The 72,089-nt window shown below is 36.3% G+C and overlaps 2 protein-coding genes across 3 annotated transcripts; both read left to right on the forward strand.

Annotated features, from left to right (window-relative positions):
• Positions 1–31,292: 31,292 nt before the first annotated feature.
• On the forward strand, positions 31,293–38,813 carry LOC113300097 (pantothenate kinase 2-like). Of its 2 annotated transcripts, none has more exons than XM_026549276.1 (23): positions 31,293–31,421; positions 32,013–32,346; positions 33,186–33,398; positions 33,505–33,563; positions 33,694–33,810; positions 34,016–34,135; positions 34,234–34,328; positions 34,469–34,562; positions 34,677–34,808; positions 34,952–35,064; positions 35,326–35,518; positions 35,746–35,954; positions 36,142–36,186; positions 36,279–36,327; positions 36,472–36,554; positions 36,672–36,788; positions 36,871–36,934; positions 37,120–37,266; positions 37,383–37,541; positions 37,739–37,822; positions 37,938–38,132; positions 38,252–38,323; positions 38,458–38,813. In XM_026549276.1, the coding sequence occupies exons 2-23, from the start codon at positions 32,100–32,102 to the stop codon at positions 38,548–38,550; spliced, it is 2,700 nt and encodes an 899-aa protein (XP_026405061.1). In that variant the 5' UTR covers positions 31,293–31,421; positions 32,013–32,099; the 3' UTR covers positions 38,551–38,813. The 2 variants fall into 2 exon arrangements, with proteins under 2 accessions (XP_026405061.1, XP_026405060.1); XM_026549275.1 differs by lacking the exon at positions 31,293–31,421 and adding an exon at positions 31,488–31,758.
• Positions 38,814–53,804: 14,991 nt separating this feature from the next.
• LOC113300098 lies at positions 53,805–57,375 on the forward strand. Its single transcript, XM_026549277.1, has 2 exons — positions 53,805–54,050; positions 54,220–57,375. Exons 1-2 carry the CDS (start codon positions 53,924–53,926, stop codon positions 57,099–57,101), a joined length of 3,009 nt encoding a protein of 1,002 aa, XP_026405062.1. The 5' UTR covers positions 53,805–53,923; the 3' UTR covers positions 57,102–57,375.
• The last annotated feature ends 14,714 nt before the right edge of the window (positions 57,376–72,089 follow it).

A 72,089-nucleotide genomic window follows, 5' to 3' on the forward strand; every position in this document is an offset into this window, starting at 1 on the left:
GTCTAACAACCTCACCCAATATTTCGATTAGCAATCTGTATGGACTAACTCCAATATACTTTCTAGAGAATCAACTAGACAGTCAGACTCAATCTAGATAAAAGTATATCAAAGATTTAATATCTCAATCTCTCGATTTGATCTATACTCAAGCAAGTGGAAATCTGCGAGTCTTTATCAAATACTAGAGAGATACACTTGGATGGTACCAAAGACCAATATCCAAGTGTCAATCAATTTAAATCAACAACCAAAGGTTGGATATTATAATTGATTGATCTTAACGCACAACCTGTGATATTTCAATTATATAACAAAATATAATGCGGAATAGAAATAACACAGACTCCAGAAATTTTGTTAACGAGGAAACCGCAAATGCAGTAAAACCCCGGGACCTAGTCCAAATTGAACACCACACTGTATTAAGCCGCTACAGACACTAGCCTACTACAAACTAACTTCGGTCTGGACTGTAGTTGAACCCTAATCAATATCACACTGATTCAAGGTACAGTTACGCTCCTTACGTCTCTGATCCAAGTAGGATACTGCGCACTTGATTCCCTTAGATGATCTCACCCACAACCAAGAGTTGCTACGACCCAAAGTCGAAGACTTTAATAAAAAAATTGTATCACACAGAAAAGTCTACGATGATAGATAAATCTGTCTCCTACAGATAAACCTAAGATTTTTGTTCCGTCTTTTGATAAAATCAAGGTGAACAGAAACCAATTGAGAACCCGGACTTATATTCCCGAAGAACAACCTAGAATTATCAATCACCTCACAATAATCTAAATCGTATGGTAGCGAAACTAGATATTGCGGAATCACAAACGATGAGACGAAGATGTTTGTGATTTCTTTTTATCTTTCCCTATCGGAGATATAATCTCAAGTCAATTATTCAATTGAACTCGTACGATAGAAAACGGCAAGATCAGATCGCTCAACTACAAGAGAAGTAGTTTCGTCTGGCTTCACAATCCCAATGAAGTCTTTCAATCGTTAACCTACAAGGTCTCGAGAAGAAACCTAAGGTTAAAGGAGAATCGACTCTAGCAAAACCAACTAGTTTCACACATAAGGTGTGGGGATTAGTTTTTTCAGTTGGTAGATGTATCCTTTATATAGTTTTCAAATCAGGGTTTGCAATCCAAGTTACCTTGGTAACAAAGCATTCAATAATCACCGTTAGATGAAAAACCTGATTTCTCCAAGCTAATATCTTTCAACCGTTAGATCAAAACTTAGCTTATCACACACAAATGAAATGTATTCATTTAGGTTTGAGTAACCGTACCTAAACGTGTACACTTTCACAAATAGTTAACCAATGGTTAGCCATATGAGCACTTTCATATTAACTGTATTCATCTTTCTCATAACTAGTTCAAATGACTCATAAGAACTAGTTCAAGAGTTGTTCAATTGCTTAGGTCTTTATTCATAGACACAATTGAAAAAAAAATCGGTTTGATTCACTTGAATCAATTCATGAACAATATAGCCACGGTTTGCAAAGATTGCATTTCTTATAATTTATTGGTTTAAGTTCATGAACAACTGATTTAAGAAATAACCAGCCTGGGTACGCGTACGGGTATGCGTACCTTAGCTACTGGATTTGAGTTTACAAACTCAGCAAAAAATTTCGGTTCGAAAACTTCTGTGGGTACGCGTACGGGTATGCGTACCTAAGATGACTGGTTTACTAGTTTGCAAACTTACAAACTCAGCAGAAATTTTCAGTATGAAAACTTCCGCATGTATGCGTACGGGTACCCGTACTCAACCTGTCTCCTTCACCAATACCGCATACACACATATGCACACACTTGGTTTCCGGCACATGGATTTATACACTAATGTGCGAACACACTATCTATGCTTATATCCATAGTTGGTAATCTCAACTCTACATTTCAATCATTGAAACATTCTTCTATAATTTTATAACAATCGTTATTCACGACTATCGTCATCAAAGCTATTTTCAAGATTGAAAGGTCTTCATGACCTGCGTCACGGGTAAAGATAAAAATGGTTAAAGCAAAATCTCACCAACACATATTTCGAGAAAAAGATACGCGAGTAAACTCCGCTCGAAATAACAAACGTGTATGTATGAAAACCATCATACTTATACGACTTTGTCTCAAGAGTAGGAGATAGAATAGACTTTTGAGTGACAGATAAGTTCAAGTCTCACATACCTTTTTGTCGGATGAAGTTCCACTTATTCCTCAAGTAGTTCTTCGTCTTCGTAAGATGATCGCCATGGAGTCTGCAGCTCAACTGCACTTAACTATCCTAGACCGAGACTTAGTCATCATTAAACTAGAAATCAAGACATATAGTTTTGATCACTAATATTGACAAACATGCTTGATATAGCAATGCATGCGAGTTCGACCGAGCAGTGCTCTAACAATCTCCCTCTTTGTCAATTTTAGTGACAAAACTATCAATACATATGGATTACAAAATAGATAAAAACTTTGTAGCTTCACGTCCACATGCTTGATCTCCTTGGCGCTTCAACATTACTCGAAAATTTCGTCTTTTCCAAGTACTCCCATGATTCCAAAGGTTGTAAGTTCAACATCATAGTTGTTGAAGTTCCGTAGCCATAACAATGAAAAAACAAAATCTCTCGATCATTGTTATACAGTGTCATAGTATTATTACACAACATCAAAGTTGTCATATCACAACTTCGATAACAACACTATGGTGATATGTATCACTCCCCCTTAGTCAATACTTCGTCTCAATACGAAAACCACTCCCCCTTACATAATGATCCGAAAACCATATGTATCTGTAGTGTGAACTACATATTAATTCTCCCCTTTTTTGTCAATAAAATTGGCAAAGGTACGAAAACGGGATCCTAATGAAAATTTTCATGGAGACACTTCAAGACCAAAGAAAATTGCATATCAACTTTGTTTAGATGTAATCATAAAGCCGAAGCTAAATGTATCCATCACGGAGTTTATAAATATACAAGATAACTCCTCAAATATTCCACAGCCGCACTCCCCACAAAGATATGGCATTTAAGCGCAAGTTCAAAAGAACTCTCCCCCATTTGATGTCATTCCCAAAAGAACAACAATAGCAACCTTACTTTTACGAGAAAAGAAGGATTTCTTTGGACACCAAAAACCACAAAATGATTTTGTATCCAAAATTGTCAATTAAACTAACCACAAGAGAACGCATGATTAATTTAATCGGAATACACAACCAAATTTTTCACAAATGAATCTATGAATAGTCTAGTTGGAAATGCTCACATAAGAAGACTTATGGAGCCACACATTATATACATAAAATATGGATCAGGGAAGATCAATACTGCGGAATAGACAAGGATTCATCCTATTTTCCATCAGTATTTGCATAATAACATACAATAGGCTTAATCCTTGTACACAAATTTTTTATCTTTTCTTTTTATCAAAACATGACATAAAAGGCTTTAACTTTTGTAATGTGAAAATTTCGTTCTATCTTTTATCAACACATTCATATCGACATAATAGAGATAACTTTTGAACAAGTATGGGATAGTCTCAGGTTCACGGACGTAAACAACATATCCCATAACAATTTGCAATATATAAAATCATAAAGATTAAAATTGCAAAAATTATCTTCCAAAAACCTAAGAATTTAAATAAATAAATCTAAAAACATTGAAGATGAAAATGTTGGACATATCTATGTGTACTCAAAATAATGGCTATTCCAAACTCTAGTAATCCTTCTCAAAAACAAGAATAAATTCTCATAAGAAGTTTCCTAGGCATCAAAACAAACTCGTAATGCACATATAAGATGATTTGTTCTTAGATGGTAGAATCAATCTTTTTCGCCCGGATTTATACCAAGAATAGCTACCAAAGGCGTTTAAAAATATTTTCTTAACAAAGAAGAACATACAAAGTCATTAACGACCATGCACCATAGTTCACAAAAAATGATTATGAACATTCAAGAATCCCATAGTAATGCGTACTACTGCCCATTCTTGAACTTCCTTCTTTGTGATTCACCAACAACATTCTTGTAAAAGATACATATGATCTTAGAAGAGTAGTACTCCATGAATCCAAGTGCTCAAGTCCAAGAGAAGTGGAGCAAGTGTGACGAAACGGAGCAAAACACTAAAAAACAAGAGACATGACAAATACCAATCTTAACGCATCCAAATTCAAGAATTCTCATCTCCATTTCGAAGATAATTCAAAGAGGAAGAGAATTCAAAAAGAATGAGGTCATTCCGAGTTCGGACAAAGAAGATACGGCCAAAACAAGTTTACCGAATATCGACGTCTACAGGTAAGTATGCATACGGGTTGGCAAACGAATTTTCATAACCTGGGGCAGTATGCAAACGGGTATGCGTACTTAGATCCCTGGATTTTGATTTTAAATGATGGTATGAATACTTTGTATGTGTACCATGAAGTTCAAACATCCCGAACTACTATTTTCAAACCTAAACATAAAAGAACCTCAAACACAGATCAAGATAGGTAGAAATGAACGATAAGCGAGGTACATGGATCATTCTAAGTACTTTAAGCAAATAAAAACACAAATATTGCTCAAGTTTATAGACATACCTTTTTAGAAGAATCCAGTCGAATTATATATCCTTACTAAACATAATCTGTGTGCCCCAATTCTCGTGCTTCCCTCACCGTATACATAGCAGGGCATTCCTTTGTGAGGATGCACTTACAACACAATCAAGTTGTGTTGGGGTGAACAATGTCTTGCTCACCACAATTGACCTTTGGATTATCATGAAAGAGATCGCATTTAGAACCTTTCACATCCAATTCTATTTTCCCAAAAAACTTGTTAAGTTCCAACATCATGGATACTGTCTTCTCCATAGTCATGGAATTTTCTGGAAGATCATTCCTTTTTCACATTCAAAGCATCATTGGCTTTCTTTGATAACCACTTATGAGTGCGTTTAGGAACAACCTGAACCTTCTTCCCGTTACTCTCTTCAAGATTTCTCGAAAGAGAATTGGATTGAATATTCTTTTGAAAGTTAGTCTTTCTCCAATTGGGAGCATCAGATCTTGTTATAGTCTTTACGAAGTTATACTTTTGATGACCATTACGATTGTGAAAAGGATTCGTATGACGTTTATAGGCAAATCTAGATTTATCACAACACTGATTCCTTTGCCTAAAGGTTGGACATTTACAACCTGTAGCGTTAAGGGGATTAGTCTTAACATATGATCTTGGTTTCACAACTTCTTGTGATGCCCAAACAAGAACATCATGAAGTTTCTCATTCCTTATACGGAAACGACATCTCCTTTCCAGGTGACCTTTATTTCCGCAATAGTGGCAAACATAAGGAATGTTCTTACCTCGATCCGTGTGTGCTGACTTTGGAGGTTGATATAGTTTGATCTTTCGAACCTTAACCGCCGGTAAAGGTAATTCACTTTTGCCATCAGTGGAAATCTTTTGTTGAGAAGAATCACTATCCTTGACAAATTTTACCTCTTTGCTAATACTTGGAGCATCTATTCCCTTATAGCCCAATCCTCGTGTATCACGATGATTTTCACTTGCTCCTAGCATATTGGTTAATTTGCTTGAACTAGTATTGAACTTTTTCAAGTCATCTTCCAACATCTTGATTTTATCAAGAGCAGCAGCTAAATCAGCCTCAAGGCGTTTTTCTCAAGTGAGACAAGCACTTTCTCTGTCATCAAAACTAATTTGTTGAGAGTTAAACCTTGCTTCAGATTCTGCAAGTTTCTCTTCCAACAAAAAGTACTTTTGATAAAGATTATCACATTCAAGTGACTTCATACGTAGGTTTTCCTCAGAATCCTTGAGGATCGATTCGTTAGAACGATTCGAAAAATAAACACCTGCGTAACATCTTCTCAATTTCTTGTTTTCTCGACAGAGAGGAGTCAGAAGAGGCGAGACATGAGAAGTTGTAATCTTCTTCATATTCCACGAATCCAAAAACTTAACATACTATGAGACTTCCTCATCAACATCTCTATCAATATATGAATCACCTTCATCTGAAAGTTCATCCAACTGTGCTTCTAGGAGTGTTTCACAATCAACAGTTTTTACATCAAGAGAATGTTTAGATATTGACTTAGATGTGACAGTTCTCTCAGGTGAATCCAAGATTTTAGAATCATCTGGTAATTTATGAACTGGTACGTTATTAGAGATAGACTCGTCCGTAATCAGATCGCTACAAACACAGACTTATAAGGTCTTTAACGTGTTTGCCTGCTCTAATACCAATTGAAAAGGCGGGGGTCTAACAACCTCACCCAATATTTCTATTAGCAATCTGTATGGACTAACTCCAATATACTTTCTAGAGAATCAACTAGACATTCAGACTCAATCTAGATAAAAGTATATCAAAATATCTCAATCTCTCGATTTGATCTATACTCAAGGAAATGGAAGTCTGCGAGTCTTTGTCAAATACTAGAGAGAAACACTTGGATGGTACCAAAGACCAATATCCAAGTGTCAATCAATTTAAATCAACAACCAAAGGTTGGATATTATAATTGATTGATCTTAACGCACAGCATGTGATATTTCAATTATATAACAAAACATAATGCAGAAACCAATTGAAAACCCGAACTTATATTCCCGAAGAACAACCTAGAATTATCAATCGCCTCACAATAATCTAAATCGTATGGCAGCGAAAATAGATACTGTGGAATCACAAATGATGAGACGAAGATGTTTGTGATTTCTTTTTATCTTGCCCTATCGGAGATATAATCTCAAGTCAATCATTCAACTGAACTCGTACGATAGAAAATGGCAAGATCACATCGCTCAACTACAAGAGAAGTAATTTCGTCTGGCTTCACAATCCCAATGAAGTCTTTCAATCGTTAACCTACAAGGTCTCGAGAAGAAACCTAAGGTTAAAGGAGAACCGACTCTAGCAAAACCAACTTATATCACACAGAAGGTGTGGGGATTAGTTTTACAGTTGCTAGATGTCTCCTTTATATAGTTTTCAAATCAAGGTTTGCAATCCAAGTTACCTTGGTAAAAAAGCATTAATCATCGTTAGATGAAAAACCTGATTTCTCCAAGCTAATATCTTTCAACCGTTAAATCGAAACTTAGCTTGTCACACATGAATGAAATGTATTCATTTAGTTTTGAGTAACCGTACCTAAACGTGTACACTTAATTGGTTCACAAATAGTTAACCAATGGTTATCCATATGAGCACTTTCATATTAACCGTATTCATCTTTCTCATAACAGTTCAAATGACTCATAAGAACTAGTTCAAGAGTTGTGCAATTGCTCAGGTCTTTATCCATAGACACAATTGAAAAAAAAATCGGTTTGATTCACTTGAATCAATTATTGAAAAATATAGCCACGGTTTGCAAAGATTGCATTCCTTATAATTTATTGTTTTAAATTCATGAACAATCGATTTGAGAAATAACCAGCTTGGGTACGCGTACGGGTATGCGTACCTTAGCTACCGGATTTGAGTTTACAAACTCAGCAGAAATTTTCGGTTCGAAAACTTCCGTGGGTACGCGTACGGGTATGCGTACCTAAGGTGACTGGTTTACTAGTTTGCAAACTTACAAACTCAGCAGAAATTTTCGGTATGAAAACTTCCGCAGTTATGCGTACGGGTACCCGTACTCAACCTGTCTCCTTCACCAATACCGCATGCACACATATGCACACACTTGGTTTCCGGCACATGGATTTATACACAAATGTGCGAACACACTATATATGCTTATATCCATAGTTGGTAATATCAACTCTACATTTCAATCATTGAAACATTCTTCTATAATTTTATAACAATCGTTATTCACGACTATCGTCATCAAAGCTATTTTCAAGATTGAAACGTCTTCATGACTTGCGTCATGGGTAAAGATGAAAATGGTTAAAGCAAAAACTCACCAACACATATTTCGAGAAAAAGATACGCGAGTAAACTCCGCTCGAAATAGCAAATGTGTATGTATGAAAACTATCATACTTATACGACTTTGTCTCAAGAGTAGGAGATAGAATATACTTTTGAGTGACAGATAAGTTCAAGTCTCCACATACCTTTTTGTCGGATGAAGTTCAACTTATTCCTCGAGTAGTTCTTCGTCTTCGTAAGATGATCGCCATGGAGTCTGGAGCTCAACTGCACTTAACTATCCTAGACCGATACTTAGTCATTAGTAAACTAAAAATCAAGACATATTGTTTTGATCACTAATATTGACAAACATGCTTGATATAGCAACGCATGCGAGTTCGACCGAGCAGTGCTCTAACACATATAATACGACTTCAGATATATAACAGTTACCTCAGTTTGTAAGACTGATCACTATCTTGTATTCCGAATATAATAGTTCTATATTTTTCTCTAAATCAAGTGGGAAAGCAACATGGGAATAAGAAATTTACACCTAGAAGGTGACTGCCAAAATGTTATTTCTGCCGTCAATGGGAATAAAGATGATGTGAAGTGGACAACAAATAACATCATTACTGAATTCTTAGATCTCTTAAGTAGTAGTTTCACCAATTGGTTATGCATGTATGCACCCAGAGAAGCCAATGATGTGGCTCACTCATTAACTGAAAAAGCGGGGGTCTAACAACACCACCCAATATTTCGCTTAGCAATCTGTATGGACAAACTCCAATATACTTTTTATGAGAATCAACTAGACATTTAGACTCAATCAATAAAAAGATATATCAAAGAGTTTATATCTCAATCTCTCGATTTGATCTTTACTCAAGCAAATGGAAATCTGCGAGTCTTTATCAAAGAGAGATAACTTGGATGGTACCAAAGACCAATGTCCAAGGATCAATCAATATAAATCAACAACCAAAGGTCGGATTTCCAATTGATGATCTTTAACGCACAACCTGTATTATTTCAATTATATAAAAAATATAATGCGGAAAAGAAATAACACAGACACTAGAAGTTTTGTTAACGAGGAAACCGCAAATGCAGAAAAACCACGGGACCTAGTCCAGATTGAATACACACTGTATTAAGCCGCTACAGACACTAGCCTACTCCAAGCTAACTTCGGAGTGAACTATAGTTGAACCCCAATCAGTCTCCCACTAATTCAAGGTACAGTTGTACTCCCTACGCCTCTGATCCCAGCAGGACACTGCGCACTTGATTCCCTTAGCTGATCTCACCCACAACTAAGAATTGCTGCAACCCAAAATCGTAAACTTGATAATAAACAAATATGTCTCACACAGAAAAGTCTATCAAAGGATAAATCTGTCTCCCACAGAAGAACCCTAGGTTTTTGTTCCGTCTTATGATATGAAATCAAGGTGAACAGGAACCAATTGATAATCTGGTCTTATATTCCCGAAGAACAGCCTAGATTAATCAATCACCTCACAACAGTCTTACTTGTATAAAAAAGAGGACATCGAGGAATCACAAACAGTGAGACGAAGATGTTTGTGACTTCTTTATCTTGCCTATCGGAAAACTATCATGATCTCAAGCCAATCAATAAGATTGTACTCGTACGATAGAAGATGCAAGATCAGATCACACAACTACGATAAAAGTAATATCGGTCTGGCTTCACAATCCCAATGAAGTCTTTAAGTCGTTAACTTGGTTTTAGAGAATAAAACCAAAGGTTAGAGGAGAATCGACTCTAGCGAGCGCACTAGTATCACACAGACGTGTGGGGATTAGTTTTTCCCAATGCTAGATGTCTCCTTTATATAGCCTTCAAATCAGGGTTTTGCCTTAGGTACAAAGCAATTAATATTCACCGTTAGATGAAAACCTGATTTAGATTCAAGTTAATATTTCTCAACCGTTAGATCGAAAACTTAGCTTGTCACACACACTTGAGATATACGTTTACTGGGTTTGTGAAAACCATGCCCAAACGTGTATGTGTATGTTGGTTCAACATAGTAACCCAAAAGGTTAACCATATGAGCATTTCATATTAAGTAACTACATAGAGAGTTGTTCAATTGCTATGAGATCTTATGTAACTACACAAGACACAATTGAAACAAAAATGATTCGATTCGATTTGAATCGACTCATGAACTTTATAGCCACGGTTTGCATACTGCATTCCTTAGTAATTTAAGTTTCATGTTCAGAGCATATCTTTAGATCATAACCCACTCAAGTTCGCAAACAAGTTCGCGGACTTAAGGCAACCGGCAGAGTTTTCCAAACTCAGCAGAAAATCTCGGCAAAGAGACTTCCGCCAGTTCGCAGACTAGGTTCGCAGACTGAGTTCGCGGACTAAACACGCAAACGAGTTTTTTGGAAATCCCAGCAGAAATTCTCGGTAAGAGAACTTCCGTCAGTTCGTGGACTGAGTTTGCAAACTGAGTTCGCGGACTTGGCAAATCCAATTCCTCTGGTTTCTCTCAATCAACAAAGTTCGCAAACTTCGGATTAAGGAATAAGAATTATGCACATATGTGTTACCACACAATGCTTATATCCATCATTGGTTATATAGACCTAAACTCTCATTCCAACCATTGAAACATTCTTAGAGGACGTTATATAGTTGTTAAACTATTTCTCGTCAAAGCGATTTTCAAAGTGATTGAAACATTATGACTTTCGTCACTAGGTGAAGATAAACCCGATCAAAGCGATACGCTTTACCAACACATGATTTCGAGATATAGATAGGCGAGATATACTCGGCTTGAAATATCAAATGTGTATGATCCAGTCTATATAGCATACGACTTTTGTCTCATAAGAAGTAGGAGATAGAAGAGATGGACTTTTGAGTGATAGATAAGTTCAAGTCTCCACATACCTTTTTTTTGATGAAGTTCCACGGTTTCTTGAGTAGATCTTCGTCGTTGTATGATGAATCGCCATTAAGTCCTTGAGCTCAACTACACTTTTCTATCCTAGCCCGAGACTTAGCTATGTTGACTATAAATCAAGACTCATAGTTTTGATCACTAACATTGACTGTTGATATAGCAACGCATGCTAGGTCGACCGAGTTATGCTCTAACATTATTTAAATATTCAATAAACTTAAACCAATTTGTTAGATGGAGCACTCACGCTCAAGTTTCTAATTGGATCGATCTAAAGATTCAATCAGATAAAAACTCGGTTGCTTAAGCTTTATCATCAATGAATCAATTTTCGTATTAATTAAAAATAAAGGTTTTATTTCCCAAGAACACCTATAAATACACAAAATACCATAATAAGTTCAAAAATGAGCACTAACAAAATTGATAATTGAGATTAAATCAGACACAAAAAATGTGTCTATCAATGGTCTTCCAAACAGTAAAGGAACAAAGCTTCTTGGTAACTATTCCAATAATCTTTTATAAAAAGATATGTTGGGTTTGTGACAAAGGTTCTTTTGTTTAGAGATGGAAAACAAGCCAAAAACCTGCGGGTTGGCCCATCCCGGTCCGTAAAAACCCGCGCCCGGGTTGGCTGGTTGGAGAAATGTCGGCTTGTAGGAAAACTGGTAAACCCAGACCGGTCTGTAAGCCCACGGGTTCAACCCGTCTACAATACCTAATTAATAATTCATATTTAATCCTGACTGTCAGATTATCTAGGGTTAATCTTATCCATATGTTTAAGGTATAAAAGGCTAAACCTAAAACTAATGAAGAGATGTCGACCTCTTTTCTTCTTCTGCTCCTTCTCTTCTTTTGCGTTCTTCAGCTGGTTATTGAGAGACCGAGAGTTGAGGGGAAAGGTTCAGTTGGTGTTAATAATGGTATTAGTGAAGGTAATTAAGTAAAAAGAAGATGAAGAAGTCATGAATTGTAAAGGAAAGAAGTTAGGGTTTTCTCTAACTTTGATATGTGAACTAACTTTGATCTCATATTCGATTCTGATTTAGGTTTGCTTAGATTTTTACATGTACTTGATAGTTCGATTGTTTTCCGGTTATAGGTCAGTTAATATATTTATGCTTGAGGTTAATCGATATATTCAAGGTTAATTAATTACTTAATTTTCGATTTTTCTTAATTTTATTTTCTGGTTTAGGATTTAATTTGGATTTTTTGTGTGGATGGATGTTGTTGCGCTGCCTGCTTTGATGTAGTTTACACAGTCTTGGAATCATGAAGTCGGACTCATGTAATTGTCATGGAACGTTTTATAATTCAAGTATGTGTTGTTCAATCTCGTTTCCCGGTAGTGTTTTTTGTTTAAAAGGAATCAAACAATGAAGTAATTCAAGATGGGTTTTAAGATCGTGAGATGAAGAAGAAAATAGTTAAATGAGATTAAAGTTGCAGCAGAGATGGGTTTAACTTTTGAATTTTGATTGATGGGGCCACAACATGGTCTCTCAGAAGAAGAAATTAAAGCTGCAGCAAAGATGAGTTTTTGGTAGAGAAGACGGTGAAGATTGTTTAATTTGGAAATTATGTCATAAATAATCCTTGTAATAAAGTTAATTAAGTTTTAATTTTTAACATTATTTTTATGGGCTAACCCGTGAACCCACAAGCTTAACCCGTTACGGGTGCGGTTGAAGAAATGACCACCTGTGAAGAATAACAACCCACAAGATTGGGCCCGTTTTAACCCGTAACCCGCGGGTTGCGTAACAAGCTAGCCTCGTATCGCCCGTTTGCCAGCTCTACTTCCGTTTAAACAAGTAAACTCCTTTGTCGGGTAAGATCAATCCAAATATGAAATAATCAGATCCAGATTCACAACTACCATATTCAGATATTGAAGAATACTACAAAACGAAGTTGTCGATCTATACGACTATTTGATCAAATCAATCAAAGATAAATCAGATCTTAGCCAGATCCCATCCGATCAAGATGTGTGCACAAATATCACGAGATGCATAAACCAATAAAAAAACTATGCTTGTCTTCAAATCTTCAATTGCCTTCAATTGTACATGCACACCACAAACTTGATTCCACATATGATCGATCACACACAGAACGAAGTTTGTTAACAATGGATGATGACAAGTTGTATTCAGACCTAAAAACAGTTCTGAAGATCCCGTCAATACTTTGATCAAGTTTGAATGACCTTATATCAGAAGAGAAGGCTTTCAAGAATAATCAAACTAGGTGCAATCAAAGTTTCAACAACCATTAGTTAATCAAATCAATAATTGAAAACTAAAATAACAATGCAATTATCTAGTTTCCCACCAATGGTACTTGTAGAGCTTCTTGATCCCACAAAAGCCTTTAAACGAGCGGACGTAAGAGATTTCTCCTAATTAGGGTACTTTTCTCTTCGGATAGTCGGATCCACCAGGAACAACATAAATGAAGTTTGCCTGGCTCTTAGGATATTTTGCAAGAAATACAAATTTAACTATTTATAGACCAAGGTTATTTGGACAACAAGGAAATTCCAAAACCGAAATATTCTCAAGATATACAATAAAGTACCTAATTTCGGTATTCTTATTTGCAACTAATATCCAACCTATAATTCCAAAATCTCTCTTTAGAAAATATCTAATATTAGTTTAGCACTTACCTAATATAGCTTTTCAAGAGATAAGTTTTAATTGCTGGAAAATCAAAAACATATAATTCGAAAATCTTAATTAAAAGATACTCTATATTTCGGTTTGGGATCACCTTGAGTATCAAGGAATATCTTTGAACAATTAGAGATCAAAATTATGTACATGTTCAAATTATGTCGACATCTAGAACTTTCCTATTTAGCAAACCTTAATTCCAAACTCACAAAAAACCGTAAAGTAATATGTGAATATTGAAAATCGATTTTGCTCTTGGTACCGGTTCTACCATGACTCCCAACATAGGTAGGGATCAGTTCTACCAAGTCTTCCAATATAGGTAGGGATCAGTTCTACCATGACTCCCAACAATAGCTAGGACCGGTTCTACCAAGATTCCCAATATAGGTAGGGATAGGTTCTACCGAGACTCCAAACAAAAGCTAGGATCGGTTCTACCATGTATCCCAAAGTAGGTAGGGATTGGTTCTACCTTGACTTTCAACATAAGTTAAGATCGTTTTTACCTGAATTCCCACCTTAGGTTCGAATTGATCAAACAATACATCTTCATAGAAAATCGTATCAAAACACCTAGTGCTTTCTTTTCAATTACGAAATAAGTTTCATATATGTACTTCCTTTAAACATATGTAATCAAACATAGTTTCCTATGATGAAATCATACATATATCCAATACACAATCAAGTAACAAGCTTACATAGATTATGTCGATGTCGCATCTACAAAGTTCAAAAGATAAACGTTATACTTCGTAATTAAACATTCTTCCTTGACACTTTGATCATAAAAATATGACCAAGTCTAATACTAGAGTATTAAATATAACCTCGCATGTTATGTTTTCAATCTTAAACGACTTGAAAGTAACGATAGGAATGGAGACAAGTCAAGTTAGTATCACTAACCTCAAGTGGAAGGATGATGTCTTCATTGTAGTCGATACGTCTTCACGTTCTTCAAGTCTTCAAGGTAATACTTGTATGTCTCAACATTCCTAGAATTTCTAATCTAACCTAAATGAATTTAACTTTAGTACATTTAATCAAGTGACTCTAATTGAGTTTTAATACTAAAGTATGACAACCAAACTGACATACCAACGTTTGGTGGGTTCAACCGAGTAATGCTTTAACAATTTGAATGAGTGTACCAGGAGGTGATAGAGTCTTAGATAGTTAGTGTAGTACCATAAGTTCTATCCTTGAAGAATGGGTGTCTCAAGACAGGAAAATGCAGATGAATGGTAAGTGGATCAACATGGCTATGGTAGCCTATTTGAGTATATGGGATAAATGTGATTTCCTATTTCAACAGAAGAAAGCAAATCCAAGAAGAATAACAACTGAAGCTGTTAATTGTTGGTTATCTTAAGAGAGAGAATACTTTTAAGTGATGCTTCAGATGATAACTTGAATATGCATATACCTAGAGAACCAACCTAGAATCCACCATCTCATCCTTATTATTAAACATAATTGCGATGCACCATTTCGTAAGAATTTTTTTTAAGGGGGCATTGAACTTATATTGCGTGATTTTGTATGGCATTGGAGGGGTTGCGGATCCAAAATATTGGTCGATGTCTTGAGCTTTGAGTAGGCAGAATGTCCTGCATTCCTGGATACTGCCAAGTGGAGTTGTGAGCTGAAGCGGATTAATGTTATCTTTGAAAAAAATCTAAAGAACATCACAAACTACATCAACAATTTTGTCTGTACAATCGCTTGGAAAAATGAGAACATTCTGGTAGATGCTTTAGATTTATTGCACTATATTCGCAACTGGAAATGCCGTTTTAGCAAAAAGAAGTTGTAATAATACACCAAATGTGCTTGAAAAGTTGAAGGCATAACATACCTAATACTTGGTATGATGATCCACCCAGTACGCTATAGAGTCCGTTATTGTAGGACAACTACTCAAATGAATAATTTTTTATTTTATTTTCCATTAAATTAAAAGGTAGTTCATGAGCTAAAAAAATAAGAAAACCTAATTAACCTACGACTTCTAAATAAAATTCAAAGGTAGTTTATGAGTTAAAAAAATTAGAAAACCTAATTGACTACAACATTTTTGTTAATTTAGTATAATGTTTAGTTACTGGCCTTTAAATACTAATAGCAATTAGGCCTATTTTTATGCACGATGTTAAAAAAATCTATTTGCCATACCAAGTGGCATGGAAAATCTGTTGTGCCACCATGGGAAAACAGCTGCGAAAATAATCCTGGCGAAAGATATTAATAATATCGTCGGCAATAGAGTTTTTATCGTTGGTGCTTCTCTTAATATCGGTCGATGGACTGACTAGCGGCAACAACTAGTTCTTTATCGCCTATAAATAAGTAATTTTCAAACTAAATATTTACACAAACATTTTTACACAAATTTTTCCTCTATTTCTCTCTTCTCGATCTATTTTTTTTTTTCAAAATTTCTCAAATGACATAATTTCAAACCCAACTTGATTCGACAACACGACTTGATTTTTCTGGAGTAGTGCTTGAAGGTGTTGTTAAGAAGATATGTGATAATTATATATAGGGTTATTTAACGTTTGGTACCCAAAAAATGTCCAACACCTAGCTTTGGTACCCAACATTTGAAATATTAAGGGTTGGTACCTTGACTAGATGTTGACCGTCAAGCACCATGCTTTGACTTGATTCTTTATTATTTTCTTTTAATAAGTATAATTTTAATACTAAAACAATTGAACAAGTATAATTTTAATATTAAAATAATTAATTTTCTACATTTACCCTTCCTCGCGACTTCATCTTCTTTGTTAGAAGGAACCTCTGACTCGTTTTCAATTCCTTTCACTCCTTGTGGAATATAGGAGATCGGAACACATCCAAAGATATTCGTCGTTTACTCTATTCTTTGTCCTGTTACTTTCGATTTCTTCCTCTTTCTTCACCTCAAACCAATTGGATTAATTTCTTCATACTCAAATCTATCATTACCATTCTCCTTCATCTCTTTTTCTTTCTCCATCATAATCAAATCATTATAACTGTAACCCCAAGACTCCAATTATATCCCAGCATAATTAATCTCAACCCTAAATCCATCTGCCCCAAAATTCTCAAATCGTGAAATACGATTATTTCAACCTGATTAATAAGATTAATAACACAAGATTTGGTTTTGGTTTATCTTCCACAAAGAATCTGTGGAGATCAAAGCAATCTATTTATACTTGTATTTCTGTTTTACAAGGTCAGATACAGTTTCTACTTTTTAAGAAACTACTTACACAAAGACTAGGAAATATATATGGAAGATTATACTTGAACTGGTAATCAGTTGTGTTGGTGACTTGAACTGGTCAGTTCAGAAATTATTGGTGAATTGTTGCTTCTATCCTTGACACCCTCCCTCAAGTTGAGCTGGAGTTTGCGAATGTTCAACTTGTCACGAATTAACTGAAACCTTGGTGCTGCTAGACCTTTTGTGAATATTTCCGCTAGCTGATCTTTAGAAGATATGAACCTTACATGAAGTTCCTTGCTTGCAACTCTTTCACGTACGAAGTGGTAATATATTTCTATATGCTTCGTGCGTGCATGGAAGATTGGATTCACCGTCAAGTAAGTGGCTCATAGGTTGTCACACCATAACATAAGATCCGCAGGAATGATGCCTAGCTCTTTTAATAAGGACTGTATCCATACAAGTTCTGAAGTAGCAATAGCAACCCCCCTGTACTCAGCTTCCGTGCTGGACTTTGAAACTGTCTTTTGTTTGCGTGCACTCCATGAAATCAGATTGCCTCCATAATATATGCAGTAGCCACTTGTGGATCGTCTGTCGTCCAAATTTCCATCCCAGTCCGCATCTGAGTAAGCGTGTAGAGCTTTGTTGTCGGATGGTTTAATGAGTATCCCATAGTCCACCGTATTCTTTAGATATCGTAGAATTCTTTTTATGAATTCCCAGTGCTCTACATAAGGATCATCCATAAACTGACAAGCCTTGTTGACAACGACTGAAATATTTGAGCGAGTTAAATGCAAGTACTGTAATGCTCCAACGACACTCCGATATAATGTTGGGTCGTCAAACTTCACACTGCCCTGCTTCTGCAATTTTGTATGAGTTGCTAAGAGTGTGCACACAGGTTTAATACCATCCAGTTTAGTTCTCCTGAGCAAGTCAGCTATGTATTTGCGCTGAGAAAGCAATAGGTTCTTCCCTTGTTTGATAACCTCAACTCCAAGAAAATACGACAGCTGCCCCATATCTTTAACAGCAAAAGCACAGCTTAAATCTGCAATCAATTTGTTAATCTGCGAAGAACTGCTTCCGGTGATTATTATGTCATCAACATAAATTAAGACATAAGTAATGGAATATGCAGACTGTTTGACAAATAGAGAACTATCAGCAATGGATCCTTTGAAGCCTAAGGTAATTAGATGGCTGCTCAACTTCGTGAACCAAGACCGTGGAGCTTGTTTAAGTCCGTACAAAGATTTGTGCAATTTGCACACATGATTCGGAAAGTTAGGATCAACATAACCTGCTGGATGCTTCATGTAGACTTCTTCCTGCAAATCCCCATGTAAAAACGCATTCTCCACGTCCAATTATCGCAGCTCCCAGTTATGCATTACAATAATTGACAATACCAGTCTAATTGTGCATGGTTTCACCACTGGGCTAAAGGTAACACCGTAGTCAATCCCTTCTTGCTGATTGTAGCCTTTGTCAACTAAACGAGCTTTGTGACAATTAATGGTTCCATCTGAATTTCTCTTGATGCGGAAAACCCATTTTGAACCAACAATATTCACCACGTTCTCATATTTCACAAGTGAATACATACCATTTCTTAGCAAAGCATTGATTTGTACATCCATTGCATTTCTCCATTTAGGGTCTAAACGCGCCTTGGAGTAGCATGTTGGCTCCATGAACTCTGAATCTTCTAATGGATATTTTGTTGCTGTCAAACGCAGGCGCTGCACAGGTTTTGTGATTCCAGATTTGGCCCTAGTTATCATGGAATGTTGCGGAGGTTGAAGTTGAGAAGTGGCAGTATCACTAGACATAGTAATCTGGAGCTGACTATTCCCGGAGTTTGCACTGTTAACAACATCTTGTGCAGCACTGATGGTTGCTGATTGCATCAAATTTTCTAACACTGGAATCTGAACATCTGACGCTGTAACAACTGGTGAAGGCTGTTGCTGCTCTTAATTGTATGAAAATCGGGGATGAAAACAACCTTGTGCTAGGAGACGGAAATGTTAGACTGCTTAAGGGACTTTGCTGCTGCTGTGGGGCGAATGAAAATGTGTTTTCTTCGAACCTGACATGACGAGAAATGTATACGCGATTTGTTTGTCGATGAAGACACATATAACCCTTATGAAAATTACTATAACCAATGAACACACAAGCTACAAACCTTGGTTCTAATTTATTTGAATTGTAAGAACGTAGACAAGGATAAACCAAACATCCAAACACTTTCAAAAGCGAGTAATCTGGTGTTTTGTTAAATAATACCTCTAGTGGTGTTTTGGAGATATTATGTGATTTAGTTAGCCTATTGATTAAGTAACATGAGGTTTGGAAAGCTTCAGGCCAAAATGTTTTCGACATCTGAGCATGAAAGAGTAGCGCTAACCCTGACTCATTTACATGGCCTATTCTACGTTCAGCAAGACCGTTCCGTGGAGATGTGTGAGGACATGAAAAACGATGCAAAATACCAGAATCATTGAGAAAGGCAGTGAACTTTTTGTATTCACCTGCATTATCAGATTGGAAAACCTTTATTTTGTGGTTTGTGAGATTTTCCACCTTCTTTTTAAACTGTGCAAAAGTTGATAAAGCATCTGATTTTTGGACAAGAGGAAAAACCCATGTATAATGTGAAAAAGCATCCATTAAAAGCATATAGTAACGGAATCCATTCCTAGACATATGAGGAGAAACCCAAATGTCAGAGATGACCAAACTTAATGGTTTATCAAAGACAATACTACTAATTGGAAAGGGAAGTTTCTTGCTCTTACTAATGTGGCAAGAATGACAAAAATCAAAACTTTTATTTGTTAACGGAAGAGAGAAATTATTGATGACTCGATGGACAGTCCTCAGCATTGGATGTCCTAATCTTTTGTGCCAAACTGGCAGAGAATTGGTGATGAATGACTGTGGTTGTAGGTGAATCTTTCCAGTGAAAACATCATCAAGCATATATAGTCCATTTCTATTCCGCCCCCGCAGCAGCGTTGTCCCCGTGCTTTTGTCCTTTACAACAAAAAAGATTTGTGTGAAATTCAAAGAATACATCATTGTCTTTACAAAATTGATGCACTGAAAGGAGATTTCTTTGTATTGTTGGCACATGATAAATATTATTGAGCTGAAAAGTTCTTTTGTTATGAGTAATAGTTGCTTTACCGACATTTGCAATTGGGAGAGCATTACCATTTCCAACATGAACTTGCTCAGTGCCATCGTACTCATGAGGGATGCTGAGATTTTTGATGCCAGCTGTCAGGTGATGGGTTGCACCTGTGCCTGTAACCCAGCTGTTATCTCCATTTCCTTGAGGAAGTGCAATATAGGCAGCAGGTGCACGCTGTTGTGGCACAAAATCTTTGTCAAAACGATACCAGCAGCGAAATGCAACATGATTTCTTCGACCACATAGTTGACAGGGACCTTGTGCAGGTTGGTTGTTTGTCCTTGGACGTTGTTGATTGCGATTTGGACCATTTGGTAGATTGTTTCTGAATCTTCTTCGATCAGGCCTTGGCGATAAAGAGGATGCTCCAGATGTAGCTAAATTAGCCAATGGCTGCTGTAGCAAAGCTTGTTGCTGCTTCAGCCGCATGTCATAGGTAAGGAGATGCGCTTTGAATGTCTCCATATCCACATCAGTGGCAGTTCCCAATGCCGTAACGATGTGGTCATAACTTTGATTGAGTCCATTAACAAGAACAAACTTCATATCATCATAGGATACATTGTATCCACAAGCTGCAAGACCATCAGATAAATTCTTAGCTTGAGAAAAGTATTGATGCATTGTGAGATTACCTTTTTGAAGATTGTGTAGTTGTCTGCGAAGCTGCATCTGATGAGCAGATGTTTTTGGGGAAAACTCCCTTTCTAGAGTATCCTAGACTGCTTTTGATATCTCAAGACCTGTGACTTTTCCAATCACAGTTTCAGATAGTGAAGAAACAAGCCAACCCAACAGAAGTTGATCGATGTCTTCATGCTTTGTAAATTCAGGATTAATTGCTTCTGAATTTGGAAGGGTTCGTGGGGGAACTGCCTTTTTCCCATCGACGAAACCAATGAGTTTGTATCCTCTCAAAACGGGTTTGAACAAGGTTTTCCAAAGAATATAATTAGTTTCGGTGAGTTTGAGTGTGATAAGATGGTTGATGTGAACATTCTGAAGAGTTGCAATATCTGCCATTTGATGAAAGTTTTTTTTTTTTGGTTTTGTGGATTGCGTGGTTTTGGATCGTAGGATGATACCAACACAAGAGTTTGATTTTGGTTTGTCTTCCACAACGAATCTGTGGAGATCAAAGCAATCTATTTATACTTGTATTTCTGTTTTACAAGGTCAGATACAGTTTCTACTTTTTAGGAAACTACTTACACAAAGATGATAGGTGTGATAAACACCTTAATATTTATCTATTGTTTATGCTTTCTTTGTGAGTTTTCTTGTAAATTATATATCTTATGTTTACTTTTGAGTTAGTAGGTGTTTTGGAGTCATTGTAGCAAAAAGAAGTGGAACTCGCTCAAGTCTAGGATTTCTTCTCATCATCTTGAAGAGAACGAAAAGACGAAGCCAGTGGTGAAAGAATGAAGTCATTCTGACTTTGTATGTGAAAGTTATGAGCAAAATCACTGGTTAAGCTTGTCAGTTATAGGGAACTGACAGTACAGGATCATTTTGGTGGCCTATATCCATCATCCGGGGTGTCTAAATACCTGCCGTACCTGCAACCTTATCAACCAGGACGAGAAGAAGAAAGTCATTTTCTTCTGCAATTTCAGTCTGTTGCTTCCGAGAGAGAAGAGGGAAGTAGGGCTGGATTTTAACCTGAATCCCGAGAGACGAAAGCAGATTTGCGTAGATATATTGAAGCCGAAAGAACGTTGGATGGAAGAAATCTGGTGATTGAGCTGCAACAGATTAAGAAAAGATGAACAAGATTGAGCAGGATTGAGATTCGAGCTCAGATGCAGAATTAGGGCGAGTATTCAAATGGGTTTGTGTTGATTTTGAAGGAATCTGAGAATGGCATTAGATGTAGATGATATGGGGTTTGAATGGCTGTTGCTTTTGAGCAGAATTGGAGACAGAAATGGGTTTGCCTCTGAAGCTGGTGGTAGTGAATCTACTGCTGGGAAATTAGGGTTTGAGTTGATGTGGGATTTGATTGAATCGAAATGGAAGAAGCAGTTGGTGGTATTTGTTGCTCGAATTACAAAATTGAGCAAGGGAATGATTTTGTACAGTATTGGTGGTATGTCTCTTGAGCAGCTGAAGCTGAGTTGATATTGAACTCAATTGCAGGTGGTCTTTGCTTTGGTGTTGAGTGTGATTCTGGCAGCAACATGAGCTCAAAACTGAAGAACAAGATGATAGGACATAAAGCAAGGTGGTTGTGTGTTGCTGTCATGGCTCTGAATGACAAGATGCAGTTTCTGGTAAGACTGAAACTAGGGGTTGAACTGGTGGTGATTCTGAGCAACTACAAAGAAGGTGAATGGAATTGGTAGGAGGCATTTGAACTGGTGATTGAAGCTGCAATTTAAGTGTTGGTCTGTGTATGAATGGAACTGTGAGTAATTATGCATTGCAGGTGTGATGCTGTTGTAGAATGGCTTAATAGAGAAGAGAAGAAGTGATTATGGTGCTGAGATAATGGAGCTGAGGTTCTGGCCTGAGCTTGTGTAGGTTGCAGCTAGTGATGCAGTTGAAGGAAGGGATTGAGCTGAGCAGGGAAGAACATATGGAGTTGTTGTGATGGACTTGCGATGTAACATCTAGGTCATGATGTTCTCAGGCAGAGATTACAAAGAGATGGAAGCAAGCCATTGTGGTGTACAACATATGGAGTTGTTGTGATGGACTTGCGATGTAACATCTAGGTCATGATGTTCTCAGGCAGAGATTACAAAGAGATGGAAGCAAGCCATTGTGGTGTACAGTTGACGAATTTAAGAAGGAGCTGCAGTTGGAACTAATGCCATTTTGTTCACAGTTAAGCCATGGATGACTATAAAGGGATCAAATTGCAGATGTTGATACTGGCAGGGGAGAGAATGAAGCTGCAATGGCAGTGTGCAGACTGAGTTGGTGCGAATGGAAGTTATGAGCATATGGACCTGAAATTCTGTTGGTGGTAACGATTTGCTGTGCGAGATGGAGTTGTGCTGGAGATTACAAGGTTATGCTGTTGCAGGTGCAAGTACAAATGCAATTGGAGTTGCTGATTACTAAGGTTGCAAGTCTTAACGCTGCTGCGGACATGAAATGTATGGACTTGTGAACTGTGAATGAGCTGAATTGCTGGGTATGTAATATGAGGTTAAGAAGATGCAAATGGGTCAGCTGTGTGTTTGTAGTGGCAGCTGATGCACTAAGCAGGGGAGTATGGTTGCTGATGGCATTACAGGAAGGCAAGCGTTGGTGGAGTTGAGAATGGTTACATCAAGTTCCGTTGAAGAAGTGCAGGAAAGGGTTAAGAGTTAGTGGTGATAGCTGAAATGGAAGTTGCTGTGGTAGTCAGCACTTGAACTGAACTGACTTAAAGAATGCAGTGGTGGAGATGTTGCTGGCTTGAAGAAATGGTGATACTGGATTATGTGCTGTGACAGAATGGCTCGAGGTGAAGCTGGTACTGGTGCTCAGGTTATGGAATGGCTTACAGAGCTGATTACAAGAAGTGCAGTTACAAGTTCACTATTTCCGACTAATGAGTTGTCGTTGTTCTAAGCATCAGGTGGTCTTGGAAGTTAGAATGGATGTGTGCTGCTATGAATTAGTCCTAGGCAAAGATGGAGCTGAAGGCAATGAGATTGCAGCTGAAGTGGTAGTCTGCACTTGAACTGAACTGACTTAAAGAATGCAGTGGTGGAGATGTTGCTGGCTTGAAGAAATGGTGATACTGGATTATGTGTTGTGACAGAATGGCTCGAGGTGAAGCTGGTACTGGTGCTCAGGTTATGGAATGGCTTACAGAGCTGATTACAAGAAGTGCAGTTACAAGTTCACTATTTCCGACTAATGAGTTGTCGTTGTTCTAAGCATCAGGTGGTCTTGGAAGTTAGAATGGATGTGTGCTGCTATGAATTAGTCCTAAGCAAAGATGGAGCTGAAGGCAATGAGATTGCAGCTGAAGTGGTGATGTTGCAACTGCAAATAGAGATGCCATGGGGTTGCAGGGATTCAAAGGAGAGCAGGTTCACATATGCATGAATGGTCAGAATGTTGTGTATTAATCATGGCAGGGAAGAGTAGCCTGAAATGGCCGGAAATCACCTAGAAATAGACAGAACTTTGCCTGAATCGGAGTTGGTGAGTTGACTCACCGATTCATGAGCTGACTCAAGTGATTTGGACCTGTTCTGACTGGGTTTTACTCATGGGCCGTATCAATGTAGTTAATATCGGATACCGGTTTGTCTCGGCGGAGGACCGGTACACTGGTACAACATCGTATCGGGGAGATTTCGGTTTCAAATATCGGTGCAATATAGATTCTAAATTTTATGCCTAATAATATATATATATATCCCAAATATTTGCCTGATTTGCAACTTTAAAAGAAAAGTTAGGGGATAAACAATAAGTTTAGGTTAAATCCAAAGCCTTGTAACTTCCATCCACGTGTGCAATTAACAAAAGAAAAAAAACTTCATATTATTCCTTCTCATCAACAATCATCAAATCTCCTGCATCTCTCTTCCGGTTCTCCCTAGCTCTCTCTTTCGGAACAAAGTTTCAGAAAAAATTTAACAAAGATTCATATTCCATTAAACCAAATGAATAGAAACATCAAATAATCACCAACTTAATCAACCAGAAGCAACTTTTGATTATTTCAATTTTCACCGTCAACTTACCAAACACCTCTCGAACGAAATTCTGTGCTAGTTTTTAGAGAAATCATAAGATGGGTTTGTGTAGAATCACTTAATGGTGGTATTTTCATCTCATCAGAGATTACTTTGATGATATTTATTCTTCTCCAGGTTTGATTTTCTATCTCGCCAAAACGAAATTTCGGACGACTTTTGACCGAGTTATACCGTAAACGACCGATATGTTGTGGCAGAATCTTGTCTCGGCGATATTTAGATCTCTTCTCGCTCCATTAGCGATACCGGAATAATCGGCGATATCTCGGCCGAGATGGCCGAGATTGACTACACTGGGCCGTATGGAAGTAAAATTGGCAGTTGGTCGAGATTGGAGATTCAGCAGTCTCATGATATAAAAACCTATTCACATAACAACAATCTCATCTTCTCTTCTATTTTTTTGTCTAGGATTTAGAAACATGATAGGTTTTCTTTTCCTTCGTGTTATGAACTCCACTCACATGTTTAGATAATTCTCTTTTGGTTAAGGAATAAGTTGGAATTCCAACCATGATATTTATGCAATGAGTTAGTCTCCATATTTTGTTGCTTATGATTCACTTTTAATATTGTTATATGATTTGAATGCATGTTTAGTCGAGTCGCGAATCGATTGAATTAGTTTTCATCTCTATTGCTAGATTAGGGTTATTATACGCAAAAGTGATAATTCTTGATTGCAAGTAGCATAATTGTGAGTATTGCTTGTAGTGATACATCCTAGTAGTCACAAGTGGATCATAACCTTTGTTAAAACGGATTAGTCTTATTTCATAGAACTTAGTACTCTTAGGGAGTTAAACTTAATTGTGCTTTTACACTTTAGGTTGCTTTCTAGGTAGAATTCACATTCGCATCTTTTAATGACAAGAGGAAATTAGCAGGATATTCTTGCGATCAAGGTATCTTAGGACTTTTAATAAATTGAGATTAAATATCAATTCTAGTTATTGTTTCAAATACATGTTTGTGAATGAAAACCAATCCTTGACCAATATTGTAATCTTATTGATTTTGTTTTATTTATTTGTTTTGCTTTTATTTTATTTTAGTATATAAAAATCAGAAAACCCCCCATTGTTATTTATAGGAAACCGAAATAACTTGACAACCATAGTCCTCTCTGTGGGAAGGATCCTTTCTTACCCTTGCTATATTATATATTTTGAGTAGTGAGAAAGTGTAATTTATTTTTGACGCATACGACAGCGATCAAAAGACTGGAAATATATACGAAAGATTAGACTTGAACTGGTAATCAGTTGTGCTGGTGACTTTGAACTTGTCAGTTCAGAAATTATTGGTGAACTGTTGCTTCTATCCTTGACATAATAATCTCCCATAAAACCCTAAAATACAACATCAAATAAAAATCTGAAACAAACCCAGAAAAGAAAGCAATTACTGTGTTGAGTAGATTATTTCAACCATGATTAATCTGAAACAAACCTAGTAAAGAATAGAGATTGTTTACGCTGGTGGTAGTGGGCAGCAACGGTGGGGAGCGGCGGTGATGGGTGATGGTGTTTCCGGCAACCCTTACCTCAAAAATCCATACAGTAATAGTGATGCCAAGAATATATTTTTTTCGGGTTTTTTTTCTTCTTCCAGAGAGAACCGAATTTGAACCGGGGAGATTTGGAGTGGTGTTGTAGTGGTGGATGGAGATGGTCATCGGTCTACTGCTGCTCTAGAGAGAACCTGAAATATTGATCCCTTTAGGCATTTAAGTCCTTTCAATCCTGTATATATCATTCCTTGTTGCTGCTGCTGCTCTGGTCATCAAGCTATTGTGCTGTTTCGCAGATAATGTTTGGTTAAATTTTGGTCTCTATCGTGACTTCTATAGAAGTTCATGGGTAAATACGTAAAAGTCCAATTTCTGCTATTAATAAAAGAATGATAAAATAGAAAGTCAAGACTAATTAGGTCAAACCAAGAACTTATCGGTCAACGTCTATTCAAGGTACCAATCCAATATTTCAAATATTGGGTACAAAAGCTAGGTATTGGACATTTGCTGGGTAGCAAACGCTAAATAACCATTATAAATAAATAGGTAAAAGGCAAAGAAGTCTTTAAGTTGCGAAATAAAGATAAACAAGATGAAGAATGTTGTCCCAAATTTTTATTTTTAAAGTCTATAGTTATTATTGTCTACTTTTATGTCTTGTAAAATAACTATTAATGATTAACTCGAAGTTATATAAAAAAAACTCACTTGTTTCTATGAATTCGAAAATTTGACTATATTATATTGAAAATTAAGCTTATATATTATATTCTTAATTAAGTGTTACATTTTAATTAGACTTACATTTTACTTTTAACTAATAAAGTAAGAAAAATATTAAAATTTCTACTTAGACAAATTAAAAAATTAAAACATAAATATTGGATTATATCCGGGCAAGTTTCTTAAAATCTCAAAACAACTTCCATATTGGAAGTTTTTTCCGTTGTTGCAGCGCCACTGTGCCCAACATCTTTGTTCAATCTCCATCATGGGTTCACCACTCCTCATGTTTCTACCAGCTTGCATTCTTAAAGAAATATAGTACAAAATAATTATTGATTACATTGAAGGGATGACTTAACCCGTGTGCATCGTGATTGTTAAGGTTACACTGCTTTTTCTTGAAATTTCAAAAATATGTTTTCTCAAAAATGGTTGGACATGGAGTGCACCACTAATGATAGGATGATCAGCAAAATAAATAAATACACTCATCTTCCGCAGTAGTAAATTTTAGGCTCCACCTTCTTATTTGATTTTGCACATTGGCTCGGTTAATAATTGTTTGATTTACGACAACATATTGGTTTTCTATGAATCCAACTGTATCCATATTTTCAACCATGCTCTTTGAAAAATTGGAAGAGTGATGAAAAGTGTGGAAAAAATGTGAGTTTGAGAAATTTTAAAGATATTTAGAAATTCTGGTGTGAGTTGAAATGAATTTGAAGTTGAGAATTTATAGGGTGGGAAGTTCTGGCCATTGGATGAAAAACAACTGGACGACGTTCGATAAGTCATTATCAGATCCTCCATATTTCTCGAATAGCAGCGAGAGGCGAAAAGACTAGCCCTAGTTGCTTCTCTGACCGGCGAGCGCTCTTAAGACCGTCGAGCGATGGAATATATTCCTATGGCTCGCTAGAGACTCCATCACGTATGTGTAAGTGGTTTAGCCACTTATGTTTGCCACTTTACAGTATCCATAATAAGTGTAAAAATGGCAAACCAGTGCCATACCCAAAAGAACCTGGCATTTTTAGGGGAGACCCCGAAAGAATTAGGGGTGACTTTTTTATTCCCAACCCATAGACAAGGTTAAGGGATGTCCTAAAGTATAGTAGAATACGTTAATGCCCTTCTGTAATCGGAAGTTATTTTGTGTCTGATTGTTAATATTAAATCGGTAGTTAAGCAACGCAAAAATACTACCGATTGATATGAATTTGTGCTATATGCGTATTTGGGGCTACTATTAATCGGAAGTTAATGATAAATTCATTTACTACCGATTATAGGCTCAACCAAAATTCAAAAAAAAAGGTTTTTGTAAAATCTCATTTTGGGGCTACTCTGTATTCGGTAGTTATGTGAATTATTTTGACTACCGAATATGGTTGAATATTTGCAAAGAGAGCCATTGTATAATCGGAAGTCAGGATTTTACCTCATTTATTACTGATTATAGGCTCAACAAAAATTCAAAAAATAGATGATTTTGGCAAAATCTCATTTTGGGGCTACTCTATATCCGGTAGTTATATGAACTATCTTGAATACCGATTATGGTAGGATATTTGCAAAGAGAGCCACTGAATAATCGGAAGTCAGGATAACTTCATTTATTACCGATTATAAGCTCAACCAAAATTCAAAAAATTGAGAATTTTGTGCAAAATCTCATTTTGGGGCTTCTCTATATTCGAGAGTTAAATAACCTATATTCACTACCGATTATGGTAGCATTTTTGCCAAATGTCTACTTTAATCGGGAGTCAAGATAACTTTATTTACTACCGATTATAGGATAATCAAAATTCAAAAGATAGAGAATTTTCGCAAAATCTCATTTTGGGGCTACTCTATATTTGGGAGTTAAATAACCTAAATTCATTACCGATTATGGTAGCATTTTTGCCAAAAATCTATTTTAATCGGGAGTCAAGATAACTTTATTTACCACTGATTACAGGATAATCAAAATTCAAAAGATAGAGGATTTTATTTTAGGGATACTTTATATTCGAAAGTTATATAAACTAAATTGACTCCCGAAGGACATATTAATTATATGTCCTTCCTTTTCAAACCCAACAAATATATCCTTATTCAACAATAAATATGTCCCTACTTTTTTATAACCTTATCCATTTAATATTACATTACCTTAATATCCTCACCCATGTAATATTTTTCTTTATTTCAAAATGGAACAAATTTCTTCCTCTACCACTTCACCACCACCACTAGCACCACCGCCACCAACATTCAACTACCATTCCACCACCACCATTCAACAACCACCACCTACCAACCGCCACCACCACCAATATTCCACCACCACTCCTTCACCACCACCATTACACCACCAACAGTCCTCCACCACCACTAGTCCGTCGCCGCCACCGCTGGTTCAGATATTTTTGTATCAACAACAGTAGTTGATCCATTTCAGTTGGATCAACAATGGATGTTTATCCATTTCAGTTGGATCAACAGTGGATGTTTATCCATGATGATGGATCAACAGTAAGTGGCATAAAACTGAAATTGATATACCCTTGATAAAAAGTAGAAGTTTATCCATTTTACAGTAGAAGTTTATCCATTGCAGTTGGATCAACAGTAGAAGTTTATCCATTGCAGTTGGATCTACAGTAGAAGTTTATCCATTTTCGTTGGATCAACAATGGATGTTTATCCATGCTGATGGAAAAATGCTACCATTTCACCAGCTGCAGTTTCAGATCCACCAACAAAACCATCAACCACCATTAATAATCCATAGCAGCAACCAGCGCCACCGTCGCCGCCGCCACCATCGGTTCAGATAATTTTGTATCAACAACAGTAGTTTATCCATTTCAGTTGGATCAACAATGGATGTTTATCCATTTCAGTTGGATCAACAGTGGATGTTTATCCATTTCAGTTGGACAACAATGGATGTTTATCCATGATGATGGATCAACATTATGGCATAAAACTGAAATTGATACATTGCAGTTGGATCAACAGTAGAAGTTTATCCATTGCAGTTGGATCAACAGTTTAAGTTTATCCATTTTAGTTGGATCAACAATGGATGTTTATCCATGCTGATGGAAAAATGCTACCATTTCAGCAGTTGCAGTTTCAGATCTACCAACAAAACCACCAACCACCAGTTTTAGATCCACCAACAAAATCGATTATAGAAAAAGAAGAAGAAGGAGGTTTCATATGTTGATGATACATCTCGATTGTCGGCGGCGAAGGAAGGTAGGAGAATTTGCAGAGGTGGTGACGATGGAGATGCTGGTGGTGCAATGGAGGGTTCCTTGTTAGCTTGCAGTAGCTAATTTGAATCTCCGGAACAGATCGAAACAACACAAACACCTTTACCCATCAATAACACCGCCAATGGTAAACTCCAGTTGAGAGCATCCTACTCAAAAACGGACATCTCAGTTTCCTTGTTAAACTTACCCCTGCACCTTCTTCATTCACAGCCAATTACCATGTATCATGAGCTAAATCCAATTAGTAGCATACACACCTGAGGTAAACCAGTAAAAAATAGCAGGCTTTAAGCAACGATACTGAAAACATTAATGAGCGAAACACTCATTAACTACCTTTACTTGTTGGCGAGTTCTTATTTCCATCTCCGTCACCACTCTACTGTTGCTCCTATATCAATAATAAAGTAACAAGAACCCCTCTCAAACTCTACCATCACCAATTTCAATACTGCTATCACCACCATTACCCTCACCACTACAACAAAAGCCATCACCATCACCTCCATAGCAACTACATCCACCACCACCACAACAAAAGGCACCAACAACAATGACGCAACATCCACCACTAAATGCAAACACAGCAACCACCGCCACCTTTGCAACACCACCTGCCACCACATCCACTGCCAGCAAAACTCCCTAAAGTCAATTTCGGGTTTAAAAGCACCAGATAAATCTTCATGTAGCATAATATGATAAACGAAAAGCATAATGATTGCCAACTGTTTCATCTTCTTTAATTTGAGTTGAAATTAAACTTCTAAAATTTTGAAATTGTAAAATTAGAATCGATGGATTGAAACTTCGCTCGACTTAAAAGTATAATGATAAACGAAACTTATCTAATCAATCATCTCTGGAGCTGAATTCTTCACATTAATTTTGTTGATGATGAATCTCATCAATTCCCTTCTTCAATTTTCAGTAAACCTTCAAGAACGAACGTTGAGATTTATTTAGTTAGGCTAGGTTTTTCAAGGAAGAAGATTGTTTTTAATGGTGGAGATGGAGATGATGGTCACTGCAGAGGTGGTAACGGTGGTAGCGGTGGCGGCTAGAAAGAGAGAAGAGACACGGAACTTTGTTAGATCTGAAATGAAAGAAGAATAGAGATAAACGATGACTCTCGATCATGAAGGGTATTTGTGGGATTAATTTTAAAATCAGTTTCTGATTTTTTTGATAGGGATATAAATATAGCGTGCAGGAATATTTGTGAAGGCCTATCAGAAGTAACAACAATAATTCAATTTCCACACAAAATAGGCCTTGTAAGGTTCAAATCGAACCTTAACATGGTGGTTCTCAACCTGCGGCATTTAACTAAAATTCAAATCAGCATCTTCTAGGTAGGAAAAAGTAGAATTTTTTTAGGTGAGTGATAGTTCACAGTTGCAGACTTTGCAGGATTGGGATAAATGTGAAAAAACCCAAAAAGTTTTGCATTTTTCAATAGAATTTCAGTTCTATGTTCAGGTGCGTATTCATTAGTAGCGTAAACATAGTTAATGCAGAATAGAGAATTCGGTGCATGATTTTGGGTGGTTGAGAAATATTTAACTTCTCAAAAAAAAAAAAAAAAAAAAGTAGAAGTTGTTTAGATTTCCATTGCAAGTTTCGATCTTTTTCAGTGTTATGTACAATTGAGCAGAGCTACTTGGGGTTGTTACAATTACAATTAGTTTGGTCGTTGGATTAAAGTTATTGATATTGACTAGAATTTTTTCCAGGTTTTGGGTGTGAGACAAACCCCACCACCGATCAAGATTGGAAGCACAAGTAGGGTTAGGCAGATTATTGATAGAGACTTGAGATCAATGGATACTACTTTAATTCCTCCTAAATCGAAAGAAGAGATCAAAGTAGAGGATGAAAAGGGGAAGGAAAGAGAGAATGATATAGTACCACCACCGCCAACAAGTACAATGATTCATAGATCGAGTTCTCGGCCTCAATTAGATCTTAGCGGAGCTGCAATTCAAGGGAACTTTGAAGAGCGAGACCCTGCAATTCTGTTACCTAATCAATCTGATGATATTTCTCATTTGGCTTTGGATATTGGAGGTAAGATAAAAGAATATGAATATTGAGGTTTCCGTTTTGTTTGTTTTGATGATACTTGTGTTGGTTGCTTCGTGGGTTTGTAGTGAAGTATAATTGGATAGGGTCTGTCTGTTTTAAGTGATGCATCTAGTTTTCATCTCAGGTGATGGTTATGATCGCATTTCTGCATTTCATTCTAAATTGGTTTTGGATAGCCATACTCTACAATTACTTTTCACCAATAATATGGCTTTTCTTTGCCGAACATTCCAAGCCATTTCCTTGCCTTTAGTTACGTTTTGTTCAAGGGCCCCTATATTACAAATTCCTAAACTACCTTTCTCAAGAGTTGACAAACATTCCCAGCTGCCGCATTGGTGTTTTTCTTTCTTTATTCATGGCATTCCGTAGAATGTTTTGATTGTTCTTCAATTTTATTTGTAGCAGATTGAGTCAATGGGATTGTTCACTAGAACCTTTTTGATGAGTGTTAACTTGCCATCTTACGAAAGAAAGCCGTTTTTCCATGAGGCTAAATCTCAGTTACAAAATTCCTCAATTTTCTCCCATTTATCCAATTTGTGTCATATGACTCATATCTCCGAGTCTACTTTGGTCGTTCAGATGATCATATAATCTAATGTAACTTTTTGTTAGACATTGTTTTACCCGGGTGGGATGCGCCGACTTTTGTGCAATTTGTGATTGAATGGTGTGTTTGGATGATTACAGTATAGCACTCTTTGTTAACCATTTTCTACCCTTTTTAAGCGTTATTACTCATAATTTCTGAAATGCTTTTAGCATCTTATATTTGTACTTTCTGAGTCTCGAGGTAAATTTTTTGGTTTATTTGTTAGGATCTCTGATCAAGCTGATCTATTTCTCGAGGCACGAGGATCATTTGGTTGACGATAAGCGAAAGAAAACTCTGAAAGAGAGACTGGGGCTTTCTAACGATAGTAGAAGGAGTTACCCTATTCTTGGTGGAAGACTTCACTTCGTGAAGTTTGAAACTCGGAAGATTAACGAGTGTTTAGATTTTATCCATTCTAAACAGCTTCACCGTGGCGGTATAGAATTTAGCCAACCTTTCTTACTTCTGCCATAATGCACTATAATTCTTATAGTCAGTATTTTTTTTCTCTTTTCTTAGGGAAGTTACTTTTGCATGTGTAGGGATTGATCCACGGGGCTGGAGCTCTGAGGCTCCAAACAATGATAATGCGGTAATTAAGGTAAATTCTATACGTGGGACTCTTTGCTTTACATATAAGTTCCTGTTTCCTTTTTGTGCTTCAATATATTTGACTTTTAATCTACCTTTGAGCACACAGATTCACTTAACTAATCCGAGTTTGTGGTCAGGCTACAGGTGGTGGGGCATACAGATTTACGGACCTCTTCAAAGAGAGGGTTGGGGTTAGTCTTGACAAGGAAGATGAAATGGATTGTCTGGTGGCTGGAGCCAATTTTTTGCTAAAGGTAGGATGCTGACACCATAGTTTTCTCTTCAATACAAATTCCATGTACTGCACTTCGAATTCCGTGTCTGTAACTTTGTTAAACTTCTTCCCTCAGAGAACTTAGATTAACTACAATATCTTCTGGTATATAGTGGGCTGCACCGACTTTGATTTATTTCATATGACTTTACTGTTTATTAAGATTTTTCCTAATTGTTGAGTAGGCAATCCGCCACGAAGCTTTCACACACATGGAAGGCCAGAAGGAGTTTGTACAGATTGACCAAAATGATTTATTTCCCTATCTCCTGGTTAATATCGGCTCTGGTGTTAGTATGATTAAGGTACATATAATGGTATCATTCACTTAATTAATTGTTAGGGTCAGTGTACGAACCTGCTCAGTAGATCTTTTGATATTCTCAATCTTGATATGATATAGGTGGATGGCGATGGGTCGTTTCAGCGGGTTAGTGGGACAAATGTTGGTGGTGGTACTTATTGGGGCTTGGGAAAGCTTTTGACGAAATGCAAGAGGTTGTTATGATATAGCACAGTTTACTGCAGTTTTTGATTTTTTTTCTCATAGAAGAAGCGTCTTTTGTTATATCTTTTTCATGAGTGTAACCCTAGACTTATTTTATGTAATTCTCTACATGTTTGATTCTATTTTCCAGCTTTGACGAGTTGTTAGAGTTAAGTCAGCGAGGAGATAACAAAGTGATAGACATGCTTGTTGGAGATATCTATGGTGGTATGGATTATTCCAAGGTGCATACTTTAAAAAAAAATTAAAAAATCCTGCTTGATGAGAACATAACAGTTTTTTCTATTGCAACTTCCACATTGAATTGAGCAAATGCTGCACTACTTGAAATGCCACAGATTGGTCTCTCAGCATCAACTATTGCTTCCAGCTTTGGGAAAACTATCTCTGAAAATAAGGAACTTGAAGACTATAGTCCTGAAGATATATCCCTGTCTCTTTTGCGGATGATTTCATATAATATTGGGCAGGTGAGATTTATAGAGCAGGAAATATATGGAATGTTTTTTATTTAGTAATTTGCTTATAACTGAATAGATTTTTAGCTTGAAGATGCCTGTTATAACTTCAAGTCTTTATGTTTCTAATATGGTTTCTATTTTTTTGGTAATAGATTGCTTATTTAAATGCACTTCGATTTGGGTTGAAGCGTATTTTTTTTGGAGGATTTTTCATAAGAGGTCATGCTTATACGATGGACACCATATCCTTTGCAGTACATTTCTGGTAAATATCATTCCTATCATTATTTCTGCATTGAGCTTAATTAATGTGCTAAATTGTAGGTATCTTTCATTTTTCAGTTGATTTGCTTTTCACGATGTTATTCTGGTCATGCTCAATTTAAACATTTACTAGCATATCAAACTAGTTATTCAATGTTGTATTATGGTATCTATTTCTCTATCCAAATCTGACTCTTTCATGATCTCTTCGGTTTCCATTTTATGTGACCATATTGTCCAAGGCTGGTAATTTTTCGTGTAGGTCCCAGGGTGCGGCAAAAGCTATGTTTTTGCGGCACGAGGGATTTCTTGGTGCATTGGGTGCATTCATGAGTTATGAAAAGCATGGGCTTGATGACTTGATGGCGCATCAACTGGTAGAACGATTTCCAATGGGTGCACCTTATGTCGGAGGAACCATTCATGGTCCTCCACTAGCGGGTTTGAGTGAGAAGGCAAGTAAATGTTTTAATAGATAATTGTCATAAAGCCTTTATGTGTATGATATAACATTCCAAAAGCTTGTTTAGAATGTTGGTTGAATTACGAACTTTTGGTTGCTATCTTCATGTGCCCATGTTCTGCTAGCGTAACATTTAAAGTCATTAAGCATCTATTAAAAAGTAAAATAACGAGAGCCTATGTCAATGTCAATATTTAAATTGGTGGATGTTTTGGACAGATTTCATGGATGGAGAAATTCGTGCAGAAAGGAACAGAGATTCTTGCTCCTGTTCCAATGGCTGCGCCTAGGACCACAGGTCTTGGAGGCTTCGAAAGTCCTTCATCAAAAGGAAACACCTTGCGGTCTGATGATGCAGCTCTTAATGTAGGAGTACTTCATCTGGTACCTACACTGGATGTATTTCCCCTATTGGCAGATTCAAGAGCGTATGTTTACTTTCTTCAGGCTTTATCTTCAAGTAGAAAACTGCCAATTGATGATCTTCTATGCGTCCCGCTTCTGAAAGCATTTATAAGCTTGTTACTTTATATTTGACATGCACAAAGATATTTTCTGGCTGCCTTTTCATTATAAGCTTTGTTCCTTACTGTTAAATAACCTCTTATTTTACAGGTACGAGCCTAATACTATCGATCTCTCGGATCACAGTGAGCTTGAGTAGGCTACTAACCTTCTCTCTTCTGTTAAAATACCTAATGGTAGATCATAGTTGTATTTTCTTGAGCTTAAATGGGAATATATTGCTGTAGGTACTGGTTCACTGTACTGTCAGAGCATTTACCTGATCTTGTTGATAAGGTAGATATCTCTGGAGTGTTACTGATATGCGATGAATTTATTCTTCCAGATACTTCCCTCTCCTTTTCCTTGTTTTTCTTTTCCTTCCTCAGTTGTTTGTATATGTGCCACTGGATGTACAACATTTTTCCTTTTTTGTGGTAGGCGGTTGCCAGTGAAGGTGGAACTGATGATGCTAAAAGAAGGGGTGACGCATTTGCTCGTGCATTTTCTGCTCACTTGGCAAGGTGACCTGTATATAATATCCCGATCTCTTACAAACAGTTCGGTAGGCATGCTAGGATCTGCTGGTGGATGGGATGCATTTATGATCTACCTGGCCGTCATTTCTTTTTGTTATGCAGGTTGATGGAAGAACCTGCTGCCTATGGGAAACTAGGACTTGCCAATCTTTTGGAGCTACGTGAAGAATGCCTGAGGGAGTTCCAATTTGTCGATGCCTATAGGTCCATAAAACAGAGGTAATAATATACTAATAAAAATTAGAAACTAGAGTTTGATGTTTCCGTACATTCTTACTGGTACATATCATACATGTGACAGGGAAAATGAAGCGTCCCTTGCAGTTCTGTCTGACCTTCTTACGGAGCTTGATGGTATGAATGAGGTATAGAATTATATTTTTCTGTTGTCTTGAGAACTTGACTTGGTGCAACCATGCCACATTTGCTGTCTTGTTAACATGATCACAATAAACATCGTTTTGCTTTTCTATCATTTTCTGAAGTTCTCCCTTGGTGCTGTTGCTTTCTAAATGAATAGCTATATGAATTCATCTTGTTTCTTTTGTAGGAATCGAGACTACTTGCTTTAATTGAAGGTGTTCTTGCTGCAAATATTTTTGATTGGGGATCTCGTGCATGCGTTGAGCTCTATCATAAAGGAACCATCATTGAAATTTATCGTATGAGTCGAAAGAAGATGCAACGGCCATGGCAGGCAAGAACAGATGCTTTTGTTGAGTGTATTTGAAATATCATGATTTTAAGTTCTACCATTTACAATTCAGTGATAAGAAAATTGTAGTCAATAATTGCTCGGTGTTATGCTTTTAGGTGGATGACTATGATTTGTTTAAAGAGAGAATGCTGGGTTCCGGAGACAAGAAGCCTCGCCCTCATAAAAGAGCATTGCTCTTTGTAGACAACTCCGGTGCCGACATTGTTCTCGGGATGCTTCCACTAGCACGTGAACTCCTCCGACGTGGAACTGAGGTGATATTTTTTTACATTGGAACAATGTGGTGAATCACAACTTGTTGAACTCATCATCTGGAAAATACCCGTTCCACCTGGTTGAGCACCCCAACTTGATCAGGAGAAATCAGTGTTCCATCGAGTAATTTTAGAGATCACCTTTTGCAGATACAATTCTTTAACCGTACAAAACTATAACTGAGATCGTTTTGTAGGTTGTATTGGTGGCTAACTCGCTTCCTGCATTAAACGATGTAACTGCTATGGAGCTTCCGGAAATAGTAGCCGAGGCTGCCAAGGTTTGCGTCAGATAATGGGAAAAAAACTCATCAATGTCCTTATTCTTTTATCACACCGTCTTCCTTTAATATCTCTGTATCTCTGTTTTAATCAAGTATTTTTATGATATCACAGCATTGTGATATCCTCCGCAAAGCTGCTGAAGCTGGAGGTCTACTAGTGGATGCAATGACAAACATCCAAGATCTTTCAAAAGATAGCTTGTCTTCAACACCTTTAATGGTTGTTGAGAATGGATGTGGAAGTCCATGTATAGACTTCCGACAGGTCAGCTCTGAACTTGCGGCCGCTGCAAAGGATGCTGACCTTGTAAGATATGATTACCAGCAGCTACTTCGTTTCTTTCTTTCATTTTGATGATGAAAATGAACTTTCTAGTAATGTATAATATTGGTATGATCACCTTTCACCTGTTTTCTTCTTTTCAGATGATATTGGAAGGGATGGGTCGTGCCCTGCATACCAATTTCAATGAACGTTTTAAATGCGATACTCTAAAGGTAATGGATAAACAGAGCAAATATTACTGCTAAACTAGGTTCTACATATGAGCTTGTAGAACCACACACTGCAAGACCAGATCCTTCTTACACCCTCAAGTTAATTGTGCACACTTGATTATTTATCTTTTTAGCTTGCAATGGTAAAGAATCAGAGACTGGCAGAGAAACTAATCAAAGGAAAAATATACGATAGCGTGTGTCGATACGAAGCAGCAGCTGGTTGAAGCCTTAGCTCGGTGACAGCTGATTCAGTGTAGATAGATAATAAGCTTTCTAGAAATCATGGAAAGGCTTTTTGAAGCAATTAAGTCAACCGAAATATTTATGGTGAACGGAAACAAAAATACAATTTGTACAACCTGTTTAGGAATCAGAATTTGTGTTAGAACTTTGTGTATATCTCTACTCTCCGTTATTCAACTTTCTTACTAAACCGTATGACAGTAAAATAGGACAATAAAATTCTCTATGTCAAGTTTCTTTAGTCTAAATTCTCTATATGTTTCTCTCAACTTCTTAGATTCACGTGATTTTTAGTCGAAATTCTCTATGTTTCTCCCAACTTCTTAGATTCACGTGATTGAACTCGTGGCCTCTGTGGACAATGTACTTTCATAGCAGTGGCGCCGTTGTTATTGTTGTGTTAGGGTATGACTCAAACTCGTCATAAGCACATGGGTAGAACACAACTCTAAAATTGGTCCACAAGTTGAGGGATTCCATTGACTTATAAACTATCTTTTTATTTTTTAATAAGAAAAGTGGAATTCAATGAAATTATGAAGAAAGGCACAATTGGGAGATACCTCCATAAATTGGGAGATACTCAAAAAAAATAAAAAATAAAACATTATGAAGTAATTGAAGTACCCCTTATCCAAGTGTGTTTGGGGATACTCCAAGTAATATATTTTGGTTACATGAAAAAGAAGAAGGATTTTGGAAGATTTATGTGATATGAGAAGATGCTTAAATTGATTTTAATGACTCCTAATTGCAACCTTTTTTAGACAATCAAACTTGCATCTATGCAAAAACCTCAAACCAAAGTCCAACTCAAACACTAATTCAATCAAACTTTGTATTTACAGAGGCACTTTCGGTATTGTATTCATCTGAAAAACAATACCGAAAGTACTTTCGGTATTGTATTCATCCGACAAAACAATACCGAAAGTACTTTCGGTATTGTATTCATCCGACAAAACAATACCGAAAGTTAACCTGCTACTGAAATTCAAATTCCATTTTTTTTATTTAAATACAATTTAGACTTTTTTTTGATAACCTAGATGCTTTTGATTCAAATCATTTTGATTATCATAATTTGCGTCGCTCGTCGCTACTCAAAACGATTGTTGTGATAACCTAAATGAAAAATCATTCATCATGATTTGTGTGATTTTTTTGATGAAGAACAAAAGTGAAGGGGGATACTAAAAAAAGGACCCCTTAACCAAAATACAACCCCATTTAACTTTGAGTATCCCACAATTTGTGGAGGTATCCCCCAATTATGCCTTCATTATAAAGAACTGCTTTGGTCGCCATGGATTAATTTATCAATCCAGGCCGGCCAGTTTCCATACCAATCTGCTTTATCAAACAGTACTCTTGAATACTTTGCTAAAGAGTCAGCACTATTATTAGCATTACGATGGACATGTGTACATGTCCATGTTTCAAAATCTGAAAGAAAAATTAAAGAGAAATTTATTCTTATGACCCTGGAAATTATGGGTCTTACTCTTTTGGCCCCAGGGTTATTTAATAAAATTTGCAAATTATTCCAGTGGCTTTGGAATATTATAGGAAGTAGGATTAACAAAATAATCGGTGTGCATATTGCCTGCACATAAAATCAGCGTGCATATTACCTGCACACTGTAAAATATGAAGACAATTTAAAAAAATATTTACAAAAATCAGTGTGCATATTTCCTGCACACTATAAAATATGAAGAAAATTTAAAAAATTATGTACAAAAATTAGGGTGAATATTTCTTGCACATAAAAATAGTAAAATATGAAGAAAATTTTAAAAATTATTTTGAGAATAGAAAATTTCATGAAATGAAAATTTGATAGTTGTATTTACGCTCGTTGTGTGGGTCTTTCAAAAACCTTTCCAAGTATATAAAGTTGTCGAAATCTTACGTATGATTTGTGAGACATGTTATGTTTAAGTTGGCATGACGATTATACCCTTAAAGGATATAGTTTATCATTTGATAACATCATCAAACATCTTTATCCAAATGACCCTCCTTCTTTTTTAAGGGTCATTTCAATAAAATGGGTTAATTTTTTTAAAATTGAGTTTTAAGTCAAAGGCCATTTGAGTAAGAGAGAGTAAGGTAAGGGTCAAACACTTAATTCCCACAAAAATAAAATATCCCTTATTATACTACTTGTAGTCCATTTCACCGTTGTTGAGTGGCCTTGAATAACATTCACTACATTCAAGCAATCGCCTTCCAAATGAATATTCCTAAACCCCATTTCCTTAGCCCAAAGAACTGCTTCCAAAGCTCCCAACGCTTCTGCTTGCTCCGCATCTACTCCAATTTTTGGGATGCATCGCACTCCATTGCATTCACCTGCATGGTTTCTAGATATTAGTCCAATACCTATTGAAACATTCTCATCTATAAATGAAGCATCAAAATTAATCTTCTCCACATTTAAAGCTGGTGCCTGCCACACTTGATTATCTAGTAAAACATTATAAGCAATAGATTGACTGCCAGCTAAACTAGTACGACCGTTGCCACGGTGGGAGGGCCGACCGAAGAAGAATCTGAAGATGGGGTTTGTCTGCGAATACTTTCGTCCCGTTTAAGAAAAGGTGATACTTCCACCCCGTTTCGGAGAAAGTGATACTTTCTCCCCGTTTTGGAAAAAGTGATATTTTCGCCCTGTTTTAGAAAAAGTATCACTTTTCTGAAACGAAGCGAAAGTATCATCTTTTACGAGACGGGGAGAAAGTATCACTTTTCCCGAAATGGAGTGAAAGTATCACTTTTCCTGAAACGAGATGTGAAAGTATCACTTTTTCTGAAATGGAAAGTTAGTCGATCCATAAACCAAAATATGGTTGCATGATGTGTTATGCATCCTTTGTGGTGGTTTGCGTAATGGCTATGCATTCAATTTTCGAGAATTGTGCCCAAAATGAAAATATCAGTTCCCTTGAAACATAGGGAGTACATCGTTTTATTAGTTGCAACGGAAAATTAGTTGATGCATAAACCAAAATTTTGCTACATAAAGTATTATGTATCCTTTGTGGTGGTTTGCATAATGAATATACATTTAATTTTGTAAAATTATGCCTAAAATGATAAATACCTCCAAATTTTTCGTAAAAACTCTAAATTTGATATTGTTGTTTGTACTTGTTGCGTAGATTTTTTTATAACCTTTCCAACGAGATAAAATTTGTAAAATTCCAAGGCATGGATTTTTAGATATGTTATATTAAGGTTTGCTTTCTAATTATACCCGTGAAAAGATAAGATACACAAGGAGTTATAGGAATTGGACTAAAAGGGAGGGACATTTTTGGTTTTTCGGCCCTAACCATTTCCAATCTTTTTATGTCAATTGATCACTTACATTTTATAAAAAAGTGGCCATATAAAAGTCCTCCCTTGCTTCGCTCGGTCGGCCCAATAAGATCTCTGTTCCTCTAAATGTTTAATGATATTCCCTCCTATTATCCTATCATCTGTCTGAACATTATCAAACACTTTTGTGCACCTTGCTTTCCACAGTTACCAAGTTATAAAACCAACATATTCAACTGCCCTCTGATCTAACTGCACACCTGCATTGTTAATGCTAAAGATGGAACAAAGCCAGTTATGAAAATCAAGATTACTAATAGTATGATGCAGATTTTGGTTCACAGAATTCCACACTCTCACAACTACAGGGAAATCAATAAGTAAATGATGCATAGACTCAATATTACTGTTGCAGACAAGACAAGAAGTGTTTTTATGCTTAGTAAACCTAGCAATTCTATCCTTAGTAGCAAGACAGAAGTGCAAACGGAGCCAAAGAAAATGCTGGATTCTAGGGGGAAGTTTAACCCTCCAAAAAGAACTCCAGTTAATGTTTAATTGTTTCTTGTAGGTTGGTGCATTAGAGTATCATCTAAAATAACTTTGTATGCAGACTTCACAGAGAAGTAACCATTGTGGTAAGGCTTCCATCTTAATCTATCATTGCCAGTGAAAGGAATCCTGATACTAGTGATTTCCTTGACTATTGTCTGATCAAAAAGCACCTGCAAAGTATCAATTTTCCAATCATTAGTGTCCTTATTAATGAGTTGACTCACATGACTCATACTGGAAGAATAATTAGTAGATGGTGGGGATCCATATTTCCTAGGCAGCCAGTTATCCTTCCAAATGGATACAAAATTTCCATCTCTTATTTCCCAGACATAACGTTTCCTAACAATTTCCAAGTCATGGAAAATGCCTCTCCAAACCCAGGAACCCTGAGTAGACACAACATCAGTTAAGGGATTAGAAGAACCAAAATATTTACAGGCTAAAAAATTTGAACCCAAAGATCATCTTGCTGATTAACCATTCTCCATGCTAGCTTTGTAAGGAGAGCTAGATTTAGAATATATGTTCTTCTAATGTTAAGACCTCCTAAAGCTCTAGGAAGGGCCACATCCTGCGATCTCTTAGGGTAAATACCCCCACCTGACTCTTTTTTACCCTCAAAAAAGTTCATTTGGACAGAGTCCATCTTGTTAGTACATTTTTTTTAGCATTGGAATACAGCTAAGTGGTGATTAGCCATATTACATAGAACTGATTGAGTAAGAATAGTCCTACCCGGAGGAGCAAGAAAAGTATTTTTCCAAATTGGTAAATACTTTTGGTAACTATCTATCAGATGAGCAAAGGACTGAGATTTATCTCTCTGTAGCAAAAGAGGAACACCTAGATATTTTTCCTGCAAAGCCATTCCTTTGATCTACAAAATACTAGAGATAGTAATCTTGATATTACCTAGAACTTTAGGACTAAAAGCAACAACATATTTCTCAAAATTGACAGCTTGACCAGAGTACTTACTGAACTGGTCAATGATAATTGCAAAATGATTGGCTTCTCTTATCCTGGATTTAATAAAAATAAGACAGTCACCAGCAAAAAATAAATGACTAATAGCAGGGCTATTTTTGGTTACCTTAAACCCATGAATAAGATGAGAATTTTCTGCAGATTTTAGAGACCTAGAAAGGGCTTCCATACATAGGATAAAGAGGTAGGGAGATAAAGGATCTCCCTGCCTAAGACCCCTTTAGGGATAAAATATCTTACATGGAGCACCATTGAGAAGAATGGATGTAGATACAGTTGAGATGCATTGCTCAATCATTCTAGTAAACACATCAGAGAAACCAAGAGCTCTTAAGTTATCTATCAAAAAGGACCATTCTACCCTATCAAAAGCCTTGCTCATATCTAGTTTGATGGCAATGCCACCATCTCTAGCTTTTGTTTTTTTTCAAGGAATCAACCATCTCATGAGTTATTATAATATTGTCTTGTATGAACCTACCAACAATGAAGGCAGTTTGAGTAGGAGCAATAATTTTATTCAACAGTTTTTTGAGCCTCAATGCAAGTAACTTAGAAATGATTTTATAAGCTACATTACATAAACTAATAGGTCTGAAATCAACTGGACTTTTAGGGAAAGAAGTTTCAGGTATAAGAGTAATGAAATATGATTAAGTTGTTTTAAAATATGTTAAGATTCAAAAAAGGTTTTAACCATATTCACAACATCATTACCTACTGTATCCCACATAAGCTGATAGAAACCTGCAGGAAAACAATATGGATCAAGAGTGGTCCATGGTTTCATCTCAAAAACAATATTTTTCACTTCATCATGAGTGGAGAAACACTTAGCATATTATCATCATCAATAGTAATGCAAGGAGAAGCATTATACAAGTAAGCATCAGGCTTATCAGGATTGGTTGTTTTACTCATACTAGCAAAATGTTCTAAAAGTTCAGTTGCTATATCCTCTCTTCAGATAACCACACACCATTCCTATTTTGTATAAATCAATTTGGGTTTTTCTCCTTCTAAAATTTTCTTTTTGATGGAAGTAGGTTGTGTTCCTATCATCAAGTTTTAAATGAGCATCTCTATTCTTTTGTTTCCAATAATCTTCTTCAGCAGTGTACCATAACTTAAGTCTAGCATTCCTCTATTTCTAGTTAACATAACTAGTTCAGACTGAAGTTTAATAATTTGTGTGTTAATATTACCAAAATGGTTGTAATTTCAGTATCTAAGCACATGTTTAGCATCAAAAAGGTACCTAGTGAGTTTCAAAGCATTAGACTCAGAAACCTGTTTACCCCAATTAGCCTTAATAAGTTCAGAGCGATAATTGTCACTAAACCAAGCTTTATTAACTCTAAAGGGTTTTTTGGTGCTATTATCAAGTTTTGATGTTACAAGCAAGATGGGGCAATGGTCACTAGCAAAAGCAGTTAAATGATAAAGACCAGCATTTTCATTGTTGTTATGGAAGTCAAAACTTACACAAGCTCTATCTAGTCTTTCCAATATTAAAACATCATTATCTCTCCTATTGGTCCATGTAAAGGGATTACCAATATACTGCATGTTATGAAGTCCTTTATTATGTAAAAGAGCATTAGCATAATCAAGTTTAGATTGAAGAGGTGCACTGCCACCTTCCTTTTCATCAGTAGCAAAAATTAGATTTAGGTCCCCTAAAAGAATCCAAGTGTTAGGATGATTCACTCTAATATCATCTAGATAACTCCAGTGAGCATTTATATCATTATTATTTAAGGCACCATATATGAAAGAAACCAAAGAAGTAGAGTATATAAAATCAAGCTTAACAAGACCGTTAATGATATTGTAGTTAATATCCACTATCTTAAGATCAACACCATCCTTCCACATAAAGACATAGACTTCCAGACTGGCCAACTGGATTATGGAATATTATGTTTGGGAATTTAAATCTAGATGTAAGAAATTGCATTCTTTTAACTTGATTTTAGTTTCTGATAAGAAAATGATATCAGGGTCATGAGCTCTAATTAGAGATTGCAGATGATTTCTTATGTCTTTATTGCCAAAACTACAAATATTCCAGGAGAGAAATTTCATGTTTAAAAAGCAGTGGTTATAAAATTGAAGGGATAAAGTAGTTTGATAAATGAAAAAATATGAAATATCTGAGTACAAAGAATTAAGGGGTACCTGGTTTTATCCATTTGTGTTGCTAGTGTGTTCAAGATTTGCAAAAACTTGCTCATTTGCTACCGTGGACATCATCATTGTTGTGGAATCCTTGAGTTGCATGAGTACCTGGTTCATAGGAGTAGGAATACTTATTTGCCTTTTACCTAACCTAGCACTCTCAACCTCTAAGGATATCTTATCAACAAGTTCATCAACCTTGTTGTCTTCATTAAATCCCTTAATCATCCAACCATCTTTTGGGGGAACAAATGGAGTATGCTTTATGACCTTCTTGTTATATGAACAAGAAGCTGGAATTGTATTTTTGGCCTGCATATTTGACTTGTTGCTTAGTTTTTTGAGATTCCCAAACTTTAGTGGTTCTCCATGAATTTCTACCAACTTAGCTGCAATATCTCCACACTTAGCTTTGGAGTGTTTCACAACAAAATATTCCTTACAAAGTTGATGAGGTTGTCTCTCATAAAAAAACCTTATCCATCTAGTAGATCCAGCAGCTGTAACATCTAAAGCTCCTCTTCTTAATGGGGTGGACAAATTGACTTTGACACAGACTTTAAATACATCACCAGTTGGAGGCAAGCCTGATTTTGGTTCAATAGTTCTCACTTCACCCATAGTTTCTCCCATGTCATGCACTTCTTTTTGATTCATATGCTCAGGTAACAAATGCTTCAGCTGGATCCAAAAATCTTGAGTCTCCCAGTCTAGATCCTTGTAGTTCATAGTAGCATAATAGTGATGAAATACAATAAGATGTCCATCAATACTCCATGGCCTTGTTTGAAAAACAATATTCAGTTGATCCCACTTTTTGAAGGTAAATACCATAATGTTCTGTTCCAACTCAAAGACTCTAACCTCTTCCTCTTCTGGAATGAAATCCCACATAAGTTTCAGATTCTTTTCAACCTTCTTGTCAGAGATACTGCCTTCTGTGATGATTTTCCCAATGAGGGAAATCTCCATTTCATATTTTTCTTGTTCGGAAAAGAGCTCATATCATGAAGAATGAATTCAGTCGATAAACCTTTTCTTTCTAGGATGGTGTTTTTCAATTTGTCAGAAAGACTTGAAACTTATTTTGCCGCCTTATCATTTGATTGAGCCATTGAAAAGTGTGGACTAATATTGATTGATTTTCTTAAGAAGAGATTAAATATGTGACAGGAATATATATTCAATAAGGGATTAGGGTTCAAAACATGATTAAGGTTTAGGTATATGAAGATAATTTTTCTCCTAAGATATGCACCAAATCTGATTTTTCCCTATATATTTACCGATTCAGTTATGGAAAGGTATAGAATTGAGCAAGTAAATATGCCCCAAAGAAGGTAACTAAGATTTAAATTTCGAATTTTTGAATTTACAAAAAGGCGGACTTTAATGTAGCATTTGAAACGAACTGAGGTTGGCTGAGTTAGGTTGGATCTAACCGATTTCTGCATCTTGCAATCATACTGGAAGAACCAAGAAGAAGGCAAACGCCATAAGATTTTAAACCGCAACACACACAGATTCCTTTGCTACAACGAGCAGAACAACAATAACAGCAAACGCGATGACCACTTCATTTGAATCGGCAAACGCCATTAAAATTGAAACACACTGCAAAAATAGAGAAAAACACAAAAAAAAATTAGTTAGACATGGGAACAAGAGATTCTTTTAAAACTTAATTTTGAGTAAAAGTTTAATAACCAGAATGAAAGGAAAAGGTTAGAATGAAAGGAAGAATTATTAAATCCCATCTAAGAAATATGGGACTAAGTCCCAATATTCCATCACGCTTCCAGACCCAACGTCCTCGTTAGCCCACTTTATCGATACTGGCCCAACAGTAGCCCTTTCCTTATGACGGCTCCACTCGACTACCAATATTCAATGTGGTGTCAACCATGCCCAAACGTATGTGCACCACACCTTAATCCAGCCTATAGGTCACCCCTTTTGTAGAGCGGGACTACTAGTATTCAATGTGGTGGTAACCATGCCCATACGTAGGTGCACCACACCTTAATCCATCATATAGCTCACCCCTTCCATGGAGCGGCATGGATCTATAGCTCACCCCTTCTATGGAGAGGGCATGGATGGTGGTGGTTGGATATGATACCAAATGTTAGCGTACCGACCCGAACTCATCATAAGATCATGGGTATAACTCCACTCTGAATCCGGTCTACAAATTGAGGGATCACATTGACTTATAAACTACCCAATTAAGTTCCATCTAAGCATGTGGGACTAAGGTCCCAATGGCCTTCTTATCTATTTCATGTGGCATGTGGCTGAGAAACAGAGAACGAAATCACCCAAAGAAGTTTAATTTTATGGTCACACTGTTTCAAATGTAACATGTGGAGTTTTTTCTATCTCAAACAAAAAATAACTTGTTCTAGAAACGTACTCATAGATAAACTATATTTATTTAACAGCAAGAAATATTCTGACAACCATGGAAAATATGGGTATTATTCTCATGGTTATAGGGTTATTTGTTAAACGAAGAAATTTATTCTCATGACCTTAAATTGTTCTAGAAACTACCTAAATTTTAAAAAGACCATATTACCTTTGATTAAATATTTAAAACCCTTTACTTCCATCAAATTTCCTGTGGACACTGTCGTGTCCATCAAATGTACAAATTTTCTTGTGGAAAACATTGATCGAAGACCTTTCGATATTCGCCACTCAAAACCATAGCCACATCTCAATTCCAGTATCAGTCTCTGATCCAAAGACTGTTGTTCACTTTCTACTCCAATGTCATGCTGCTAGAGATTCATGGACTACATACCAATCCATATGTAATTGATGAATCTTTGGGTATAATAGCCTTTTAGTAGTTAAATAAAATTCATGCTTCAAAAAAAATTATATTTTTTTTCTCTCAAAACAACCTTTAGCCCCCTCGTTCAGTAAAGTGCCCGTTCAAAAACACCTTCTCTCATACGAACTACTACCCCCTACGACCAGAATTCATGATTAAATCTAATAAAAAACGTAATTAAAATTGGAAATAATCTATTAAAACCACGACCACAGCCAAATACAAACAAATCTCCAGGAGAAAAGTTCAATTTCAATGGATTTTTTTTTTTGGAAAAAACATCATTTACGTTTCAATTCGAACAAGTTCAAGCACATAACATAATTTGTGCATGAACTAAAAATATTAATTGTCGAAGAACAAGATTAAAAGGTAAAAAACGGAAGCTAGAAGAAAGTTTTGTTGATGAATTAGTTGCAATCAGTTGTCGAAGAACAAGTTGAAACAAATATTGAATAACACTTGAGAAATTGCAAGAAGATTCAAAAACATCTAGTATATATATTAGTTCTCTATTTTTTCATTAATAATTTGGATATAGTAGACATGACTGGTTCTTGATTTGCATGTACCTTATCCATTCACATGTTGTTGTTGTTCTAATTGTTGATGATGCCTTTTTTGGACCTTTCACAAGTTAATGATAATTACAGATTGTAACGAACACGGGAATTACATGGTTTGATGTTAAAGATCTACAACAATGGTGGTTTTGGTGTTTTTCCATGAATGGATTTTTAGGTTACAAGGAGTTTACATTATTTCTCATGAGAAAGAAATTTTAGAAGAAGAGATCCTTCACTTTTCTTTGCAAGTGGGTAACTATAAAATTTTCAAGGCGGTTACCAAATAATAATTAAACTACATCTGTGCCCTTGGCATTCTACTTCAGACCTCAACTTTCTCGTCCAGATTCCATATCTTTAACTTAAGTCTTGATTTCAGGTATTCACTTAGTGGAGCTGAACTCAGGTCTTTACTTAGTTCACCTGAACTCAGGTTTTCAGTTAGTTCATCTGAACTCGGGTTTTCACTGAAAACTTTAGGTTCTTTATAAGTTTTTCAACACATGAGCTCTTTATCTGTCAATTAGTTGGTAGATGATATATTTTGTCCTCTACAGAAAGGAAGAGGAACGATATATTCATATACACTTTATGTCACTAATTAAAGATATGAGGGGAAAGAAAAACTTCTGAAACCGTAAAAAAGCTGAAGAAAAAGTTTGAACTTTTAAACTCGGAGCTTATGGAGGAGAAGAAAGGACGGTAAATAAATTTGCAGATCCAAGATTTCTTACATATAAGGAAAGGAAAGTGAAAAGACATGACTGACTAAATGGATTCACTATCCCCATTTACGAGTCACACTTAATGACATGTATAATAATAACTGACTATTGCAAGTTATAAAGTAAACGATATATTAATATAATGTTAAGCTTTTAAGTTTCCAAAAAAGAGCGAAGAAAACCCCAAACAAAAAAACTCTTCGATTTTCGAAAATGGTGGAGAATACACCTAGTGTGAAAACTTGTGCTTATATTAGCAGCAGTAACTCTTTTATCTCTCTTAAATTAACGACTAATATTCTTTGAGAGAATAATTATTAAATACTCATACTTTAGAAGTGTCAACTAGTCAGAAAATGTGGAGTAGATATCACCTAGATCATTAGCTGAAATCCAGTATCTTTATCAAAGGATACTCCTTCTTTTAGGGGAAAGAGAGATATATCAGATCAGATCTATAAAATCTAATACCTAGGTTGTATCGCTATCTATCATTTTAACTAAAATAATATCCAAGATGAGTTGTTAAAGCATAATAAAGTTATGTTAGAGAATTGATCGGTTGAACCCGCCAAGCGTTGGCATGTCAAGTTTGGTTGTCATATTTTAGTTCCAAAACTTAAGGTCGCTTGATTATAATTACTAGAGTCAACTTCATTAGGGTAGACTAGGAAGTCTGTAAATGTTGAGTCATACAAGTATTACTCTGAAGAACCTGAAGAATCTGAAAATGTATCAACATCAATGAACACATCATTCTTATGTCGGAGGTTAGTAATACAAAATTTGACTTGTTTCTATTTCTATCTACGTTACTTTCATGTCGTTTAGATTGAAAAAATAACATGCAAAGTTATATGTATATATGAAACTCTAGTATTAGAGACTTGATCATTTCATTATGATCAAAGTATGAAGGAAGAATATGCAAGTTGCATCACTACTTATGTATATTAAATTACGAAGTATAACACTTATCTTTTGAACTTCGTAATTACGACATAAACACTATCTTTGTAACTTGTTACTAGATTGTGTAATGAACTTAGGATTGATTCCCTACCTAGAAAACTATGTTAAAATACATGAGTTTAAGGAAGTAGATTTGCGAAACTTGTTTCATAGTTGAGAGAAATAAATGGAATTGGTAGTCCAATTTATATTAGGGATCTATAGCGTGATCGACCCCTATAGGGATGTCTTTCAGGACCGGTCCCAATAGCAAAACTTATATTTCCAGTTTTACATATACTATATCGTTTTGTGAAGATAGTACTCAACACGATAAAACAAGTAAGATCAGAATACGCAACTACAGAGAAAATAGTTAGATTTGGCTTCACGAATCCCAAATGAAGTCTTCAAGTCATTAACCTATAATGGTTTTGGAAAAACCTAGGTTAAAGGAGAATCAACTCTAGTTTGCAACTAGGACACAGGAAGGTGTCGGGATTAGGTTTTCCAGTTGCTAGAGTTCTCCCTTATATAACCTTTCAAATCTGGGTTGCTTACAATCAAAGCTAAGATAGCTTAGTAACAAAGCATTCAATATTCACCGTTAGATAAAATCCTGATTTAAGGTTCAAGCTAAGTCTGCTTAGAGGTAAAGCAATTAATCTCCACCGTTAGATGGTCTTAGATTGTTATACACAAATGAAATATACCTTCATTTAGATATGGGTAACCGTACCTAAACACGTATATTGAGTTGGCTCAATAACAGTTAACCGAAGTTAACCATATGAACACTTTTCTCTTAACCATATTCATCTAACACTGCTAGATCAAATATGATGATCAATCAATCATAAAAGATAATCAAACGAATCTAATTGTGTTTCACATAGAGTTGTTCAATTGTTCACTATCTCATAGAAATATATATGAACAAATTGAAACAAAATCAAATTGATTCGTAATCGTACAAAGTACTTATACAAGAATCAATTCATGAACATTAAGCCACGGTTTGCAAAGATTGCATTCCTTAATTCAAAAATATATTAGTTCATGAGTATGAGAATCATACTTAACCGATTTGAGAACTGAACCACTGTTTTTGCAAACCAGGAACACAAACAGCAGCTCTGGACCTTGGCATGTCCAGTCATTCGCAAACCAGGTGCATGAACATCCGTCCCGGACCCAACTCAGGTAGAACCATTCGCATACTAGGTACGCAAACAAGGTTCCCGGACATGAATTATAACAATACAGTTCGCATACTAGGTATGCATACCATGTTGTATCCGGACATAGTTAATTGTTCTAAACTCTCATTTCAATCATTGAAACATCCTTAGAATACGACAATAGTTGTCTCACACAAACAATTAGCTGCAAGTAATTATCAAGTGACCGAATGATCAATACGAAACTTTCCAAGTCGACATCAAATGATTGTCTCGCACAAATCATGTAAGATGTTTCAAGTCAATTTTCACATGATCATCTTTTGACTTAATATTTAGTTTCCAACAAATAGATTGTCTCTAACTAAACTCGTCAAGAATAATGATGAACATAGTTAAACCAAAAATCTTCCAACACATATTTTGATAAATAGATACGCGAGATAAACTCAGCTCGAAATATCAAATGTGTATAATGTAAAAGTCTATATAGCTATACGACTTAGTCTCATTAGAAGATAAAATAGAATAAACTTCTGAGTGATAGATAAGTTTTAGTCTCCACATATCTTTTGTTGATGAAGTTCCTCCAAGCTCCTTAGTAGATCTTCATCTTCAATTGGTGAATGCCGTGAAGTCTAAAGCTCAACTACACATTCTATCCTAATCCGAGACATAGCTATAAGTAGACTAGAAATCAAGTATATAATTTTGATCAACTAAACTTGACAAACAAGCTTGAGATAACAACACTTGCAAGTTCGACTGAGCATTGCTCTTTTGTTTGTTTGAGAAAAAGATAAATTTAAAACACTTTTTATGTAAATCTTTTAAAATATATAGAATTGAAAAATTTAAGTCGTTCGAATAATAAATTATATTTAAATTATTTAAAACTACTGACATCATCATCTATCATTTTGAGTAAGATTATCAATATTTACGCGGACTAAATCATAGATCATGAAGGTTATTGTTGTATTTTCTAAATTTCGACTTAAATAAATGAAGAACTAGTATGTGTCTAGTTCAATAGATAAGGACCAACCGGTCCAGCCTTATTTTGGACTAAACCTATTTCCCCCTTATTAGTTTATTATGATATTGGGCTAATTCAACTTAATACCCAGACTATCCTACTAATGAGCTAATCCTTATTTTTTACTTTATTTTTCAGTGGCCAGCTTTTTAAGGGCAATTCAAAATGGTCAAAAAGCGCGTATGCGAAATTTTGCGCCTACGAATTTTAGGTTGAAAAATCCGAAAAATTGGACATGACAATAGCTTTCACTTCTTTCAAATGGCCAAAATCAGTTTTGATGGGTCTTGGGTAGCCTCCTATTCTCCTGCACCGTGCATCATTAATTGATAGTATTACCTATAAGGTTTGACATTACACGGTCACAGCACACCATGGAAAGAGAACTCATCCAACCTTTGGCTTCAACGACTGTGGCTATCTATCCACCTACTCACCAATAACAACCATATTTATTTAAGGATGTCCGCTAAAAAGACAAAGAGATGACGGATTTGACACGTGAGACATCCCTATGTGTTAGCAAACGAAAATGATTAGTATACCGCGGGAGAATCCAGCAAGAATCACCGAGTGAGACAGTGATGGGCCCACTGCAGCCTTTACTCTCCTGATGCTCGGAGCATTCCTACTCTCAGCCGTTGGATCCTCCCACGGTATTTACCCCGGTGTTTTTTTTGTGTCAACCTAGCACTACTCGTTAGCAAATCGAGTGTTGGAAACCACGTGGCCCTGCGACTCCATATAATTTAAAAACAAATACTGCCACACTTGATTCACAATAAGATTGAGGGTACGTTTGGTTTCTACTAGTACTATTTATTACCATACCCAGGTAAAACTCCATTTCCACGCAGTTTCTTTCGTTTGTTGAAAAATAAAAACTTTAACCACAAACGAATGAGAGAAAAAACCTTCCCTTGATTCACCAAAACGAAACGAAACGAAACTTAGAACTTCTATTTTTATTTTTCATTTTTTTTCTCTCTCTTCTCACATGAATTCGATTTTTAAGAGATTGTTCAAAGCGAAACCTAATTTGCTACCAACATCCTCAGGTGGGGATACTCAACAACCACAAGAAGAAGAAGACGAGGAGGAGGAGGAAGAACAAGAAACAGCTGGTAAGTCTGAAACCCTAATTTTATGATTTCCGTTTTTATCTGTGTATCTCATTATATATTTTTTCCTTTTTAAGTGATTTTTTTTTCGTGCTATATTTGTAAAGATAAAAGGAAAATAATTTTAGGATTTATAAACCCTAAGTATTTTGGTTTTTGTTTTTTCGGGTAGAGACGAAGATTTCTGTTGAAAATAATAGGATCGCCGAAGGGGTTAAATTATTTGATGTAGTAGCACCAATGGGTGGTGAAGGAAGTACAATTTCGGGTTCTGGTGGAGTTACTAGGGTTAGTGTTTCAGGGGAAGATATTTCATTAGTGGTTCAAGTTCAGGGTTCTGCTGCTGCTGCTGCTGCTTCTACGACAACTACTACTAGTACTGTAATTCAAGAATCTGTGATCCAGGAGATTCCAAATACTAGTAGTGAAGTTGGGGAAAGAAAGAATGACCGGCTTCTTGTTTCTCAACCACAGGTGTTGGAGCATCAAAAGAGTGGTTTTGTTAATGAGGAAGGTGGAGGAAAGAAAGAGGATTTGAGTGCTGGGGGTGTAGAAAAGGGGAAACAAATTGAGCTAGTGCAAGATAATGTGTTTTCAGTGGGTGATTTTGTATGGGCTAAAGTAAAGAATCAACATTGGTGGCCTGGTCAAATCTACAATCCTTTAGATGCGTCAAGTTTTGCGTTGAAGAATCAAGAAAAGGATCATCTTTTGGTTGCATACTTTGGGGATCAAAGTTACACTTGGTGTAAACCATCTGAACTGAAACCGTTTGAAGAGAATTTTGATCAGATAATAATGCAAACTAAAGCGAAGAAATTTCGTAACGCTGTCAAGGAAGTGTTGAACGAGATTGGTAGAATTGTGGAATCACAGATGACTTGTTCTTGTATTCCAATGGAAGCTCAGATTGGAATAGTTAAACCATTAGCTGTGAACCCAGGAATAAAGGGTGGAGTCGTTGTGCCGGACTGTCGAATTAATGAGTTTTCAAAAATGCATTTCGAGCCTGCCAAGTTTGTTTCAATTCTTAGGTACATTGCAGAAATAGTAGTTTCTCCAACCAGTATGCTCGAACTTATAGTGTTTCGGAGACAGCTGGCGGCATTTAATCGGTCAAGGAGTTGCGGCCAAGTACCTATGAACCAACTAATCCCAGAAGAGAATGCTAGAAGTGAGGTGACCAGCAAAAGCCGCCAGTCTAATGGGCAAACAGGAGACCCTGAAGAAGACTGGCTTGCTGCTCCAACAATCCGCGGAATTAGCCAAACCTCGAAAGAGAACTGGTCACAGATTTCAGGGAACAAGTCGCACCAGAAGAAAAAACAAAGAACAATGGTCGACATCATGGCGAATGACATGGATGTTGAACCTGAGAAAGGTGAGACTGATGCTGCTGAAGAAGTAGATACAGGAAAATCAGTTTTGACGTCCAGGAAGAGAAAGAAAGATGAGGTTGAATCTGACAGTAACATTGCTGATGGTGATTTAGGTAGTCGAAATTCGGTTTCTGAAATGGTAGAGAATAAAGACACGAATGAAGGAACTGCTGATGGTGAAGGAAGTAATGCTAAACATTTTTCAAGGGAAAGGAAGAAGAGCAAGTACTTGTCTCCTCCATACACAAATTTAGGCAAAGGAAGTAAACAATGGTCTCATTCAGAAGATTCAGTAACTGAAACCCCAAAGGGTTCCAAAGGTTCCCGTGTAGGGAGGAGAATGAAAAAGGCCATAGACCAACTTTTTGGGTCTAGTCCACTTGTTAAGTGTAGCAGTGAAACATTCCACAAGGCTCCACCCGATGTGTCTTTCGATTCCATGATATCTGAGCAGAAAAAGATTGTTTCCGAACAGAAGTCAGATGAGATGTTTTATGAGTTTGTCACTGCAGCTTTGGATCCTATGTATCTGAAGGAAAATCCTTCTTGCAGCTTAATTAAGGGCTTCTTTTCAATTTATAGAAGTTCGTTGTATCATGACGGCTCCAATTACCTAATGTTTAATGGCGGTATGGCTGAACAGTGTGATGAGAATGGAAACCAATTAGAGGCTGACCACCAAACATCCAAGGATCCAGAACTTAAAACATTGCAAACGAAGGATGAGAGGATGTCGCAGATTCCAGATAATGATTTGAAAGAAGTCAATTTGAAGGATGAGAAAACATTGCGGAGTGCTGATAATGTGGCAATGATTATCAAAAGAAAGTATGAGAAGAAGAAGCAGAATCCTAATAGTGATCCAAATATTGTCAGTACTAAGAATGAGAACTTGCAGAGTCCTAACGGCGAGCCCTTGAGAATGAAGAGGAAGTATGAAAAAAAATTGAAGAGTCCTGATAGTGAGCCTAAGAATACAGTGGATGATAAAATGTTGCAAAGTCCTAATGGTGAAGCGATGAGAGTCAAAAGAAAGTATGAGAAAAAGTTGAAGAGCCCGAACGGCGAATTTGATCATATTGCTGGAACAGCAAATCTTCAGCCGAATCCTAGTAAAGAAGCCAATGGTCAAACCTCGGGGGCAGTTCTTCTTTTGAATTTTGCTTCAGGAGTCCCTTTGCCAACCAAAGGCGATCTAGTAAAAGAGTTCGAAAAGTTTGGGGCTCTGATTGAGTCGAAAACCGAGGTGTTACAGGATTCTAGTTCGGCCCAAGTTTTTTACAGAAGCAGCACCGACGCAGAAGCCGCCTTCACCAGTTCAGGAAAGATCACTAGATTTGGACCTCCTAACATGGTTAGTTATAGGCTCCAGTATCCCTCCACAACTTCCAAAGGGCCCGGTCTTAATGAAACCAGCTCTCATCAGCATCTTCCGGGGTTTTCTGAACAGCATAGTAACTCTCATCAGGCTACTCCAGCAAATCAAACCATGCCTGTTCCTCCTGTCGAAGTCAGAGGTCCACTGGAATTTATGAAGCACACACTTCAGATGATGACCTCAACACTGGAGATGTCTGGGGATAAGCTGTCACCAGATATGAAAGCTAAGTTAGAGTGTGAAATTAGAATCTTGTTGCAGAAGGTAACCAAAGGAGATTCATCCTCTTCCCAGTAGCTTGTTTAATCTTTCATTGTCTAAAGTAAGTAACTCAAGGGCACGAGTATGCGTTGATAGTTGGTCAGTTTAAGCATGTCATGCTGTTTTGTATTTCCCCGAAAGCGATTGATGTTGCTTATTTTCTAGTAGTAGTACAAATATTTAGAGCCCCCAGTGACCTTCTTCCAAAAGGTTTATTTCCTTTCCCTCTATTTCTGGAAACATTTATGTTTGCACTGGGTTTCTACATTGATACATATTTATTTGCGTGGTGGTGGCATAAATTAGTGATCTACTTGAATCTCGGGTCGAATTGGTTTTTAGATAGTTCATTGATGACAGGTGATGCAGCCAACAAAGTGATCATCGTTTCTTTCAGTTTATGATTGTGCAAAATGAATTTTAGTGAGATAGGCAATTGATCGGAAGGGCTCAAAGGTTAGTGCCTGCTAGAAATGTGGACCTATGTATTCTGATCAGATACTGGCCCCATACTCCTGTTTGGCGAAGTGACGTTGAGATTGAAACGCAACCACACAGGCACCAATTCATCATCGCACAGGTAGTGGTTTAAGATATTCAATTTGTACCAGCCTTTTGGAATTTGGGATTGTAAGTACACTAACATAAACTTGCAAATGAATATGCCGGTAAGTTATCCAAGTTTGGTTGCCAGAGGAGGTACAACTGCTTAGCTGGCACCCTCCTAATTTTGTTTCGGGATTACTTCTGTTAGAGAACGGCCCTTCTTGTTCTTAATTAAAAAATTTCAATACAAATTCAGCTTTTCTCAAGTCTTACCAGGTGTTTGCTTGGACGACTGAGAAATACGCTACAAACCGATGTTTGCCCAACCAGTTGATGAGTTTAGTGTGCGAGGATGATCTGCCAGACTACCACAACATCAGCTTACTAGGAGAATATATCTTATCCATTTTGCATTAGCTCATCTATGAGTCTATGACTATCTTATCCCAATGCTCCAGAGCCTTGGACCAGTGAACTTGAGCATCTTTTTTGACATGAATCCTGCGAAACCCAACCCGTATCTCAAGTTAATCGATACAAATTGCTGTTTTCTTTTCGATACAAATGTTCAATTCTAGCGTGCAAATCGGGAAGTTTTTAGTAGGCATGTCAGATCACAACTCATCAGGCGATAAATAAAAAACGAAGCGAAACACAGTTCCGCAGTTCCGAAATAGCCAGTAAAACTCATCATGGAGTCCAGGGAAAACATGACTAGACATAAGCCGAACTCCCCAACCAATTTTATTCGTCTTTTTTTTTTTTTTTTTTTGATCAGCAATTTTATTTGTCACCATAATCAGGAGAAATAAAAAAACCAAAAATTCTTCTCTCCCGATACCTTCATTTCATGTTAGTGGGTGGATAGATAACTCATCCAAGTTACAGCAAAATTTGTTTGTTATGGCATTTCTTAATTTTCAATGCTTCCTGCCCATAAGATCATACATCATGCCTGGAAAACCCCGTAAGAACTTGCATATGTCACAACAGTGGATTACTTCATTCCATCACCACGACACCACCTATAGCTTTGAGTTTTTCTATAATTCCATCGGCCTCCTCCTTGGTAACTCCTTGCTTCATTATAACCGGCTTCTTCTCCACTAGTTCCTTAGCCTCCTCCAATCCTAAACTCGTCTAACCTCTTTGATAACCTTGATCTTTGAGGCCACACCAAATTTCTCAAGCTTGATATCGGATGCTGTTTTCTCTGCCTTTTAATCTTCTCTTCCACCTTTGCCGAACCAGAAGAAGTAAAACGTCACCATAAGAATACTCCAATTAAGAACAAAAATTTCTGATCCCAACATAGATCATGTGTTTTTAAGAATAAACTCCAAACGCATACAATCATGCAAGTAGAAATTACCATATGAAAATGAAACTGTGACCACCTCTCTAAAGCTAAAGAAGCAAACACATCAACCAAAAAATAAAGAAAGAAAGAAAAACCATATATACAACCATCATTACCACAAAGTTTTTTTTTTTGGTAGGGTTCCACGGAGTATCAAGAACATTAATAATTCCTTTTTATTTTATAAATAAACATACCTTAGATCTTGGAATACAACTTTTTTAACCATAACTTGTATTTTCAAAATGAAACTGTGACGGCTTCTCCAAAATTAAGAAGCAAACACATCAACCAAAAAATAAATAAAGAAAAACCACATATACAACCATCCTTACCACAAATTTTTTTTTCTTTTCTTTTGTGATAAAGTACCACAGACTATTAAGAAAATTAATAATTAATTTTTTACAAATAAACATACAATAAAAACTCCTTTAATTAATATTCGATTATTTAATAAACTCTCTTAAATAATATATTAGCCGGTCCCAAGTCGGGGACAACGTGCCAAATAAAAAATTCGCTAAAATTATAGGATAATACATTTTTGATTGCCCGGGTAGACCCCATGTAAAACATAATCACTAATGCGTTATATATTATATTCATAACATTAGTGATTTATGAAGATTTTAGTATGAAAAATGGTCTTCTATTTTTTGTTGAAATGAATTTCATCTTTAATTTTTCTTATCATCATAAGAACTTCTAGTGTTTTTTATAACTTAACAAGAAATTATTCAATGTGATTGTCGTTCTAATAATCTCGTTTCGCGAGAACTTTCATCATCTTCTTCCTCAAATTTATCGGTTTCCACAACGCTCTCAATTATTTCTCATCAATCAACAACCTGTAACTGCATTTTCTTTTGGGAGATTGAAGGGTGCTTTGAAAATTAAATATCTTATCTAGAAAATATTTACTTAATAATAATTTTTTTATAAGTTAAAGAAAAATAATTAATATTTTAAATTAATGATTATTAATTTATCAGTTAATTAATATCTCGCTTAATTAATAACTTTTGTTGGTCCTGACAACATTAATATATAGAGTTTCTACTGTACCTTAGATTCTTGGAATACAACTTTTTTAACCTTAACTTGTATCTGCTAATATTGTTTTTATTCATCAAACATCGAATTATACTCTCTCCGGTGGAGGGATATTATCAATTTTTCATTTTGACATTATTTTTTAGGTCAAAATGAAAAAGTGATATTATCTCTTTTGCAGAAACGGATGTAGTATAAAACATATCTTCTAGAAGTCACTATTGCAGTCTACAATATGGTCCCTCAGTTTAGTTCCAGGAAAGAAAAACACAAGACCCTAAACTTCAATCCTAGAGAAGCTTTCAAAGTGAAACCAAGAAACCCAAGTTTATCTAGTTTAATAACTACCGTAAAATTTGATAGTCATGCTATCTAGATACAAAGAACGAAACAAAACAATCCCAAAGCAAAGAACAACAACAAACAATTCAATAAAACCAGCTGAGAACCGTATACAATACTGAATCTTACTTAACAAAAGACATTTGGTCGAACAGGTACTGTGCAATATTCCAAGGGAACTATATGCCCAATGAAATTCCCTAGGTTCAACAAATGATCACAACGACTCAAAGGAAATAACAATTTGTAATGAATGAACAAAACAAAACATTAATCAAATAACTAAATGCTCGAAATTAAGAATAAAATCGTTAAGCAAAACTCCTGAAGGCAGAGTACATGAAAAAAGGTTTTTGTTGATGAATGATTACGTTATAGAATAAATAATCGAGATCTTTGAAGTTCAAACGGTAAGGTTTAGAGTTTAGGAGAAGGAAGGTTTTTTTTTTGAAAATGGAGAGAAAATGAGAAATATCTGATGTGATATCACATCCTAGTATTTAATAATCAGGAACCGTGTTGTGAAGCATACACGAAAATATCTTACGAGTATTACCACATGAAGATCAGCAGGACGTGACCAAAGCATCAAACTCTTAGACGATTGATAAAACATGACTCACAAATTATTACCACATGGGGACTGGGACTCATTCCTCACAACGATAGCTGGAGATGCTCGCTTATGATTCCGGATATCAATGTCTAGTATCTCCTCAAGTTTGTTACAGTCAACATCTTCACTTCGATCACAACTATATCTTGGCCCGGATATAACTATAAGAGATATGAGTACTTCTACGAATTAAAGACGTGAAGATTCAATCAGAAGGGATTTCATCAGTACAAGAGAAGGACCCACCTATCACACGCCTACACTTGGGTTTACAAATAAATTCTAGGGTTTCCTTCTAAAGACACATGTACCACGGCTCATTCCTAGCACAAGACGTGTCGTAGTATCTCTCAAGGCTAAGGTTTACAGTGGTAAAGGTTTGTGGCTTCTAAAGACATGTACAAGGGCACATACCTAAGGTTTGCTATTCAAACGTTAGGTTAAATAAGAAGTGTTTGGTACCCACGTAGAGTCATTATAATTTGGACTCACACGCGATGTGTACCCACGTAGAGTCATTATAATACGATATTGACTCTTTTTCAATTTATAGGTGTATATAAGATAATTATGACAATCACTAGGGAAATTTACAGTTATAACCACTCACACAAGATGATCACATAACCTTTTGCCCTGGACACATCTCTATGAAGTCATGGCTCAACATGAAAAAGAGATGTAAATTATTGTCTTCAGAAACAACGGGTATTCAAATTCAAGTAAGTATTTAAACAATTTATGATGATGATAAATGAATTTCCATCAAATCACTTAGAAAAACATAAGAGCTCAAGAACAAGAGTGTTTTTGGTATTAATAAATCAATGCATCAAGCACATAATAAAAAAATCATAAAGATTGCTCAAGTTTATATACATACATGTTTATAATAATTCAATCATGAATCCTACGTCTTCACCAAATATTCAATGTCTTACCCAACATAATATGTGTGTCCTAATTTTTGTGCTTCCCTCACCATGTTTCGTACTAGGGCATTTCTTGGGTGAGGGTGCGCACTTCCAACACAATCAAGTTATGATGAGGTGAACATTGATTTGTTCACTACAGGCAATTGAAACAAACTTTTTCGCTCTATGGATTTCACCATCTATAGTTTTCGGCTTAGTTTGTTTCTTCTTCCACATATACTTGCTTTTCACCTTTCGATCATCCTTAAAGGGATCAGTTTTACAACCCTTAAGATATATATCCATCTTCGCCAGGAGATTTATTATAGCATCCAAAATAATGGATTTTTCTTTTTCCATTATCATGGAATTTTTTGGGAGATCATTCCTCTTGACACTCAATGCACCATTGAAGTTCTTTGGTAGCCAATCCGAGTGCGTTTAGGAACAACCATAACCTTCTTCCCATTATTATTCTTTTCACGATTTCTAGGAGGAGAATTTGATTGACAATTCTTTTGCAAGTTAGTCTTTTTTCTAATTAGGAGCATTGGATATTGTCTCCGTGTTTACAAAGTTATCCTTTTTATAATCATGAAGATTATGGAAAGGTTTCATATGACGTTTATAGGCAAAGTTAGGTTTATCACAACAATAATTCCTTTGACTAAAAGTTGGACCTTTACAACCCATAATATCAAGGTGATTAGCCTTAATATATGATCTAGGTTTGATCACTTCTTGTTATTCCTAAACAAGAACATCGTGAAGATTCTCATTTCTTATGCGAAAACGACATCCCCTTTGCATGTAACTTTTATTTCCACAATAATAGCAAACATAAAGAATATTATTACTTGGATGCATGTGTACTGGCTTAGGAGGTTCATAGGATTTGCTCTTTCAAACATTAACTTCTAGTGAAGATGTTTGACTTTTGACTTCAGTGAAAGCCTTTGGTTGAGAAGAATCACTGGCCTTGACAAATTTTACCTCTTTGCTAGTACTTGGAGCATCTATTCCCTTACAGCCAAATTCTTGTGTATCACGATAATTTTTACTTGCTCTTAGCGTTGAGGTTAATTTGTTCGAGCTAGTATTGAAATTTCTCAAGTTCTCTTCCAACATATCGATTTTATCAAGAGCAACAACTAAATCAGCTTCAAGGTGTTTTTATCGAGAGTGATAAGCACTTTCTCTGTTTTTAAAACTCAATTGATGAGAGCTAATCCTTGCTTCAGTTTCTGCAAGTTTCTCTTCTAACTTATATAAATCTCAACGAAGATTTTCACATTCAAGTGATTTTTTACTTAGCCTATTTTTATGATCTTTGAGATCGAAGTGTTAGAGGAATTCAAAACATAAATACCTTCGTAAATTCTTCTCAATTTCTTATTTTCTCGATAGGGAGGAGTTAGAAAAGGTGTGAGACAAGAAGTCGTAAACTTTTTCTTTGCTAAAGGTTTCAAGATCTCGACATACCCTGAGATTTCCTCATCCATATCTCAATCAACATATGCGTCACTTTTATCGGAAAGTTCATCCAAATGTTTTTCTAAGCATGTTTCGCAGTTATCAACAGTTTCTACATCATTAATAAGGTGAGATTGTCTTGTATATTCACTCGAGATGATTTCATAAAGATTTTTTTCAGATCATGAGATAGAGTCTCGCCAGGTGTTGATTCCAAACTTTGAACAAAGTCATTTTCTGTGCGTTCCATATCCGATAATATTTCTATAGATCAGATCGCTACAAGCACAAACTTATTGAGTATTTATAGTGTTGCCTGCTCTGATATAATTGAAAAGAAGAGGGGACCAAGTATACCATCAACTTTTTTGTTTGGACCTATAAGACAAAACATAATACAATTTCACGTAAACCAACTTAATGATCCTCTGATAATATATATATATATATATATATACAGTTTATCTTTCTTGTACAGTCAGTAGTTTAGATCAAAGATCCGTGAACCTAACTGTGTAGTAATATCCAAGAACAACCTAGTATGTACCAAACCATTACACGAACCAAATTCCAACAAGAAAAAGTTTTATAATTTATATTTCAAGATATGAGTTCTCAGGAACAAGTCTTGTAGGTCATATACAACTTTAGTTAAAAAGCTCTCTAGGTCGATTATTGAATCACTTGCTTTTACTTTAATTATGTCAACACAAATACAATGCAGAAGTAAAAAGTAAAGCAAGACAGAAAGAAATTTTGTTAACTGAAAATTTCACCTGCAAAAAGAAACTGGGACCTCGTCCATATTTGAACACCAAATTGTATTAAGCCGCTATAGATACTATCCTACTATCAGATTTCGGATTGCAATGTAATTGAGACTGAATCCACCCTCCAAGCGATTCAGTTACAGTCGCCATATTTACATCTCTTGAACCTCGCAAGACTCAACGCAATTGATTCCCTTAGCTGACGTCCTTTACATCCTAAGAGTTTCTTCAGCCTAAGTGAAGACTTTTTGATATTTTGATTTCATAAAATACCGTTTTGATTTCCCTTTAGATGTGAATCAAGGTTTTGGAAATCTTTTGTTTGTTTTTAACAATTACCATGTAAAAGTAATATTAAAACAAAGTTGTAGAATCATGGTTTATACTCTTCAAAACTTGTAGAGATATCTAATTATTCTACAATAGAACATTTTGAGTAAATCTAGAGAAGTTTTTTTTTAATCCGTATTTCGACCAACTAGTGTCGGTATACGATCTTAGATTGAAATCTATCAAATCTAAGGTTTATGATCAACAATACTTGAATGGGCTTATATCAAATACAAGGACCTTCAAATAGACAAGGATTATTGAAACAACCTAGATTACAAGTTGCGTGACTATCAAAGAAGATTATTACCAACTCGTGCTTTGTGATCCCCGAACAAAGTCTAATTGTCTCACTCTTGTTCACGAAGAATAGAAGTTGTGGAAAACAACCATATGAAGCTCACACAAAATTTTCCAAAATTGTGTAGCTTACACGGACCCTTTATTTATAGTGAATGATTACTTGAATTCTAAAAAAAATTGTGAGCTATTTCCTTTTACAAGACTCTCCTTATTTTGAGAGCCTTTCCTAAGTTACAACTCTAGCATAAATAATAAAAATATAAGGATTCGCAAACTCGTCAATCCTATTTGACCGGTCAAGAGACAAATTAGTCACTAATGACTCGATCAATCAAAATGAATATTAATGCAACAATAATCTGGATAGGAAACTAGTACCACTAAATAAATCTCAAAAAGTTGTAAGAAATGGACTGCTAGAACGCGTCATTTGGATAACGGACGGGGAAGACATGTCGTTTACAAATTTGCATGCAAAGCTTGACTTAGGTCAACCATGTTTGACTGCGGGAATTGACCTTATCATTGATATTATAGTTTGTTATATAAATTATTAGGGTTAACGATAATTAATTATGTTAGGGTTAAGCTAAATAATTTGATTAATTAATTAAGGTGTCTCCCTGGTGTGAGTTAATTTAAATAAACCCAAAATAGATTATAGCTGGGTTCTCTACTGCAGCTGCTTATGAGATGAGGATGAAGTATAACTTGACAGGGGTGTTGGTGCGTGTATGACGAGGGAAAATGGTATTTAAACTTATGGTTTGCTGTTATGGAGAAGAAGGAAACAGATTTAGATAAAATAAGAAAGAGGTTAGACAACATCTATAGAAGGAGATTAGAGAAAAATATGATACAGGCGGGACTTGTTAAGGATGAAAACTCATATGATGATGGTGAGTGTACGGTGAACTTATGATAAGGGATTTACGTAGTGGGAGTATGGAGGGTTCATACAAAATTAGTAGAGCTTTGGTTGTGAGTAAATTATTATATGTGAAGAAGAGTTCATGTTTTTCTATGATGGATAATTAATTGATGATGATGGAAACAAGGATTTTTCCTTGTGAATCAAGGTAATCATTAGGATTGATTTTACTAGTTTATAAATGGGTTTTATATGTTATAATCAAAGCATGATGTTATTCTTATGATATTTGGTAGTTTACAATCAATCAAATTATAAGCATGGTGATCATGATTTTATGTGTGGTATTTTGTTTACTGCTCATTTTTTAGAGATTTTTATAGGCACCTTAGAGATTGAATTAAACTTATCTCTATAAACAACATTTATAGTACACCCGGTGGTGATTCTGCACATATAAAGTTTTTCCCAATTGATGGTGATTTTCACAGTGGTTGTAGAAGTGGTAAATAATAGAGTTCGTTCAAGACTTGTGAAGGTTGTGCTTTTAGATTTAAATTTTAAGAATAACAAAAATAAAGCAAGTAAAAGTCGATGTAAAAATTAAAGAAATACCGGGGCTAGGATTCCACCATTGATCGATATTAGTGATTTAATAAAACAATAATTATGCAACTCAGCATTCAAATTCATTCTAATAGTATTTCCTAGACATGTAGATTTCCAAAAGAATAGATGTTAATCCATGCATAGAATATCAAAACACTAAAGAAAAGCATATTCTATCAAGAGAAAATACACCTAACTAATAAAAATCATATAATCAATTTTGAGTTCAATGCAAAAATCATAATAGAGTTCTTATAATTAATTAAAATAAAGATATATCACTTTTACCGAAACAACAACTTCCTCCATCGCCGCAAGGATTGGGTTTAGCTCATCATCATGTTGGAAACACGCTCAAAAGTTGATTTCATTTATGCTAAAAAATGGTTTACAAATGATGAGAATGGTTAAAGTTACAGAGAAAGATAAATGCAAACTGTCGTTGTTACTGTAGTATATAAGACTGTCAACTGTCAGTCGCTGTTACTGTAGCTTCTAAGACTGCCACTGCTGTGTTGCAATTACTGTAGCATGAACGACTGTCTAGGATGGTCTTATGTTCTTCGTGTTCTTCACAGCAGCAGAAATGGTGGTTTCCTGCCACTTGATTATCTCGACTCTCTGATGCTCTGCAACTATCCCAATCTCCTTCCCCTCGACTCTAACAATCCTCCACTATTTATATAGCCTCCCAGCACCAAGAATCCTCCTCCATAACTCCAAATATCCTTCATTAATTCCGAATATTCTCTACTTCCAGCCACGGGAATAATTTCCTATTGTAGCTCCTTCACGCGTTATTTTGTCGCTGGCATACTCTAATCGTGCAGAATAATTGTTCTAGAGTATGTAATACCCGCAGAAGACACATGCCACCTTCCAAAGATAAGAAAATCCCCAAGATTATTTCCCGGAAAAGTACACGTCCCTGTTTTCTCTACTTCCAACGATTCAGCCAAAACTAGTCGACCCAAAATCCCATACCAACCCTGTTTGGGCCTAACAAGATCATCCAAGTCGAAAACAATGATTCAGTCTCACTGCAATTCCTCAAAAATCAAAACAGAGAATGTCGCATGTAAAAGATTAGTTTCCCGCAGTTTCAAATGATGAAGATGGGTGCTAAAGACAAATTTGGGCTACACATAGCCATGGGTGCTGAAAATAAATTTGGGTTATACATAACCATGGTGCCCCTTATCCAAACTTGGAGTGCGCTTAACAAATGTCCTCCGGGGGAACTCTGAGTGATTTTTTTAGCCGAATTTTCCAAAAATGATTATTTCCCAAAAATACCTACAAACACATAAAACACCATAATAAGTACGAAATCGAGTACTAACAATACGGAACATTGAGGACAAATTACACATATAAATGCGTCTATCAAATACCCCCAAACTTATTATTTTCTAGTCCTCGAGCAAAACTAATAAAAAATAAAACCGAGTTAATCTCGGGAGGGTTTACCAGAGGTGTACTCACAAAACCATTACTCCAGACCCTAGCTATCTACGCAGAACCTTGGAAGGCACTAAAGAATCTCCTTGGTTGGCATACTTATTGACTACAAAAGGAAGTACCCTGATGCGGAATTCCAATTGTTGTACATGAGTTTGCACTCAAGCATACTAAAATTCATGTAAAGTGACATAGCTCTACTCAGATAGTTTCTGGACATCATAAACCGGAGTCAACCAATCACATGAATAGATTAAGAAGATGGATATAGAGAAAAATGTGGATGATGTTGACTAAGGTGAACCTATCCTAATGGACTGAGATACTGGTCTGGACTAATATCAACACACTGACATATACAAGGGAACCAGTGCTCGATAATCCTAACTCTAGGTCAACTCAGCTGACATATACAAGGGTACCAGCGGTCGACTTTATTGTATTTATTCCGGTTGGTCTGGTGGTCTGGTCTCTTTTTTTTTTGTTGATCTCAGTCACTTTATTTCACCCTAGCAATGGTAAAAAGAAAAAAAAAAGTGATCAGGATTCTTTCGATGTTTCCATCACGAGGATATGGCGAAGCTACCATGTTTTCTTTTTTTTTCTAACACCTGAGCTATGTGCTTTTATGAATAGACTCTTCTAGATGTTTCCATCTAATCAGATTGGTTCCTCAACTCCTACAACCAAAATGCTTCCATCCACTTAGATTGGTTAGTGCCATCCTTAATACACATAAATTTCTAGGCTCTGGAGTTTATTTATTGCAGCTAATAAAAAGTTTCTTCCCCACCCCCAAACTGAAATCTAACATTGTCCTCAATGTTCTAAAGATGAAATTAAAAGCATGAACAAGGAGAAACTGTTACCACTTGAGGAAAAGAAACAAGGAAGGATATTACCGTGTCGCATGAGCGCGGGTGCCTCCCAGTAAATGCTAATTTTAAAGTCTCTAGCTAGACATCAAATACCTCAAAAAAGGATTGTCACCTTCCAAAGTCGTATACCAATAGTCGAAACAATTGTGGGTCCACAAGACCAAATAGAGCTAACACAAATATGAGACAACTGCACTGGTTCAGAAAAATGAAAAGAAGGAGCACATCCTCGTTTAAGGTTTCTTTCAAGACAACTGGGTTTATCTGGGTAGCATAATTGAGCTTCTTATCTGTATCTTGATAAATAGATTCATCCGAAAAACGGGTCTCTAATACCTGAGTTATCTCCTGGACAGTATCAGGTGGATCGGGTTGCGGAGTCTGAATAGACTCAAGTGATATCTCAGATGCACAAAGCTCGAGTCCCAAGTTAGGGACTCTAGTTAGGGATACGTGACAATCACAAGAACAATCACTACCCCCAAACTTAGGGTTTTCACTACTCACATACAAACCTCTAACTATTGCTTGAATTTCCGGATCTTCAGAGTGCTTAAAAAACTCAAGAGATTCTTCCAATTCTCCACCCCCAAACTTAGGGTTATCATTACTCTCAGAAAGACCTAACACTATTGCCTGAACTTCAGGGTACGTAAAGTCTTTAAAATACTCAAGGGCTTATTGTAAATATTGATCACACATCTGGTCTAAGAGAATGGTTTCCTCAATTTCATCTAAAGAATCTCCCAATAGAGTATCATGCCAATTATCCTGAACTAAATCCTGAACTAAAGTGCTAATCATATTCACTTCTTCTAATTCATCATTCTCAGAAGGTTGTCTAGTAACATTGAAGATATTTAGTTCAGTGGTCATATTACCAAAGGATATGTTCATTAGTCCGGTCCTACAGTTGATGACAGCGTTAGCTGTGGCTAAAAATGGGCGACCTAAAATCACCGGGATTTGAGCACTTGGGTCCTGAACTGGATGGATGTCTAAAACAACAAAATCCACTGGATAAATAAACTTATCAACCTCAATCAGAACATCCTCTATGACACCACGAGGGACTTTGACAGACCTATCAGCTAATTGTAGTGTCATTTTAGTCGGTTTCAACTTACCAAGACCTAGCTGGGTGTATACATGATACGGGAGTAAGTTAACACTAGATCCTAAGTCAAGTAACGCCTTATCGACAGTGTGTTTACCAATTGCAAAAGATATGGTAGGGCATCCAGGGTCCTTATACTTAGGGGGTGTTTTGTTTAGAAGAATTGAACTTACTTGACCAGCTAAAAAGGCTTTCTTATGAACATTAAGCTTACGCTTTCTTGTACAAAGATCTTTAAGGAACTTGGCATAAGAAGGCATCTGCCTAATTGCTTCTAATAAAGGAATGTTGATGTTCACCTGCTTAAATATTTCCATTATCTCGTTGAAAGTTGACTCCTTCTTTGTTGGGGTTAACAACTGAGGATAAGGGGGTCTAGGCACAAAGGTAGTCCTATCAGGAATTTCTTGGGACTCCTTAGGGATTGTTTCAGTTTCCTCAGTTACGGGTTCCTCTTGGGAAGTAGAAGGTGGAACTACAGTATGTTCACTAGGCATGGCTACCTTATTGTCTACTGTTTTACCGCTCCTAAGGGTTTTTATCGAGTTCACATGGTTTGATGATTCCTCACCAACTAAAGATATTTAATGGAACCCCTAGGATTGGCTTGAGTTTGACTAGGAAACTTACCTTCTTCTCTCTCACTTAAATACTTAGCTATTTGGCCGACTTGAAGTTCCAATTTAGCAAGAGTCTGGGAATTATCCTTATGGTTCTGCCTGGTTTCTTGTTGAAAGCTAAGGTGGTTAGCTGATACCATATCATGGTTCTTTACTAACATAGTAAGAGCTTCTTCTAAGGTAGGGATCTTTTTCTCAGAAGTGTTCTGAAACTGGGTTTGACCTGAAGGGTTCTGAGTATAACCAAAAACCTGGGGGAGGCTAAGAATTACTAGACCGACCTTGATTCTGGCCCTTAGACCAAGAAAAATTAGGATGGTTTCTCCAACCAGGGTTTTAGGTCTCTGAGTATGGGTCAAACTTCTGACGGTTCTTAATCATAGCATATTTATAGACAGCACGAGCTTGCTCTTCACTAACCTGACCTTCCCAAAATGAGTTATCGGGCTCTATTCCACAACTAGAGACTTGAGAGGCTCTATTAGGTTCGACAAGGGACCTATTTTTAGACGGTCCCATTTCCAAAGCTTCTAACCTTCTAGACAAAGCAGCAAACTTAACATCTGACGCAAAACTCATATCTACCATATTGGTGCTAATTCTATTAACCAAGAGTCTTTTAGGGGGTTCAACACAAGACTCCCACTGTTGGGATTTTTCAGCGACAACTCCTAAGAAGGTAAAAGCATCATCAACATTTTTACTAGTGAACTCACCAGCGCACATAGACTCGACCATGGCTTTGGTCGAATAGTCTAAACCCTCATAAATAATTTCTACAAGTTTCATCTTATCAAATCCATGGTGAGGACACTGGGATAGGAGATCATTGAATCTCTCTAAAAACCTATAAAAAGACTCTCCCTCTTGTTGCACACTAGCACTAATTTTCTGCCTAACAGCTGCAATTTTATGCTTACAGTAGAATTTCATATCGAAAGCAGCAATAAGTTCCTGCCATGTTTCAATGGATTTAGATGGTAGGTTTTTTAGCCAGGTCTTGGCTTTATCTTTCAAGGAAAAGGGGAACATCTTAAGTTTCAAAACTTCATCAGTAAGGTCTTTTATTCTAACTGTCCCACAAATTTCCTCAAAGTCCCTAATATGAAAATAAGGGTTCTCATCATCTTTTCCTAAGAATATAGGGATCATCTGAAGAATACTAGGTTTTATCTCGAAATTAGCCGTATGGCTGGCAATTTGATGCACGAAGCTCGGTTGGTCCTAGTTGGGAACATGTAATCTTTCAAAGTTGCCATCGCTGGCACAGCTGAAGTACTAGGGGTACTTTCCTCACGAAGAGACAGATTCTCAAGACTGAAGTTTTCAAAAACGGGGCTCTCAAAAGAAGAGTATTCGAGCTCCCCGCCTTAACAAGAAGAACTACTAGGTTTATCACTAATCAAACGACCTAGAGTGTTTCTTTTCCAAGCCCGTTCTCTAATGACCTCGGGCATACACTAGAAAAACAAAAGAAAAAGAAAAATTCTAAAAGGAAGGGAAGTTCTATGCAAACACAAGCAAGGCTGACTTCACCACAACATACCTACTGATTTCTATCAAACAAAAAGCATGATGGCTCCACTTAGATTGTTTCTAGACCAACTTCTAATCCTTCGAAAGGGAATTCGTTACAATTTAAGCAAACCCCTCTGGAGTCAATCCGAGTCAAAGTAAGTTGAATAGAGGTGAGGGAAGCTCAGTGGAGCTTTGATACCCAAGGCCTCACCGGCATTACAAGGCGGCGCAATCACGCAT

The sequence above is a fragment of the Papaver somniferum genome, chromosome 7 (assembly GCF_003573695.1).
Source record: "Papaver somniferum cultivar HN1 chromosome 7, ASM357369v1, whole genome shotgun sequence".
In the NCBI taxonomy this organism is placed as follows: Eukaryota; Viridiplantae; Streptophyta; class Magnoliopsida; order Ranunculales; family Papaveraceae; genus Papaver; species Papaver somniferum.

Excerpts from the sequence above, each read along its gene's own strand:
- LOC113300097 (XM_026549276.1), top strand. The coding sequence starts at position 32,100 with ATGGATACTACTTTAATTCCTCCTAAATCGAAAGAAGAGATCAAAGTA. Across the intron at positions 35,519-35,745 it reads TAGCGGGTTTGAGTGAGAAG|ATTTCATGGATGGAGAAATT; the intron begins GCAAGTAAATGT and ends TGTTTTGGACAG. Across the intron at positions 37,823-37,937 it reads TAGTAGCCGAGGCTGCCAAG|CATTGTGATATCCTCCGCAA; the intron begins GTTTGCGTCAGA and ends ATGATATCACAG.
- LOC113300098 (XM_026549277.1), top strand. The coding sequence starts at position 53,924 with ATGAATTCGATTTTTAAGAGATTGTTCAAAGCGAAACCTAATTTGCTA. Across the intron at positions 54,051-54,219 it reads GGAAGAACAAGAAACAGCTG|AGACGAAGATTTCTGTTGAA; the intron begins GTAAGTCTGAAA and ends TTTTTCGGGTAG.